Source organism: Halichoeres trimaculatus, unplaced genomic scaffold, assembly GCF_033239565.1.
Source record: "Halichoeres trimaculatus isolate MK-OKI-2021-1 unplaced genomic scaffold, fHalTri1.1 fHalTri1_scaffold_17, whole genome shotgun sequence".
In the NCBI taxonomy this organism is placed as follows: Eukaryota; Metazoa; Chordata; class Actinopteri; order Labriformes; family Labridae; genus Halichoeres; species Halichoeres trimaculatus.
In genome coordinates this window covers 29,390,468-29,462,556 of record NW_027437195.1, presented here as the reverse complement: position 1 = coordinate 29,462,556, position 72,089 = coordinate 29,390,468, and the positions used below count along the sequence as shown (strand labels likewise).

General features: G+C 40.0%; 1 protein-coding gene across 2 annotated transcripts; it reads right to left on the bottom strand.

Moving 5' to 3' along the window:
* Nucleotides 1–21,944: 21,944 nt before the first annotated feature.
* Nucleotides 21,945–58,449, bottom strand: esr2b (estrogen receptor 2b). 2 transcript variants are annotated; one of them, XM_074691430.1, is made up of 10 exons: nt 58,241–58,449; nt 40,891–41,412; nt 38,031–38,251; nt 37,836–37,952; nt 36,818–37,177; nt 33,017–33,155; nt 29,789–29,922; nt 26,265–26,448; nt 25,843–26,166; nt 21,945–23,112 (listed from the first exon to the last, which is right to left on the bottom strand). In XM_074691430.1, exons 2-10 carry the CDS (start codon nt 41,319–41,321, stop codon nt 23,001–23,003), a joined length of 2,022 nt encoding a protein of 673 aa, XP_074547531.1. In that variant the 5' UTR covers nt 41,322–41,412; nt 58,241–58,449; the 3' UTR covers nt 21,945–23,000. The 2 variants fall into 2 exon arrangements, with proteins under 2 accessions (XP_074547531.1, XP_074547532.1); XM_074691431.1 differs by having other exon boundaries at nt 38,031–38,230.
* Between the last annotated feature and the right edge of the window lie 13,640 nt (nt 58,450–72,089).

Sequence of the window (72,089 nt, the reverse complement as noted above, 5' to 3'; positions counted from 1 at the left end):
TTGTTTTTAAAACACACACTGAAGGCTAAAAAACAAGCTAAAGGCTGAAAAACAAGCTAAAGACTTGCTGCTCGTCCTGCTTTGGCTTCTTGTCATGTATTTACACAAGTGTGGAGGTGTGCTTTCTCTGCGTTAAGCTTTGGCATTTCATGTTAGCATGTGGAAGAGCAGGGAGCTCCTAAAACACAGCCACACCACCAAATATAACTTTTATATAGCTGATAATAAATGAAACTCATCAAACTGAAAACTGAAGATCGCTGTCTGCCTGACAGCTCAGGCCACGACTGTTGTCCTCGTTTTGTTTTTCGCTCTTCTAGTTTAACTCCAGGAAAAGAGAAACTCGCAGACATCCTGTCGTTGATTCATTGTTCGGCTGATCCATAAAAATCAGTTGTTAGTGCAGAAAAAAACAAAGCTTGTTTGTTTCCAGCTGTGTTAAAGTGAAAAGTGAAAGATGTTGTTTACAAGTTTATACAAAACGAAATAAGACGTAGTTGAAGCAGCTGCAGAAACAGAGGAAAGTGTGTGTGTTAATGTGTATTTACAAAACACACACCTCTCTCTCTGCACACACACACACACACACTCTTACATCGTCAGGGCTGGGTTTGACGGCTGGCGCTCAGCTTTGTGTGGATCTGTGCAGGAGAATGAACTGATGTAGGTCACTGACCTGAGAGCCTGGACTGGAATGTGCTCCGTTTCCCAGACTGCACCCAGCTCGCTGTGGGATGTAGGTCAGTCCGCAGCCCGGGCCGCCACGATGGCTGCTGTCGCCAAACGTGAGAATGACGGGAACACTTCCCAGACGCTCTGACGGGCGCTGCAGTGTGATGGTTAGAGAGATGATGGTCACGGTGACCGCTGAACATCTGTGCTCTGCTCAACATCTCTTTTGTTTCTGTACTTCTATCTAAAATTTGCTCAGTGCATCGTCTGATTTGCAGATGTGACTCAGTCGTTGGCTAAAACAGAAGGTCAGCGTATTTTTGGCATTCGAATGAACCCTGCTGGTCTATTTTCAGCAGCAGATTAGTCGACATTTGCTGCTCCAGTGAGTATTCCTGGCAGCTGGAGTGTGTATGAAGGATTAAGTCAAAATAAACGGAAATGTGTGTGAGTGTGTGAGAGCTCTGCAGACAGAAAGTGATTTTTGCCACAGTGTCAACAGGCAGAAGTGAAGCCTGTTTCTCCTTTCTGCAGATTAGTGCAGTAAAACCAGGTTTCCACTCTCATGCATGAATCAAAATGAACATTTGGCGACTTTCTCTCTGCAGGGTGAGGAAGCTGAAGGAGACGCTGGTGACGGTGCAGCAGCTGGACAAGAACATGAGCAACCTGAGGACATGGCTGTCCCGAATCGAGGCCGAGCTGGCCAAGCCGGTGGTCTACAACGTGTGCCACAGCGACGAGATCCAGAGGAAGCTGGCGGAGCAGCAGGTGAGCCAAGACGCAGTGATCCCTGTGCATCATTTCATGCAGAAAATGTTGGTTTATAGAGTAAAAATCACAAACCAGCAGCTCTTTCACTTCCCACATCTATACGACTAAAGAGCTCACAAAGTCAGTTTGTGACGGCACAGAGCAGGAGGATCCATTAGGACAGAAGTCACCGCAGCGAGCGTTACCTCAGGTGACCCATCCACGCCTGCTTTCCAACACTTAATATTCCCGCCCCTGCGTGCAGCCGTCCGCTCCATAATAACAGCGGAGCACAGTCACGTGAGCTGCAAAGTAAAATCTCAGGAGGAAGCCGTCACACTGAGCTGAGAGGCGTAAATGCAGAAAATTTCAGACCTCAGCTGGACAAAGGAGAGGAAATGGACCTGAGGCTGTTGGTCCATTTGGACTGTGTCACACTCAGGAGGAGAAATGTTTCAGGTGTAAGAGAAAGTGGAGGGATAGAAACCTTCTGAGGGAAGATGAGTTTAGTTTTAACGCACATTTAGCTCATATCCTCAATGAGATCTTTGGATTCATGCCTGCTGTCCAAGGTTTTTTCTAAATATTATATTGTGCAAACACGATATAAACTTTTTGCACAAGAAAATAGCTTGAACACACAAATGATGTACGGCTAGGCCGCAACCCTTCACTAACATATTGCTTTCTTTCTTTCTGTGGACAAATGAATCTTAAGTGTAAAATGTTATATTTAAATATTGAATGTTATTTATAAGTGTAATAAATGAATGTCCTGATTCTAAATATTGATCAAAGATTTATAAATCTTTTGCAAAGATTTCTTAATAATTAGTTAAGATTTCTAAATCTTGAGGTATGATTTCTAAATATTTAGCTAACATGCAAATTCACACTCCCGGCCGCCAGAAGTACCAAAATAAAATTTGGAGGAAGTGATCCAGCCAAGCGGATTTTGAGAAAGTCAAACACAGTCGGCTAAATCAGCCGTTAGAAAATAAACAAACCAAGTCCTGTGATGGCGCTGTTGAAGATCCTGTGACCGAAATCGAAGACGTAGAGCTTGACATTCTCAAAATCTCTTCCTCGAACTTTTATTTTTGGTGCTAAATATTTAGAAATCAAAGCAAAATTTTTAGAAATCTTAGCAAATATTTTGAAATCTTTGAAAAAGATTTAGAAATCTTGACTTAATATTAAGAAATCTTTCATAAGATTTACAAATCCTTGATAAATATGAAGTCTTAGCTAAATATTAAGAATAAAACTAAATGTTTAGAAACGTAGCTAAATATTTAGAATCAGGACATTCATTTATAACACTTATAAATAACATTCAACATTTATTTATAATATTTGACAAATATATTTGACAAATATTTCTCTAAATCTGCAGAAAAAGTGCTGTTTTGGAGCTAAATGTAGAGAAATGTTGTTTTTTGTAGTGTTTCCAACTTTACAGTCGGAGCCCCATTTTCTTCATTCCCGAAAATTCATCCAGTTTATGGTTTATGGTTATATTGTGCACACAGATTGTTAAAATAATCTTGTGCACAAAATTTTGTTATTTCTTTGGAAATAACTCAATGTCAGCATACACAAAGTTATTAAAGTAAGTGCAGGATACTTTTCTTGTTTGCACAAGTTATAATTCTAAATGAAATTGTTTTTTATCTTGTGCATGTAAGTTATTTCAGTGGAGACAAGTGATTATCTTGTGCACACCAAATAATTATTTTGTGCACAAGATAAAATTTTCACTTTTTGTTACTTTGTCAAAAGAAAACTTAGAAAAATCAAAAATTAGACTAAATCAAATGAAGTTGGTGTGTTTTAAATAAGATTTTTTAAAATATTTTTTAGATTATTTTAGCTTTAATTGCCACAAAATTGTAGAAATAAAACCTAAAAACAAAAAAGTTGTGGTAACAGTGCGGTTTTGGTCATGGCTGTTCTGGAAAGTAGATTTAGACAGAGATTATGGATGGACTGAAGGAAAAAAGGAGAAACTGAGTGAGTTGGAAAGAGTGAGTAAGGCGTGGGGAGTCGTGCCGCTCCCTGAATGCAGCACTCCCTCAGGAGGAAAAAGAGCTGCAGCTCCTCCATTAGTGGATGAAATGACTCCAGCGTGGATGGGCTCTTTAAGCTCTCAGCGCTCACCATGGCAACCCAGAGAGTGGCAACTTTGAACAAACAAGAGGCAACAAAAGTGCTGCCAGGCTTCAGAGGGAGCTCCACACACACTAACACACACACACACACACACACCAACCTGTGAAATCTGCTCGTGGTCTTCAAACTGAGTTGAGTTTGAGAGTTTGGTGCAAAAAGTTTTAATAAACCATTTTATTCGTCTGGGAACAGGATTTAAGCTTTGAAACAATGTTTTTATTTCACTGATATTTGTTTCTCAAGATTATTCTGCAACTTTTTCTTAATCCTCAACTTTCTCCAGATATTTGGCCTCAGAGCGTTAGTTGAAAAAAACAACAGAAAGCAATCCTCACTGCTCACCCTGTCCAGATTTTAATATGCATAACTACCTGCTAAACTGAACTTTTCCAAAGTGCTGAGTAAAACATTAGAGTTAATCATTTTTAAGAAAAATATTCAGGGCCAACTGAGCCTTGATGTGACCTCGGCAACCCAGCAAGGGTGTCAGACTCAGACGTTGCACTTGATATTGTACTTGTCCCTCATTTTGACGGTCAGGGTCGTAAAAATTACGTCATAATGAACAATGATCCCTCAATCTAAAAAATAGATGATGAGACCTGTTGGAAATAAATGATTTTTTTAAGCATGTCATCACAAAAGTGACTCAAATACAACATGTAACATTAATCACACAGGGCAAATATATTGTGTCTGGGCAGAAAGAGAAAATATTGGTGAAAAATTTGACAAATTTTGGGAAAAAAGAATAATGATACAGACCCTTCTGTCTAGAGCTCATAAAGTAGAAAAAACAAATTGCACTCACAACGAAACTGAAAAAACTCAGAACTGTTTTCACAGTAAGTTTGTGTCTTCTCTTCAGACGGCTGACTTCTCGCATGTTTTGATTTTATGGAGGCTGAAGACCCATAAAACAGTGTTTTAAAAGTCTGAAAGCATTTCACCCAGTGAAGTAATAAACAGTCGACACAACTCTTAGAAAGACGGGTTTCCTGATCCTGCCAGAATCTGCTTCACTGGGAGGAAATCCTGGACTTATGTGGTCTTGATGTACAGGGCGGTCTCAATTATTCACGCTGCCACCAACTGGACTGGGGGTCGACTGCAGATGCTGTATGCGATTGATGAACGGTTGAAGTGATGAACTGAGTTGCTCTCTGATTTTCAAATCCATCGAAATGACAGGAAACCTTCTGATTTTTTTTCATCATTGCTATAAAAAATTCTGTCAAAGAAGGAGAATAATCGGTTAACGCCACCTCTGGTTAGGCGGCCTGTGCCACCCCTGGATATAGGTAAATAAATCTGTCAGTCATCAGCATAAAAGTGAGAAGAGACACTGAGCTTTCTGAAAACTGCACCCAGCAGGAGAAGGTAGAGGGGAAAAGGATTGGGCCAAGAACTAAACCCTGAGGGACTCCGGTTTGAACCATCACATTAAAACATCTGACGTCTTACAGAACGAGGTCTTCACATCAAAGATCTGTGGCCTCGGTGTAAACGTGGTTTAAGTGTTGTTGTGTTTGACCCTCAGGACCTGCAGCGAGACATCGAGCAGCACACCGAGAGCGTGGCGTCCGTGCTGACCCTGTGCGACGTCCTGCTCCACGACGCCGACGCCTGCGGCAGCGACTCTGAGAACGACTCCATCCAGCAGACGACCAGGAGCCTGGACCGCCGCTGGAGGAACATCTGCGCCATGTCCATGGAGAGGAGGATGAGGTGAGTGCTGTCACACAGCTGCAGGTTCTCCATCTTTATCCTGCAGAGATACTGGAATAAAATCCTCTGCTCTGCTCTTTTCAGGATCGAGGAGACGTGGCGCCTCTGGTGCAAGTTCCTGGACGACTACTCTCGCTTTGAGGACTGGCTGAAGACGGCTGAACTCACCGCAGCGAGCCCGGACTCAGCCGACGTCCTCTACACCAGTGCCAAGGAGGAGCTGAAGAAGTTTGAGGTCAGCTCTCCTCTGACTCTTAGCTCCAGGTCCAGGTTCAGGTTTTGGTTCCTGTTGTGCTGGGACACAGAAGCAGCCTTTGATGTGTCAGCCTGGATTAGAAACGCAGATTAGCTCCCTGTAATCTGGGTTTTGACGTTGTCAGTCATCTCCACGGAGACAGAGATCCAGGAAAGATGCAGCTGAGTTAAAAGGTCTGGATGCTGCAGAGGATGCAGTGACCTAGATACTGAAGCTGGGAGCTGTGGGAGCAAACCAGTGGGCTGAAACCTGTTAACCAACTGGGAGAGTTGTTAATCCTCGAGATCAGCTGATTGTAGAGACCGTGTGTGTGTTTTTGTCTCATTGCAGCTCATATTTCTTTAACATCTCCTCCCCTCAGGCGTTCCAGCGACAGGTTCATGAGCGCCTGACGCAGCTGGAGCTGGTCAACAAACAGTACCGCCGCCTTGCCCGGGAGAACCGCACAGACGCCGCCAGCAAGCTCAAAGTCATGGTCCACGAGGGGAACCAGAGGTGGGACAGCCTGCAGAAGAGGGTGGCCGCCGTTCTCCGCAGACTCAAGGTAAAAACACCGGTCGGTGTCGAACCTCTCCAGCTGATCCGTGCACTAACTTCCCGCTCTGGCCTCTTAAGCCGGCAGGATTTAGGTCACCTCTCAGACGGTGACGCGGCACGAGGCGTCACGTTTGCACAGCAGCATGTGACGGCGGGCAGATGGAGGATGTGTCTTTATAAAGGTCGCATGTATTCAAAGCATGCAGCGGATTGGTGCTGGTTGACCTTTGACCTCACTGGAATATGCAGCCGAAAGAGGTCAACGGTGATTACGAGAGGAAATAAATGTATAGGAGCACAGAGGTCAAAGTTCAGAGTGCAGCGATATCTGAATATTAAAAATTAGGGCTGTCATTTTAACACGTTAATTAGATTAATTAATTACACCACAAATTAACACATTATAAGAATTAACGCAGATTAATCTGGATCCCAAACCCGCGGGGCGTTCAAAGACATACTTATTTTCAAATGTCTGGCATTTACAAACCGTTTGTCCCACTTTGAAAAAGTGGTGTTCTTGTCAGATTTTTAAATTTCCGAGGGTCCCTGAATGCATCACATGTGACGTCAGCAACATGCTTTAAACCTGGGGGGAGCGAGAGTGATTTTTGGGGGACTGCCTAACCCTGTTGTATATATTCCCACCTTATTTTTAAATGTTTTTTAATGTAATTTTAATGTCCTGGAATTCAAATTCTTTATTGTGGGACCTTAGGCAGATATGAGATTAAAATCTGATTAATTAGATTAATTAATTACAAATCCTGTAATTAATTAGATTAATTTTTTTAATCGCCTGACAGCACTATTTAAACTATATCATCCATTACAGACTTGGGGGGGGGGTTAATCCTTTTGATTTCTTGATTCAATTTGATTAATGAGCTCCTGATTTGATTACCAACAGATTTTTGATAATCCATGATTCTCAATTCTCAATAAACAGTTACTGATTTTTCATTTAACAGTTACCAAAATTATTTTACCGTTAAAAAAAAAGTTAGTTGCTAAATTAGTTTTTTTTTATCAAGAAACAACTCAAATCACTTTCTGTGTCGTGTAATTTTTCCCCTTTTTGTATTTTCTTAATTTCAAACAAATGTTCACAATTAGAGGTTTTTTTTTCCAGAGCACAAAAGTGCAGCTCTCTTAAATGTTAAACTCATTGTAACTTTAATAACTTATACACTGTAGAGCACAGAAAGAAATCATGGGAGCTAAACACAACCCTGACCAGACAGTGCAAGACTACAGATGTTGATATCAGACACCAACAAAGCTGTCTCGTGCTTTTCCCTGTCACTGAAATCTTTATTCTGTCTCAAAGTGGATTAAAACTTCACAAGGAGTGTGTTTGTGCGGGACAATGTGGGACACGTTACCACAATGCTGAAGCACAGGCTAAATTTTTTAATAACGTCCATCCAACCCTGAAACACTCTTATTTCTAATAAGATCAAGCTTGTAACTATATGAGTAATAAAAATTTGATGGCTGCACACAGTATGCAAATTTATGTTTTGTTTTGCTTTTTTTTCTCCCTTGAATTGATTTTTTCCATCTCAACATAACAAGGAAATGCATCTGTCACAGGAAAATAAAACTCATAATTTTTTTTTTTTGTAAAAATTAAAAACAATAAATAAATAAAACTAAAGTTTCTCAGAGCTTTGTGAAAAATTGTGATTTTTTTTTCATTTTTTTGACGTTCCATGTATGTTCTTAACTCTTAAAGATCAAGTAATCTGTGTGCAATAAAACAAAAAGGCACGACTTACTGTGCAAGCCGTTTCTTGTAGGTTTAGCATCATGAGGTGTGTTGCTTCATATCATACTCATTATGCTTAAAGAAATAACTGATCAAGTTCCCTAAACATCCACTGTGAATCCCCTTGCACTTCTTTCAACCTTAAAAAAATGTTCCCAGCTTCTTTTTCTTCAAGAAATTTCATGTTTTCCCACCAAAATCTGCATTTTGTTGTCTGAGGCTTTTACCTTTGTTTTTCTATCGGATGAATCATGCTTTCAGAAAGGAGACTGCCACACTTTTGAGCGCAAGAGCCAATCCAATGTGGGACATCGTCTCAATTTGCATGACGGGGGAAAAGTGATTAAAATGCTGTGCAGTGGACTTTGCTGTACAGTTCCAGTGAGGCATGATGGGAAGCCAAATGGGTTTCAGAAATAGTGACAGACCGCTCTGTGTTTGTCTGTTTTTGTTTGGTTTTCAAAAGTAGAGTCAGAGTGAGCACTCTTACACGTTATAGATGATCTTTGACGCTAATTTTCGCTACCTCTGTTTTGTGTCCAGAGGTGGATCTACCCCGTTGTTAAAGTATTCATTCTCATAGGCAGTGTTGGGCAAATTACTTTAAAAAAGTAATTAGTTATAGTTACTTGTTACTTAGTAACTGGATTACTCCGTCATAAATGTAATTAGTTTCAGAGAAAGTTTGAAAAACATTTAATTTTGCTAAAGAAGTCAGTGTTTGAGCAGGTTTTGCTCTGGGACAAAATGTTCATGTCTTTTTTTCGCTTTTTCCATCTCTGACGTTGAAGTGGCGTCTGTTTCCTCCCATCCTGAAAACGCCATTTTTAACCTTCAGACCGCTCAGCACTCGCTCAGATTAAATCTGCAGCTCCTTTTTTAAAGTCAAAACAAGTCAGCTACTTGTTCCTTACGTTCAAACCTCAAAAAGCATCCCCCCCTCTCCCTGGAGTTGGTTTGATCCAAAGACGCTACATGAGATCCTCTCTGACTGAGGTTACACAGACACACACAGGAAGCTGTGTGATATTTGTTTCTGAAAAGTTGACTTTAGCATCAGCTCTTTGTTGAAGATGTGTCAACCTCGCCTTTCACCACCTCTGTTACAGGGTTTTATCCACAGGGGGCGCCAAAAACACGACCTAAAAGTTTCTCTGAGTAGCTAAAAAGGTTAAAATCAAAGTTAGATTTAACGCCCTGTGCTCTCTGCTCCTGCAGCACTTTACCTCTCAGAGAGAAGACTTCGAGGGGACCCGGGAGGGGATCCTGGTCTGGCTGACTGAGATGGACCTGCAGCTCACCAACGTGGAGCACTTCTCCGAGAGCGACGTGGAAGACAAGATGAAACAGCTCAACGTAAGTCTGCGCATCAGTAGCTAGCGTTAGCCAAAGACGCTGGAGCGGATCGTGTGATGAAATCTCTCCTGTCGTCCTGTCGTCGTGTGCAGGGCTTCCAGCAGGAAATCACCCTCAACACCAACAAAATCGACGCCCTGATTGTGTTCGGGGAGAACCTGATCCAGAAGAGCGCTCCTCTGGACGCCGTGCTGATCGAGGACGAGCTGGAGGAGCTGCACTCGTACTGCCAGGAGGTGTTTGGACGCGTGGCTCGATTCCACCACCGCTTGGTCAACAGACGCCCGGTCAGTCCTGAGATCAGGGTCGAATGTTCCTCTAAAATCTGTAAAAATAACTTCAACATCACTGATTACTCCTCTGTTCCTGATGTCTTCAGATTCTGGAGGAGGAGCGAGAGCTCTCAGACCGCGACACGGACCACGACGACGCCCCTGAACTGACCAACGGCTCCTCCTGGAGCGAGTCGAGGAGGAGGAAAAAGGAGGAGGAGGAGGTCCCAGCAGGGGGTGGAGTCTCAGCTGGACGGCAGGTCATGTGTCACCTTTTAGCGCCCCCTCTGGAGCGGTCAGGGAGAGAAACCCCCGTCAGCGTGGACTCCATCCCTCTGGAGTGGGACCACACGGTTGACGTGGGAGGATCGTCGTCGCATGAGGACGACGAGGACGCCACTTTCTTCAGCGCTCTGTCGGGTAAATCTCAGAAACAGACACACACAGGGCTTTAAAGGAAAAAGATGCTCAGATTTTTGATTTGTTGAAAACCACCGGCTGTGAGGTCCGTGTGTGAACGTCAAACCCTGAAAATATCAGCGTGAGAATTTTATGAAACCGTCTGCAGGATGTTGGAGTCCGTGTGTGAAAAAGGCTTTAAATGTCTGCGTAGACGTGGTTTTATCTTTGGATATCTCTGGGTTCTCCTCTGAAACAGCGAACGCCGCTGACCCTCCCTCTCTCTTCCAGATGTGAAGGTCACAGCGAGCTCAGAGTCCTTTATTAGAGCCACGGTCAGAGCGCTGAAAGCAGCCTCCGGTAGGCACTCTGCCTGCCTCGCCACTTGCTCGCCGTGTGCTCGCCGACCTGCATCTCATTTCCCACGTCCCTCATCTCTCAGCTCATTCACTCTGTGTCATTTGCAGCATGAGACTCAGACGAGGCTTCAACTTTTCATTTACTGAGAGATGTTTGATGAAAAAAACACAGAGACTGCATGATTGTGTTTTTTTTTTTACGACGACCTTTTTTGTTTTATTGACGTGTCTTTAGAGGAGTCCACTGAGGTTAGAGAGGAAATAACATCTAGACTTTTTTTTTCTCATCTGACTCTGACCAACAATCTGCTTAAAGGACGTCTCCATTATTTTGAATCTGCAAAAACAGTTAAAACATTTTTTTATAAAACTTTGATAGTTAATGGTAGTGAGGGTTAGCTGTTTAAAATCCAACTGTTTTTCATTTCTTCACATTTTTTTTAGCAGTGTAGATAACTTTATGACTGACAGATGTCCAGCAGTTAGCTGCACTATCATGCTTAGCTCATAAGTTAAAGCTCAGACTCATGGATCTGTGGTATTGTCATTCAGTTTGAGTAAAAAGCAGAAAACTTTTTTATTTAAACGGATCCATCCGAGTTTAGCACCAAGATTTATTTTTAATTATTCTGTTTCCAGACATTAAACAGAAAAGTGACAGAGCATAAGCTAAAGGCTAAATCATGAGCAGAAAGCTCAAAAACAAGCTAAAGGCTAAATCACATGCTAAAGCCTAAGGCATAAATTAAAGGCTTCAAAAAAGACCTAAAGGCTTAAACACAAGCTAAAGGCTAAAACATGAGCTAAAGACTAAAACAATTGCCAAAGTCATGAGCTTGATGCTAAAACATGGGCAAAAAGCTCAACAACAAGCTAAAGACTGAAGCACAAGCAAAAGGCTAAAACATAAGTTAAAGGCTTACACATGAGTTAAAAGCTAAAATATAAGCTAAAAGCTAAAATATAAGCTAAAAGCTAAAACATAACCCAAAGGCTAAAACATAAGCTAATTGCTAAACACAAGCTAAAAGCTGAAAACAAGTGCTAAAGACTAAAACAGGAGCTAAAGTTTGAAACACAATCTAAAGGCTAAAACATGAGTTAAAGTCTTGAAACAAGCTAAAGGCTAAAACACAAGCTAAAGACTTAAACAATTGCCAAAGTCAACAAAATGAGCTTAAGGCTAAAACATGTGCAAAAAGCTCAAAAACAAGCTAAAGACTAAAACACAAGCCAAAGGCTAAAACATGAGCTTAAGGCTAAAACATGTGCAAAAAGCTCAAAAACAAGCTAAAGACTACAACACGAGCTTAAGGCTAAAACATGAGCTTAAGGCTAAAACATGAGCTTAAGGCTAGAACATGAGCTAAAGGCTAAAACATAATGTAAAGGCCAAAACACAAGCCAAAGACCAAAAAAAGAGCTTAAGATTTCCATCACTGTTCATACCGATCTCTTTCAGGGATTATTTAAACTTAATATCATTTCCTCACCTCTAAAAATCCTCCTACTTGGTGGTTTTGGTTCTTATTTTTCTGCTTTTTCTGAAAGTTTGAGTCCTAGCTGCAGTTTCTTTTTGTATTTGCGGAGAGAAAATCAACGTTACCTCAAAGGTTTATGATTTAGTAACAAACTGGGAAAACATTTCCAGCAGATTAGAAAAAAACGCCACCATTTATCTTTCTCTCTCATCTCCCTGGACTTCTGCAGTTGTTGCATGTGTGTTAGCATTTCAGTTAGCATGCGTGTAAACATGGCTGTTTGAATCCTTTTGAGTTGATTTTCCTCTTTTCTTGTGATTTATATTTCCTCCTTTAATATTTTTTGATCGTAAACTCTTTATTCTTCTTTCTCAGTGAAATCTGTGACCGACCCGCCTAGCTGGCACCAGCCCGGTTCTCCAGAGAGGAAGCGGGTTCCTCGGGAACTCCTGCGAGGCCTGAGCTCGTCGCCCACACACACCAGCAGCGCTCCGTTCCACCAGCAGGGCTACGTAAGGACACGCAGCAAAACACTGAAAAGCTCCAGAGTTTCCTTTCCCAGCGAGTTAAATCCAGCCAGCTAAAGAGATGAATGTGTGAGATTTAAACTGTGTGTGTGTGTGTGTGTGTGTGTGTTTGTGTGTGTGTGTTTTCAGGCTAAGCTCATGTCAGAGTGCAGCGGCAGCATCAACACCGTGAAGAGAGTGAAGCTGATCCTGAACGATGAGGAGGAGTTAGACGACCCGGGTCTGACCAGCAGCACGGCCGACAAACAGACCAGCACAGGTACTCTTCAGAGATCCTCAGCCCAGACAGAGGGAGGGAGGTCTCACTCTGGGTTAAAAATAAGGGACCATTCGTGAAGGTCTGAACTAAAGAGATAAATCAGCTTCTTTTAAGAAAACTGCCTGCCGCTTTTCGGTATAGAGAACCAAAACTGCCAAAATTAAAAATAAATATGAATGAAGATAAAAACAAAATTGAAAGTAAGTAAACAAATTAAATAAAATTAGAAATAAATAGAAAAAGTGTGTTAAAAATACAAAAATTGATCTCTAAATAGAATTACATATCAACAAATAAATAAATTAAAGCGTTTTGCTCTCATTAATTAATTTTTTCATACATTGTTTCATGCTGCAGACATCCCTTGTCCACTTTTGCACTCACTTGTCAATCCACTCATAGAAAAACAGCTCAACCCAAGACACTTTGGACCGCCCGCTAATTTGGATAACAATTATTTACTTAATTATATATTTTTGCTTGCAGTGTCACCTTAAATAATTTATTCATTTATTTTTTTACTTATTTATTAACTATTTCCACATTTATTTTTTGTATTTCTTTTAATTTATTTACTGACTTATATTTTTTTAATTTTGTTTTCAATTTTCAATTCAATTATTATTATTTTTTTTTTTTGCAGTTTTGGTCCTCCATAGAGAGAGGTCTAACTCTGGGTTAAAAATAAGGGATGACCTGTTGAAGGTCTAAATGAATAAGTTGAATCAGCTTTCATTGAGTAAGAAAATGCCTTTCTGTAATCCTGGTTAAATATTAACAGATATATGGAGGGCCAAAACTACCAAAATTAAAAACAAAAAACAACAACAAAAAATAAAAAAATAAAAACCAAAACATACAAAAAGATTTCAAAATTCTAAAAAAAAAAGAAAATAAACACAAGAATAAATCTCTTAATCAAATTTAATTTCAATAAATAAACAAAAGAACTGCTCTTTTTTAAAATTTTTATTTATGCTGCAAAAACACCTTATCAATTTCTGAGTTCACTTCAATCAACCAATAGGAAAACACTTTAACCCAAGACACACTTAGGACCAGCCCCTTATTTAAAAAACACATCCTTCTGCATTTCATGCTGGTTGTTGCTGCAACATGAAATAAATTAATACGGGAGCAGAGTTTTTTTTTTTTTTAACTTATTCATTGATATTTAATTCTATTTCCACATTTATTTTTGTTTTTAAAATCATTTTTATACTTTTTAATTTTGGCAGTTTTGGGCCTCCATATAGAGAGGGGTCACAGCAGCTGACTCAGCTTCTTTTCAGCAGTTTGATTCAGAAAGAAAACCACCCGCCGCCTTCCTGTAATCCTGATTAAAGATCGACAGATGAACATGTTGGAGCTCAATCCTGCTCTAAAATGAAACAAAATAAATGAGTAATACAAAGCTACCTGCGAGAATGTTCTGGATGAAAGGGGACTAAGTGCAGCGGCTGGAAACAGTAATCCCTCACAGCTCTGTCTCAGTGTGCGTTCATTCACTCTGCTCGCCGTCTCTCTGCAGGCGTCATCGAGCGCTGGGAGCTGCTCCAGGCTCAGAAGTTCACCAAGGAGACGGACATCAAGCAGGACCTGGAGCAGTGGCAGAAGCTGAACTCTGACCTCTCTGATGTCACTTCCTGGCTGGGCAGGGTGCTGCCCGAGCTGGAGAGGCTGCAGCGGATCGCGCCGTCCACGAGTATACGAGACATCAAGGTGAACATCCGGAAACTGAAGGTGAGTGAAACAATCTGAGCCGCTGACGATCGAAGGAGTCGATTTAAGAGGAATCACAAACGTTTCCCTCCTCGCTGTCGTTTCCAGGAGATGCAGAAAACCTTCAACAGCTACAAGTGTCTCATGATCTCCGTCAACCTCAGCAGCCGGCAGTTTCTGCGCGGCGACAGCGCCGAGCTGCGGGAGCTGCAGGAGGCGCTCAGCTCGGCCAATCAGAGCTGGACGCAGGCCTGCGGCGGGCTGGAGAGCTGGGAGAGGAGGCTGCACTCTGCGCTCATGCAGTGTCAGGTGATTTAAGAAGACTCCTCAGAGGAACTCCACAGACTTTCACATTTTACCCCTCACGACTCCCACGACCTTTGACCTCTGCCTTCTTCTTCTGTTTCTTCTTCTTCTTCTTCAGGAGTTTCATGAGACGCTGCACTCCCTGCTCATGTGGCTCGCTCAGGCTGAGAACAAACTGGGCGCTGTGAACGTCAGCGACCGCTCCGTGTCGCACCTCGTTCTGCTGGTGCACCAGAAATCTCTGAAGGTGAGCGCACGAACATCAAACATGACTTGACCTTTGACTTTTAACTTCTAGAAGAGTTTGTAATCTCTGGTTTTGTGGATTAAATCCCGTCTCTGTGTCTCAGAAGAAAACCAGAATAAATCTGCATGTGGCTCTTTGTGTTAGTTAAAAATATAAACACAGCATCCCTCTGAATCCCTGTTTTCTCACTCCCGTGCTCTCTGTCGCCCCCTGCTGCCAGGCTCTGCAGGAGGACCTGCATGGCCGACAGCAGCAGGTCTCCTCCCTGCAGGAGATCTCCTCCCAGCTCCTCCTGGAGGCCACAGAGGAGGACAGCATCGAGGCCAAAGAGAAGGTCCACGTCATCTGCAACAAGCTGTGTCTGCTGCTGCGGCAGGTGGCGTCAGACCTCAACACGCTGCAGGGAAGACTGGTAGGTCCAGTTCTGCTCCACGAGGGCTCCATGAGGGCTCGACTGGTCTACTCCACCAAAGAGGCAGGGGTGCAAATACTGGGGGGGAGCACGGGGGCTGTGCCCCTCATAAAGTTTCCCCCAGATAATCCCATTAAACACGTTTAAAAGTTTTCTCATAGTAAATTTACATTAACTGACAAAACAAATTAACAGTTTTAATTATTTAAAGACTTTTTAGTGATTTTAAATGCTCAATAAATTCAGAAAAAAAAAGGTAAAAAATTCTTAAAAAAAAAAAAGAAATAAATAAAAAAATCAAAGCTAACCCCTCGCATTTTTCCAGAGTTTTTCCAATAAATAAAAGCTTAAAAAAATAATGATAATAATTTAAAAAAAACTGGGGACACCTGGGGTCTTTCAGAAAGAAATCCTTGGTGTTTATAAGTTCTCTGAGTTCACCTTTTGGTGTTTTTGAATATTTCAAAACTTTTGAAAAAAAAAACAAAAAAAAAAAACAAGGCTAACCCCTTGCGTAATTATTCAGAATTTTTCACAAAAATAAAAAGTTGAAAAAAAAAAAAAAAAAAAAAAACTGGGGACACTCATCCCGAAAGGTTTTTAGTCATTGTGGTAAATATTTAAGTGTTTTTAAAATTCAGAAAATTTGAAATAAAAACCCCACCAAGGCTAACCGCTCACATTTTTCAGGATTCTGACCAAAAATTAAATGCTAAAAAAAAATCCCACACAATTGCGAAAAGTCCTCAGAGTTCACCTGTTGGTGTTTTTAAACATTTAGCAACTTTTTATTCAATATTATGATGTAAAATGTTTGAGAAAGAATCAGACAACAAAGCCAAAAATTAAACTTTATTTTCACGCCTTTTAAAGGAAACAAAAACAGAGTTTTTTACCGTTTCCATGCAAAAGTTTTTTTCTTAAATGTGAAACTTTTATGAGCAGAAAGTTTTCCAACCTTTCTTAAAGTTTAGAGAGTTGAGTGAAAACATGACACTTACTTTAAAAACATATAATTATATAATGCTGCATCTAAGTTTTTCCATTTTGCTCCAAGGTCACTAAAACTTAAGCCTGTTGGATTAAAGCTGTTGGTGTATGAGTTGGAGGGAATAATGCCTTGCTCAAGAGTAAAATAAGAAAAATCATTTGGGTCAGAAAAGCAAATATCTGACAAAATGAAAAGACACAAAAATTTGTTTGTTTGTTTGTTTTCCTGGTTTAATAAAATACAGTCTGCTCAATGAGAAATTAAGGAGTGAAAAAACGTGACTTTATGTCTGATTTTAGCTGAAATTCAGATTTAACGTCTGGGAATGTGATGTGACGTCAGATTTATCCAAAGACGTGTGTCTGTGTTTCTTTATAGTCTGTTGACCGTGAACCGGTTCAGTCTGTCTTATCTGATGTTTGTCTGTTTGTGTCTCAGGAAACCAGCTCGACCAGCTCAGAGATGGACAGCATCGGACTGGGAACTCTCAGCGCTCCTCTGCTGCTGAGCAAGGTACACCTGAACCTTTGAACTTTCACCTGTGGTGGTGTCATTTAATTTAAATAAAAGAATCACAATTATTCAGCTCTGAAGATTTTAAAGTCTGGATGAAAATCACTTTTTCACACAAGTCTCAGGATCATGATTAAACCCTAAACCGTGCCAACACATGTGGCTGATGTGTAATCCTAAGCAGACTGTGTGTTAGCATGTTAGCCGTGCTAGCTCAAGGCTCTGTGGTGACAAAGTTTTGACCCATTTGGAAATCTTTTTCTCCTGGTTTTGTTTGTTGCCGTAGGAGGAGGCGAATCTTCAGGCTGCTTCTCTGGGACAACCAGCGACAAGAAGGTAAACATCAACCAATCACAGCTCGGTTCATTTCCCTCAGGCCCCCTGCTGCTGGGTTAACATTTGAACCCATACCTCCCAGACCAGATGCAATGTTGAGGTCATTTTGAGCGGTACCATCAATTTTAAGTCCCGTTTCTACCAAGCGGTTCAGTTCGGCTCGTCTTGATTTGGCATTTCCTTTGACTTAAACCAGGACAGATCCCCAAATTACAGACCCGTACCGTACCACTTTTTGATACCCTTCTGTTGCGGAGCCAGACAAACCAATCAGACCCCAGAAGGTGGCGCTAGAAACACTGCAGTCTGTTGATCGGTGGAAAGAATCGTCACTTCCTGTGTTTTAGATCTCCAGTCGACTTCCTGTAGACAACTTTCTTTATGTTCAGGTAATGGCGTCACCAAACAGCGTTCCATGGTCACGTTTTTCTTCTTTCTTCTTCATTGGATTTATTTGCAGGGCTCTGATCTTCTGATCCGACCCATACCAAACTGTACCGTACCCTTACCGTACCATACCCTTACCGTACCATACCCTTACCGTACCGTACCCTTACCGTACTGTACCGTACCATACCGTACTGTTCTGTACTGTACCGTACCGTACCGTACCATACCGTACTGTTCTGTACTGTACCGTACCGTACCGTACCATACCGTACTGTACCGTACCGTACCACTTGGTGGACACAGGGCTTTAGCTGGCAAAAAAAGTTAATTGTGTAAATATAAAGAAAATTAAGAGACTTAAGCATGCACATCACTCCCTCCTAGCCTGTTTTAGTGAATCACAGAACTTTTCATGCATCACATGTCTTCAAAATGATAAAACCGTCTAAATAACCTCCACGACACATCCAGCCTCAAAGGTAGGAACATGGAAATGTTGCCTCTGGTCTAAAAAGGGTCAAAGTTGTGAAACAGCAGCGAGGCTTCATCCTCTCAGTGACTGAAGAGTCTGGAAACCTGTGACCGCTCAAAGTGGACTCTGTCAGTAAACGTCTTTCTGTCGTCTCTCTTCACCCAGGGAGGACAGGAGGGACTCGTCCCCAACCAGGCCCCTCTTCTACCGGGTCCTCCGTGCTGCCTTCCCCCTCCACATCCTCTTCTTGGTGCTGCTGGTTCTGGCCTGCCTGGTCCCTCTGTCTGAGGAGGACTACAGCTGCACGCTGTCCAACAACTTCGCCCGCTCCTTCTACCCCATGCTGCGCTACACCAACGGCCCCCCGCCCACATGAGACGTGGCACCAGCGTGGAGATCTGTATCTCTGAACCTTTGGACTGAAAACTTCTGTCCCCGCTCTGAGGACTCCTCAGCTCCTGGGAAAAAAAAGATGCACTGCCTTCCTCTTCCTCCGAAGGCCTCGTCTGACGTGTTTTTGACTGTGTATTTATTGTTTGTGGAATTCCAAACGTCGAAACATAAGAAGCCATATCACTGATTTGTTTTCTGTGCAGCCACCAAACGTCCCCTCCAACCATCAGAAAGAGTCGAGATTTATTTTATTATCCACAAATATTTGAAGTTTTCTACTCTGGCAGCAGCTGGTGGACGGTTTGTAACCAAAGCACCCGGTGAGACTCTCCGTTTTCTACCAATGCAGCAGTTTTTCTCTGAGGCAGCACCTGTGGATAGCACATTTTGTACAGAGCAGCTGTTTGTTGTTTGACTTAGAGCTATTTAAGAGATAAAGATAAATATATGATTGTTTTTTAAAGACTTGCCTTTCTGTAGCCGACAGATCTACTGTAACTTTATCAGAAATTGTACTTTTTGATGTTTGAAGGATTTTTGTAAATAACGGCAAACGATGGAAAGTTAAATTATTGATTTTGATGTTTTTTGAGAGTGGCACTGAAACCTATCATGGGAAATAGCTCCAGCTGCTTTTTCTTTTTTTTTTTGTAATGTGTCGTTTGAGGCTTTTGCTAGCTGAGGCGTATTTTGGTAATCGCTTTTTAAGAGCCAGTGTGATAAAACGTCAGGTATTTTTATTATGAATGTGTCCGCTTTATGGCCAGGCTTTTAAAAAGTAACAGGTGACTGAACCACAAAGATCCTCTATTCTATTAAAGCTGCAGGTGGGGATTTTTCACCACTAGGGGGCGTAAAGTTGAAACACAAGAAGTACATTCTCATTGTGTTTTCTTTTCTCCGTTATGCTCGATTTGATTTAATGAGTTTTAAAGGCATTAATTATGTTGAAATATTATTATTAACTTATTCTTCCATACATTTTTTGGCTCTCTACTCCTCCAACAAGTTTTCACTGATTTTCCCCGTTTCAATTTAGAAATGTTGAAAATGTTCAGGAGAAGTGTTTCTGTACGTTTCAAATGTCTAACCCTTGTACTTTTTAAAATATTCAGCATTTTCCGTCATTTTTTGGCCCATTAAAATGAATGGAAATGTTCCGTCACCATGGAAACCACACAGCTGATGATGTCATAAGGGTTTAGAACTCGGAACAAAACTGGTGTGTCTCACTACAGCTTATGGTGCGTTCCATTTACATCAGAGCTGGGGAGTGGGAGTGATGTCATCGCTTCTGTTCCGGAACAGGAAGAAACTTGCCATTACACAATTTTTCTATATATAAACGTTGAATAATCGTATGTATTTGGCTGATTTATTGCGACAAACACTAGTCAGGCCATCTTTGATTGTACACTAGAAGGTGGTGTGGATCCCCCGACCTTCTAGTAGAAAATTCCAACTTCAGGGGGAGTTCCAGTTGAAATTTCCCACCCGGAACTAGTAAATTCCGACTTTTGAATACAAATGGAAACACTGCCACAAAGCTGCAGCATCATTTTATGTAAAATATTTATATTTATATAATATTAACCCTTTAGGACGTCAGCATCGTGAGCTGCCCTGCAGATGTCAGAGAGTGATTTTTTACTACGGCCGTTTTGTCCAGCTGCTTTACAACTCTTCACTTCTTCACAACTTTTCTCTCCAGACTTTCTGGAAGAACAGGAATGTAAATGATCTTCTGAGCCCTGAATGTAGCCATGTACCTGCACAATCAAAGATCATTAAATCGTACGTCTCACTCACCGTTCCATCTATCCATCCTTCAAACTTCTCTTTCTACCCTCAACGTTTGAAGCTCAGTTTGTTTAAAGCGTTTCTCTGTACATAACCTCAGCCTCACACAGAACAGAAACAAAGAGGAAAAAAAGGGTGTGTAAAGTTTGATTTATTTTGTGAACTCTTATTTATGGGATGTATAGATTGTCTTTTTTTTTTGATTGACAATAAACGTGTTTGCCATGATCTGTGACTGAACGTTTCTGGGAAAACTTCAACAAGAGCCGACATATCTGTGTGTGTGTGTGTGTGTTCTGTACAAAGAGCCAGGAAACATTTCCAGGATCGGATTTGGATTTGTGTGTGTGTGTCTGTGTGTGTGTGTGTGTGTGCATGCATATACAAGCCACAGACATCTAAGAAAGAAAGGACAGTGAACGTGTATCCGTCCATCAGAAGTGGAAGGGTAATGTGGCTCTAAAGCTGGATGCACACGACGAGCGTCACAAATAAAGAGTCTTTTAGAGCTCTTTATATTAAAATAACCAGATTAAAACTAAAGCTAAATGGCAACAAAACCTGATTCTCATCTTACAAGAGAAACAGTTTTGTCATTTATAAAAAGTGGATATAAAAAGTCTTCACAGCCTGGTTGTAACGCCAGGTTTTTGTGCTGTAAAAATGAGAAAAAGATAAATCATTTCAGAACATTTCCCACCTTTAATGTGTCGCATTTTTCTTAGTTGGATTTAATAGTGGAGTGCCGAAACAGGGCTCTAACCTTGTCAGCGTTGACACAAAATGTCGCTCACTTTCTGCCGTGTTTGTGTTATCGTCTTAAAATGCTCACTTCAAAGGCATTTCCTCTTCAGTATAAGATAACATGACCCTTTTTAGGTAGTTTGATGTTTTCAAACTGATCTATGATCCTTGGTTTGTGAATGACAGGCCCTACACCACAGTTTGAGAAACATCCCCATCTCATGATGCTTGCACCGCCATGCTTCACTGTCTTCACAGCACACTGTGGTTTTAATTCATTTTTTTCTTTTTTTAATTTTAAATTTATAATTTTTATTTTATTTTTTTCGAATTTTTGTTAAATCAAGCAAATTTGGTGGGTTAATAATTTATTTTAAATTTTTGCAAATTTTTGGACATTAGTTTGCTCATTTTTTAGGTTAGATTTTTTCCAATTTTTGAAGTAACAAAATCTCTTGAATTCATACAAATTTTTTAAATTTAAAAATTTTATGAAATTTGTGCCATTTTTGCAAAAAAATTTTGGTGTCAGATTTTTATTAAATTAAGAAATTCTTGGAATTTATACTTAATTTGATTTTTTGCAAATTTTTAAAACTCCTCAATTATTTCTAAATTATTGCAATTTTTTAAATTATTTTGCACATTTTTGAAGTACAAATCTTTTTGAAATTTTTGAAATTACAAAATTTTTTGCATTCTTACAAATTTGTACATTTTAAAATTTTATGAAATTTTCGCCAGTTTTTGAAAAAAAATTAAGTTTCAAAGTTTTATTTAATAAAACATTTTTTTTGCAATTTATACCTTATTTGAATTTTTTTCAAATTTTTAAAACTCCACAATTATTTCTACATTTATGCAATACTTCAAAAATTATTTTGCACATTTTTTAAGTTAATTTTTTAAATTACAAAATTTCTTGAACTCTTACAAATTTTATTTATTTTAAAGTTCTATGAAATTTTTGCTAGTGCTTGCACAAAAATGTAGTTTCAAAACTTAGGTATTTTTTTTTGCAGATTCTTGCAAATTTATTAAAATAAAATATTAAAAAACAACCAAGACATCCCATGTTCAATTTCATAAATTTGAAAAACTTGTTTATTATTATTATTACTATTCATTCGATTTTGACTATATTTAGAGTTTTATACACGTTACAGAGTTAATTATGAATATAAAGTTGATTTTGTGGCTCTTGAATGACTTTAATCCAGACAAAATGGCTCCTATAAAAGTAAAGGTTGCAGACCCCTGCTTTAGATTAGGCTGACAGACATCTACCCAAAAAGACTGGTGTGGAGTGAAATCAGCTTCCAGTCACCAGATCAAAAGATTTTAGTTCGTTTTAACTGAGTTGTTCATGTTATAGATCACACTGAAGGTGGAAAAAGCTCTTAAAGGATTTATCTCGGCCTCAATTTTACATCACTGAACGTAGCATCATAACAGAGCTGTGAAGACTTTTATATCAATGTTAACTCCCCCTGTAAGAGCACAGGTCGTCTCTGTTAAAACCCTCCTCTCATCAGCTTCAGTGACTTACTTCATGTTTTTAACGCCACGTGTCTGGTTGTGTAAATCCAGCTTTAGTTGAACCAGATGAGCAGAAAGGAAAGCTTCTACTAACAGTCATTTCTTTAAAAGGCCACAAACTGCTGATTTTTGTTTCACCGACACAACAGTAGAAAAATCCTCTGGAGAGCAGAGGCACTGAAAAACACTAAACAGTAAAAGTGAAGATCGACACCACAGTGACAGGAAACGCTGCTCGTCCCGACTCTGTCCCCATGTGTCCGCCACACGCCCCGCTCTGTAAACCACCGCACACGGCTCTTAGACGTCGTGTTTTTACACCCAGGTGGAAAAAAGATACAAATACCGTTTATCAAAAGAGCTCAGAGCGACCGGCAGAGCATCAGCGACGTCCTGGAGGAACACCGACTGTAGTGCACATTCACAAGAAATATCAACACACGAAATGTACATCCAATCAGAAGGTTTCAGACTAAAAACATCTGGACGAGAAAGAAAGTTCACCTCACGACGGAAACTTGGTTTTTATCCTTTTCTTTTTCTCTTCTCAGTCTTTGGGTGGAGGAAAAAAAAACACTACGGTTCAGTTTCTCTTACAGTCCCGCCACCTCCATGACGCCGCGGTCAGACGCCATGTATGATCCCACTGACGGACCAGCATCCTCTGCATCCATGGACCAGTGCTGCTGCTGCTGATGGACGTACCTGTGAGGAAGAAGAGGGTCAACAGGAGTTAGACGCCACATTTAAAATCACTTTTACAGCTAATTAAAGGCTACAACATGTTTTACAGCTTCACTCCAGTGTCTGCCTGGTGTGAGTGTGTGAAAAACATTCCATTTTCCCGCCTTCAGTGAGTCACATGACCAGCTGCACGGAACTCTTAATCAGTGTGACATCATCACCAACTGCTGCTCTGTGAGAAGTTGGCAGAAGTTTTAGAAACAACTCCTCATAGATGCCACAATTTTCACCAAATCTCTGCAAAAATGAAATAATTTGTAGGAAATTTTGTCAGGAATCCATCTATGGCATTTTTGAAGCTGTATTTCTGTTACTTTTTTGTTTAGAAGCCCAAATGCTGCAGCTTATGTGGAGGTGGAGGCTCCTCTCCCATTCATTCTAATAGGGAGAGCTTTGGAGGTCACCGACTTTGAGGGCTAGTCATTCAAAAACTGTTTCTGAAATAGCAAAATCCCACATGACTTTTGTAAAGCAGAGTCCACTCTGTCATCTGAGCAAATTTCAAGCCGATACCATTTATGGCCTGGGACTAGTAAAATTCTGAAAAAGGCCCAAAATTGTGGCCAAATTGTATTTTGAAAGGCAAATAGCTGGCTTCCTGTTTGAGATAGCTCAGGGCTGTCAATGTATGATTTGTGCGTCTCAATACGACAAACATTTTGGTGTTGGTTTGATCTCTTTTTGACATTTCTGCTGCCCACTAGAGCCGTTTTAGTGTGGCTAGGTGGCGCTAGAGAGCAAATTATGGGATGTTGACCAGATCAACTTCTGGTTCTGTCAGAATAAGGGACAGACAAGACTCAGAGCAAGTGACGCTGTGAGAGATTACTTAAATAGGTTAATCTTTGATGGTTGTTTCTTTGACATTAATATACAGTAATGAATGACAGAAAAAAAATGATAGATTTTTTTGTGGGGATTTTTCATGGAGATAAGATAATTTGATTTTACTTTTTACTTTACTAGACGGAAAGGCTTCATAAGTACACTGCAAAAAACTGAACTTTAATCAAGTGTTTTTGTCTTTTTTTCAGTAAAAATTGTCTTATTATACTCGATATGATCTGATTTCTTGTTACACCAATTCAGACCTCATTTTTGTCTTTAAATAACTTGAAATCAGACATTTTTCTGGGCTGCTCAGGTGAATGTGGCTCATATTGAGCATAGTAGGCCAATTCTTACTCAAAATAAGACAAAAACACTTGATAAGATTTTTGTTTTTTTGCAGTGTAGTATATGTCCATTTATCTACTTAATCACTGTAACGGTTAAATAATTAAAGAGCAAAATATAAATCTAAGTGTAGACACTGAACAATGACCAATTTTATAGCTTTACTACATTTTCTTGCTTAAATCCACCCTGAAATCCTGCCCCCTGTTGGGATCAGGGTAGTCCTGTTATTCTGGATTCAAGTGATCCAGATCCTGCAGAAAAGTTTTAAACAACACAAAGTGAAGGATTGGATTACGTTGTGACAGTGTCACCAAAAAAGAAAATTTACTTAAATGAGAGAATAAAATTAAAGAAAGCGTAATCGACCAAATGAAAGGTTGGTTTGCAGTGTGATAAAAAAGAAATTCCTGTAAGACAAATTTAAAGATATGTTATAAATATAAAGATCTTTGTGGGGATTCTTTGTGGGGATAAACGTCACCCCGGGAGTGGTGGGATCGTCTTTCTTTTGGCATTTTTCCTGGTAAACCAGTGTTTTTTTGGTTGATCGATCACAAATTTTTTTTTTTCACAAATGGGATTTTGTTTTTTTTCTGTGTGAGTTACCTTTTGTTTTTTGGAGAATTTACGGAGTTTTCCGTTGTGGGCAAAAACTGTGCCAAAGACAATTTAAACTGACTCAAGAAGGACAATCGAGTTAATTTTTTGTCAGGTTGGGATTTTTATGTCATTTAGGATTAGAAAAGACTGAGTTTGGGGCGTTATTCAAACAGATATTAACGTTAGATTATCAAATTACGCCAGGAGCCCAGGATACCATTGTCTTTATTTTGATTAAATAATAAACATTTCGGTATTTAACTACCATCTCCCAGGAGTTCAATGATTTCATTCTTTAAATATTTTTATTTTTGACAACTAAAACACGCTTTGTTGACAGGTTTTCTTGGTTTCCTGAAAGTTGAGTGTTTTTAACACCGACGCAAGAAAGGTCGTGTTGTTACGTGATCTAACGTGATTTTAAAAAACCTCCTTTTCTCTTTGAACTACACATTTTTAGACTTTGTTAACCAAAAACCAAAAATCTGATTAGATTACCTCTGAACATGTTTGTTTTTTCTTTCCTTTGAGGTCTGAAAACACCTTGTTAATTTTTCACTGTCTGTCATTTTTCTCTCATTTTTTTTCTAAATGAAAATATTTTATTTGACGTTTTGGGGGAATGTAGTCAGTAGTTTGTAGAATGAAACAAAAAAGCTCATTTTACTTTAACCCAAACCTTTAAAAAGTTATATCAGAGAAACTGAACATTTTGCAGTGGCCTCTTCATTTTTCAGAGCTGGATATAAATTTGGTTTTCGTCCCAGGTCGTCTGAGCTGTTTCGAGGAAAATTGATGGATTCCTCCCAAACATTTACACACTCCTTATTATATTTTCTTTATTAAAACTAATTCTCTTGTTGATAAAAAAAAAAAAAAAAGTCTTAAAGTCTGAGTTTTTCCTCCACTTACTCGTTTCTGTCCATGTGATTCGCCATCTGCCCGTGGAACGGAGGCGGCGACTGCAGGGGCACGGCGTGCAGCTGCTCCTCCAGGATCTGGCCTTCAGTCTGCCCGTGTACCGGCCCCTGGTTGTGGTCCGCTGCGGTCTGCTGCGAGGCGGGGTGCTGGGGGAACTGGTGCAGGTCTGAGTACAGGTCCGAGCTGGGCGAAGACGACGACTGGCTGCTGCCGCTGCTGCTGGAGGTGTTGGCGTCCAGCATCTCCAGGAGGAGGTCGTACACCAGGACCACGTTCTTCCTCTTCATGGTGGACAGGTGGTCCATGCCTTTGTTGCTGGACGGAGAAAGCGGGTCACAGAGGGTTAGTCAAAGAAAACAAATCTGAAGTGGTTTTAAATGTTTGAGCCCGCCCTGTCTTAACGCCGTCCGTACCTGACGTGGCGGATGTGGGAGAGCAGCATGGTGAGGTGTCCGAGGCGCAGAGTCTGCTGCTGGGTGGACAGGCCCAGTTTGGAGATGGCCCAGACCAGAGCATCGATCACGGAGTCCAGCAGGCGGAGCAGCTTGCTCCTGCTCTCCAGCTCCTCCTCCGTCTGCGGGGAGCTGGTGCACAGATCTGAAACACAGCAGAGATGGGAGATCCAGATGTTACCCTAGGGGGCGGTAGAGAGGAAGCTATATGTCAAAGTGTCCGCCCTGCTTTTCCACAGGAGGACACGCTAAGCCCTGATGTTCCCTTCGTCTGCTTCATAAATCCTGAATTCCTGCTCGCTGGCGTCCAGATCATTTCTTCTCTCACAGTTTGTTCTTTCCTCGGCCCAGCTGCAGGAGAGCAGAGCACACAGAGGGAGCAGAGTCTGCCAGCACACCCTTAGTGCGTCTGTGTGTGTGTGTGTGTGTGTGTGTGAGGGTCACGGTTTGGTTAAACTGTGCGAGCACACACACAGAGGTCAATCACCTCGGTGTAACAGTGGCTGCTGGGGGTGGCGGCTGACCAGAGGACGCCGTGACCGCTGCGATCACATGAAAGGCTAGAAACAAAGGCAGCGCGTCTGCACAGGTCACTGCTTCCAGAATCTTCTTCAAACAGGACGAAAAGTTCAGCCCGTCCAGCTGAGGGGGAGGATTACAGTTAATGGAGGCAGATCCAGAGAGTGGCGTAGAGTAACCTGGCGTACAGTGAGGAGGTCAGTGATGTCGTAAAGCGGCTTTAATGAGCGAGTCAGGCTGAACTTAGCTTCAGTGAAACACGAGGAAACTTGAAAGTCACACTTACACACACCTGAACAGAGATGGGTACCGTTCACATGTGAAACGATACACTACAGATGCCCGGTTCCTGGCAGCCGGTATCCGTACTCAATGGTGCTAATTTTTTGGTACTTTTGTGTGTGTTTATGTGGTAATAAAAACTTGTTTTTCATAATTGTTTAATGACAAAATCTCAAAGTTTTTCAATCTAACACATTTCTTCTTCTTTCTACATAACCTTGCAATGCTGTGTTCATGTGCAGCATGGAAAATCCCCTACTCTCTCACTTCCTCACTGAAACATATTGTCAAAAAAAAGAGTTAAACCTGGATTATAACATCCAAGGTAATAATCTGGTGCTTCCTCTGCTCAACTTTAAGGTGTGCAGGTTCAACAAAAACCCGATCACAGTTTAAAGACCAGGTGGAAAAATTGCACAAATTTACATTTAGTTAAATTTGGTAATATAAAGGTTCAAAGTAAAGTTTTCAAATGCAAAAGAAGAAATAGGAGTTACACAAAAACATTTGAGTAAGTGAAGTGACAGTCTGTTGAAAGTTAAAGATCTCAGCCTTTAAAGAATAAATCTGCTCTAAAACGTGGATTCAGTGTGATTTCCTGTTTGGTATTCACTCTGTCATGACCATAGACTGTATATAGAGTGGACAGCGTTTTGAAGCCAAAATTCCTGCGTCACAGGTGCCACCATTGGTAGCCTGAGTCTGCGCAGTAGAGGCTATGAGAGAATCTGAGTGGAGCTGGGTAACAAAAATAATAATTATTCTTTTCTTTGGAGAGTCTAATCTCTTCCTGACTCTACCTCCCGACATATTTTACAATCCCTAAAAAAATACACAAGAACGTCAGCTGTCAATCATCGTTAAACGTGATGTAAAACCTAGTTTTTAACCTCGTATAACTAATGAAAACAAAACTTTTCAGAAAAAAGAGGACCTGAATACAAGGCAGCCAAATGATATCTTCAAATCACCACAACAATCAGATGTGAGAAACATTTCTACCAGGAGTATTCATTTTTTAAAGTTTGACCACAGCCCATCTGGAATGACTGGGGAGATGGATTTTTTGACCTATACTGCAGCCAGCCACCAGGGGGAGCAGTTTTTGTGGCAACCTCAGTTCCAGATGAAGAATATGGCGTCCTTTTTTTTTTTATAGTCTATGATCATGACATTCTGATGGCAAAGGCAAAAAAGATTGTTGAGCTGCATCAGCAAAGCCTCTCAAAACGCGCCGAGGTTGGGCGCAGTAATACGGACATTTTGGATTTCTTTAAAGATCCTGAGGGTTAGGGAACAAAAAGTTTAGTTTAGTTTAGTTTAGTCAAGTTGGTCTTTATTTCATTCATGTTGTAATAAAAATTTATGTACAAAAAACAAAAAAAAAATGAAAAGGAGCAGAAAGAAGAAAAGGTCTCACGACATCTACCCCTTTTCTGATAGGATATTAAATAAATACACTGTGGTAAAAAAAACTTTTGGCCAGCCTTTTCATGTTCCATTACTTCTTTCTTACAGGACGACAAGCAAGATGATCCCTAAACATAAATGCTAATTTCCATTTTGCCACCAAACGAAATAATTTTTTTAATTTTGCAAGATTTAGAATATCTTTTATCCCCGTATTTGTCCATTTACTTTTATTTCGTTTTGATACAATTTTTTGCAGATACCGAAGATTTGGCGACTTTGGAGTCTCTGTCCAGGTTATTCTATAAACGGACGTCTTTAAATTAAACGCTGCCTTCAGTCCACAGGTAGACCCAAAATTATTTCACAAGACGATCCTAGACCCAAACTAAGCCCGTTACTGGAGTCGACTGCAGCCCAATTACCATCAGACGCCATCTCTGAGAGAAGAGCTTCAAGAAGAAAACACGTCTTCAAAGTCCTCGTCTCCTTCAACGCCACAAACTCGTTTGATTCTCTGAGGAGAAAAAACTGAACCGTGACGTCCTGATGGCGTCAACGTCACTGACCCACAAGAGATGAGTCAACACATGTAAGGCTAAAGGCCCTAACCTTAACTGTGCCAGTCCTGCTCTATGTGGTTTCCATGGTGATGGATTGTCTCAATTCATTTCAATGGGCAGAAAATGTAGGAAAATGCTGAATATTTTTAAAAGTACAAGTGTTAGACTGTGAAAAGTGCAGGAACACTTTTATCTGAGCATGCTCAACATTTTAAAAGTCGAGCTGTGAAAATCTGTGAAAAATTTAAGTCACAGGATTTTGTTTAATTTCAACGTAGATACTCAAAAAATTGTGCCACAGTGTGAAAAATGGTAAGTTCTGGCAGACTTGTATAATAGTGGTCTTAAAGGATTAAATACTAGACTTTGATTGTTTTTTTCAGTCAAAATCACTCTCATAAAAGGAAGACTTCCAAGACTTCCAAAGACTTCCAGTGAAAATACGTATGACCCTGATAAAATCAGACACAGCTCAAAGGAGTTGAATGGAATTGTAAATTTGTGCAGTTTTTGAAGCCGTCTGAAAACTTTCATCAGGTGTGTGTGTGTGTGTGTGTGTGTGTGTGTGTGTGTGTGAGAGTCATTGACCTCTCTGTTCCAGATTTTGTTCAGTAAAAATAAAGCAAAGAGACAAACTTATCAGGATGACATAAGAGCCTGCAAACAAACACTCTGCTGCGTTTTTTGTCCGTGTTGGTCTGTGGGACTCACTGGAGTTGAGGAGGATCATGGCCTTCAGACAGACGTACTCCTCCCTCTGAAGCTTCAGCTCACGAAAGCGGGAGGTGGCAGCCAGCAGCATGTCGAAGATCTCCATGATGCCCTCCACGCACTGACCCTCCTCCCTGCAGACACAGAAACAGTCCTGATGTTAGCATCGAGTCTCTGGACGGGGTTTGGGAGATTTTATGGTTACGATCTAAATCAAATCAGACTGTTTGGAGCTGCAGAGGCTGTAAATGAGTCCCACTGTCAACAACTTCCTGGTTGTCAGGTCCGTTATCTCCCATCATGTAACACTGAGGCTTATTAGCTGGCTCAAAGAGAAGAGTTACTGAAACTGGGAGTTGATATTTTAGTATCTAATGATTTGTCTTTGATTTCTGGTGCAGCAAAGATAGCAGAAAGAAACATCCTTCATTAAATCCCTCACATCTTTTCCCAACAAAGATGTGAATCTGAAACAGTTTCAGCCTCTCCTGGAGTGAATTGATGGATTTGCATCCAGGATGTTTTCAACCAGGGACCACTGAGAAAAACAAGACGCTGTTATGAAAACACGTCAAGGTTGAGCTAAGCCTATAGTGATGGTTTCTGTGGCAGTGGAGGAGAAAGGTCAAACACTGAATTCAACCCGACTCTGAGAGAAAAAGACTGAAGCTGCTCCTGTTTCTGTTGCCTTCATCTGCTTTAAACTACAAAAGAAAATCCAAAACAAATGCATTCGATGTGAAACTAAAGCCTGGAAGATATTTCTATAGAGGAAGCACGATATAAATAACTGCTTTTTCTATTTCTACATCATGAAGCTACATATTTAAGTCATAAATGTATGGTTTGATACAGAATAAGTGTTAAAAGCTAACAGGAAGCTGAAGTTGAAGTCGAGGAGAGCTCTTTAGCTTCTTAGCTGAGGCACTTGCTGGCTAACTGTTAGCTGGTTAGCTTGAGTTACCATAATAGCAATATCATTGGAAAATAACTAATAATTCAAATAATAATAGAACATAGCTAACCGTTGACTAAAAATATAACTGTTTGCATGTTAATCAGTCTTTATTTGTATAGCACCAAATCAAAAACATTAACAGGTCTAGACTCATTAATCTTGATGTAACTATACACTCAACTCATATCAGGAGCCATATTTCTCATAAAATGCACATCATGTGAGTCAGAGAGAAACATTTCGCCCTCTGCTGGAGAAAAGTGGAAACTTTTTTCCAATCCAGTTTATAAACAAAGACTGAGATGGAGAATTTGAATTAAAATTTTTTTTGACAAAGAATCCCAATTTTGATATTGTCGAACAAAAGATCCAGATCAGAGCAATTAAAGGTCCCATATGATGCAAAAATCACTTTATTAAGTCTTTTAGTGAAATTTGTGGGTCTTTGTCTTTCCTCCCAGCCCACAAAATGTGATATTTAATGACCAAACCTGTTCTTAGTAGTGCTTGTGAACTGTTAAATCCTGACCTAAAACGAGGAGAATGCTGAAGTTGAACAGCCATCACTGCTCTGTTTTTGGCTGTAAACAGCCACATAGTTCCATGCTTAAGCTTCCCATCTCAGAAGAAGACAGACTAAGTGTCTAGAGTTCATTTATCAGGAAATGTTCCAGCTACACTCAGTAAAACTGAGCATGTGTGTGCTAGTCACTTCACGGCCGACTGCTTTTCCAACTTTGGACAGTCCAACAGAGGGCTAGCCAAAAGACTGGTCCTGAATCCAGGCGCATTACCAACCATCCTCCAACAAACCTGGGACCCTGGAAATGTGAGTATTTTAAATGCTGTGTGCTGTGGAGCAGATGGAAGAGCTTTTCCTCAGTGTCCCCCCTGTCTCTGTGTTAGCTTCAGGATGCTAACTTTAGCTGCAGTTAGCCTGTTGTTTTAGCCTGTAATGTTACGGTAAATGAGCTTCTCTGTTTTCTAAACATTGTGCACTCGGAGCTCGTGGCGCCGCTCTCAGTGACGTGGAAGAGCGGGGCGGTATCAGTGGTGGCTCATTTACATATGAAGGCCACGCCCACTAAATCAGAGCGTTCTGAACAGAGGGGCTATGAGAGCCTGGAAACAATGCTGCTGTGCTTGATTTATTGGCTTTTTGGACCAAAACATGTTACTACCATTTCATGAAGACATCAATGATCCAGATTAAACTGCAGAAAAGGAGCAGGAGATGGGACCTTTAAAATAGAAAACCAAAATCAGCTCGTGGCCCGTAATTCAGCTTCCCTTTATTTGATCTTTATTAACAAATGGGATATTAAAAACAAATGGATTTTCTTTTATTTGTTTTCATTTCAGAAAAAAAATCGAAAAGAGCTGTTTTCAATATTTTGATATTTGATTCAATTGAACGACTGATACACAGATTGGGGTATAACTGACTTGTTTGGGTATACTCTTTGAGTATTGTGAACATCAATTATAAATTTCATGGTTCCTAAATAATTGGATTATGATTGGTTTATAATATTTAACCTCAACCTGAGGAAAAAGACAAGTCGTGCATGTTTGTATCTGTTTAATATGCCGTGCACACTGCTGAGTTAACAACTCCAACCTCAAACTTTACTTCATGCTCTCTGATCACCAAAAGATTAATGTGCTGCTTTAATTTTTCACCACTTCCCGACAAATTATAGAAAACGTGTGAACTGCCTGCCCAGGACGCTGCTGGTGAAGCGTTAGCCTAATTGCAGCGTGTTTACCATGAATACAAAGGGTGAACCGAGGTGCCAGAAAGAGCCAGCCGCTGTCTGGCCAAAGTTGAAGGTCAGCGTGGAAGGGAACAGTGAGTGATAAAAGATTTTTGGCAAGAGAACGACCCGGCAGCCCAGGAGAATCAGAGATAAATCTGCAGCAAATGTGGCTGATATCTTTACTGCTCCAAGGTCTGATTGAACTCCCCGTTTATTGTGTGATGTCAGCTCGTCAGCAGAGTGTAACAATGTGGGAAGATAACGCCGAAACCACCAGCACTGTTACGGCAAACACGAAGCAGCTGCACACGAGACTTCCCTTCACAAAGAGCAGGTTCATCAAGAAGCAGAAAAACTCCAAAGACAGGTTCGAGCTTTTGTCCAAGTCTGGTAAACACAGAGCGAGGCTTTTATCTGAGGAGGACTACTATCAGTGACAGGAGTTTCTTATTTCTAAAAACCTGCCTCACCAAAAGTTTAGATGACAGGAGGTGGAGAAATCCAGCTCACCTGTTGAGTTTAAAGTCAGGAGAGAAGATTAGTTTCCCAGGATGATCCACAGACCGCCACATCAGGCCCAGCATCAGGATTTCCAGCCAGCAGCACTTCAGGAGGTGGATCTGATCAGTCAGACACAGCTCGACAAAGCCTGTGGACAGAGGACGCAGCGGAGTGAGGCTACGTAACATCACGCTAATGCTAAAGCTACATTTCCACCAAGTAGTCCCGTACGGATCTGTGCAGTTTGGTACAGGTCGGATCAGTAAAGTCTGATCTGTCTGTCTGTCCATCTCCACTCTGAGACCCCCTCTACTGTCAGGAAGTCACAAATAATTCAAAAATTTTGAAAAAGAAACAAAAAATCCCCAAATGGCATTTCATTGAGCTCACAAAGAGTTTACAGTTAAATAACAACAAGTAAAATTTGAAATTGGTCAGTTGATCTGGATATCTCTGAACATAAATCGATTGACTGAAGTAGGCCATCTAGTGTTTCGAAGCAGCAATAGCAATAATTTGAGCCATAGTCTGTTGTAGATGTTGTTAACCATTTGTCTGTTAGTATTTGGACATTTAGAGTTTTGAGCACAGGAAGTCCACAACTTCCACTGTTCTTGACTTTACGACTCCAAAAAATATATATATATGTTGTAAGAAAATAGAAAAGGTTTCAAAGTTACACCGCTCTGTTCTTAAGCTTCTACGACGCGTATGAATACACAGCTACGCAGTGCTACGTGGTCATCATCATCCTCGTCCACTTTGTCCCAAATCTCGTCATGGTGTAGATTGTCTGTTTATGCTCCGTAATTTTCTCGCTTTTCTCACCTTTTTCACATAATGTACACAAAAAGGAAAGCAGGATCTGTTTTCCCATGAATATGAAGTATAATACATGTAATTGGATAGTAATATAGCATATAAATAGACGGTTTGACCCTTTAATTGAGAAGTTCCTTTCTGCTTTGTGGGAGGTAAGACTGGACTGGAGTCAGGGATTATCTATTCTTTGTTTCTTCGGAGAGACAGAGACAAAAACTAATGACGCCTCTGAATTGGTCGATATTGATCCAGAAAATGCTTTACTCGTAACTTTTCCAGAGCAAGCTCAACATTTGGGGAAAGTAAACCTGTTTACTTTTTTGCTGAGAGTTTGACGAGTAGTTTGACACCCCACATGCTGTATCTATTTGTTGAATGTGATGATATGGCGAGGAAGTGGTTAGCTTAGCTTAGCATTAAAATTCGTTAAAGATGGAAAAAGATAGCTTGGCTCAAAACTTTGCTGAATTTTAGTTTGACACCTCACATGCAGTATCTATTTGATGGATGTGATAATAGGGCGAGGAAGTGGTTAGCTTAGCTTAGCATTTAAATTCGCTAGAGATGGAAAAAGATAGCTTGGCTCAAAACTTAACTGAATTTTCTTATTGAGTTGATTAAAACAAGACATGTTGTCACTTGGAAAGCTTTTAACATTTATCCCCTGCTTAGCTTTATGATAAGCTAACACTGATGATAGTTATTTAGAGATTTAGGGGGTATTTAGGGTAAAAATCCAACTTTTGGGTTACAACGCATCGTAAGAACTTGAGGACCACCTGTATTGTTGAAAATTATATTATGTTATATTTAAAACCACAGTTAAATCAATATATGCCAACTCCTAGCATATAAATGCAATTTACTATAAATGTTAGCATCAAGCTAGCACTATTTTTTTCCGTATTCCGTAAATCCTGAATCAGAGTTTTCTCAGGGAACTGTTTTCCATCTACTAAGCTAAGAACTTTTATTTTGAAAATTTTACTTCATATCCTGATGGCACTTCCTTCTGACAGTGAAGGAGTGGAGCCCCCTTGAGAGTCAGCCGAGAGTGGAGGTCTGCAGCTGGACTGAGTAGTAGCTGACACACAGGAAGTGACGATTCCTTCGTCCAATCAACGGACTGCAGTGTTTCTAGCTCCACCTTTTGGAGTTTCGGAGTTCCCCGTCCTGGGAAATGCCACGATATTCAATCCATATTGGGCCGAACCGAACTAAACTGAACCGCTTGGTGGAAACTTTAAATTCTGGTCTTTTGGTTGCTCCTCTGTCCGTCCAGTCACCATCAGACACCGAATAAACTCCAAGTTTCACGAGGAGCTTAATAACTTAGCGCGGTATGGACGGACACAGAAAAAAGCCTAATGCTCAAAGTGAGAAGTTAACAATGACATAAATTGAAGAGCAACTATGTATTTTACTCGGCAGCGCCTTGCTCACCTGCCTGTGCTGTCTTAGAGCTTTTCTAAAGCTGTGAATGCGCACTAATTTTCACTTCTGACAGAGCATGGAGAGAAAAGTCTGAGAAAATGGTCTTTATTCAGGGGGAGAAAAAAATGGGAGTCTTTGTGATCCCCTCACATTTACACCTCTCCTCAGGAGTTACCTGCTGGGCTGAACACTGACTGAGAGGAGGAGGAGGAGGAGGAGGAGAGAAGAGCAGAGAAGGAGAAATAGGAGTGAGGAAGGAGAAACTGGGTGAATGAAATTAAAGAGGTGCAGCTCTTAAAGTCATACTCTGCCTTCAATCATTGCCGCTATCATCTTCCACCTTTGCTTACTCTCACATCAAACACGAGAGGAGCTGTGTTTACTGTGGCCTCTGTTTTGTTTTCACCTTTATAAACCTGGATCCTGTTTCCTTGTTTTCACAGAGACTCTTTATCCTCACAGTGTCGACGATGACGAAGCCAAACTGCTTCCACTGACCGTGACTCTTTGCCTGCATGTTTGCCCTGACCGTGACTTTTCAGAGCTGTTTAGCTGGGCAAACTGGTTTAAACCTTTTTATTAGTGCTGTCAGGCGATTAAAAAAAAAATCTAATTACTTACAGAATTTGTAATTAATTAATCTAATTAATCGCATTTTAATCTTGTATCTGCTTAAGGTCCCAAAATAAAGAATTTGAATTCCAGGATATTAAAATTACATTAAAAGACATTTAAAAATAATTTGGGAATATATACAACACATTTTAGATACCCCTGCTTCTGTTACATTTTTACTCGATGTGGACTCGATTTTCACTGCAATATGAACTTCTATACTTCTATGAGGTCAGGAGAACCAGGGCTAAAGGCTAAAACCTCTGAGAAACTATGTAAAAAACACTTTATTTAAATCTTGGATCAAAGAAGAGTGAAGTATTTTCAGTTTAACATGCTCTGAACACACAAACTGTTGCTGATTGGTGCAGAGCAGCCCCAAGCTGAAACATGACGCCAGAAAGATGGAAGCAAATTTTCAAAGAATTCTTTAGATTTAAATACAAGACAAATATCTATCATTCAGAGCTTGTTTAATGCAGTAAAGAGTGTAAAATTACCTGTTTTTTACAGAATTGAGCAAACGGTTGATTTTCTGCAGATTTTCAAAAATGACGTGTGAATAAACGAGATGTGGACAGCAGACACAAAAATCACTCTCACTTCCCCCCCGGTTTAAAGCATGTTGCTGACCTCACGTGTGATACATTCAAGGACCGTCGGAAATTTGGGAATCTGACAAGAACACCACTTTTTTACAGCTTTTGAATAGGACACACGGTTTGTAAATGCCAGACATTTCAAAATAAGTGGGTCTTTGAACTGCCGTGGGTTTCGGATCCAGATTAATCTGCATTAATCTTTATAACGCGTTAATTTGCGGTGTAATTAATTAATCTAATTAACGCGTTAAAATGACAGCCCTACTTTTTATAACTGAGACTAAATTAAGACTGTGACCAAAAGAGGGTGAAATTCTCAAGTCAAAGATTATCTCACCAGGTATCTTCTTAGCCCAGCTGATCATGAGGACCAGCTCCTTGTCCGCCAGGTTGGTGAGTGACATCATCATGCTCGCCTCGGTGAACGGCTTCTTCAGCTCCTCCATGAGGTAGATCTCCGGCGGCTCCGCTTCCATGATGCGCATGATGAATTCCTCGGGGCTCATGGCCGCGTTGTGGACGTGGCTCATCTGAGGAAGGGGGGCCACCGGGGCCAGGGGACCCTCCAGGTGCAGATGCCGTTGGGTTCGAGAGCCGAGCCCCACTCTGACCAAACCCCTGCCTGTGGGATCCCGGGGCTGGAGTCCACCACGGCGGTGTCGGGTTCCTCGATAGCTGCAGCGTTCACGCCTTACACCTGGGGGTGCAAAAATAGACGGTTTGACCCTTTAATTACGTAGTTCCTTTCAGCTTAATGGGAAGTAAGATTTAACTTTTTTAACATAGTTTTCTCAAAAATCTAAAAGACTGGAGTCAGGGATTATGTATTGTTTGTTTATTTGGAGAGACGGAGACAAAAAATAATGAAACCTCTGAATTGTTCGATATTAATCCTGAAAATGCTTTACTCTTAACTTTTCCAGAAACAGCTCGACATTTGGGGGGAGAAACCCTGTCTACTTTCTTGCCGAGAGTCTGGCGAGTGGTTTGACACCCCACATGCAGTATCTATGTGATGAATGTGATGATATGGCTGGGGTGGTTAGCTTAGCTTAGCATTAAAATTCGTTAAAGAAGGAAAATGAATGTTGGCTCAAAACTTTGCAGAATTTTCTTTCTGAATTGATTCAAACAAGACATGTTGTCACTTGGAAAGCTTTGGAGATGCAGTAAGACTGATGTTTCACTTTGCAACAGAGCCATGCTAACATTTATCCCCTGCTTAGCATTATGATAAGCCAACACTTGTGAAAGAAGCTGAGTTTTTCTGGAGAAATGGTGCATTAAATGTCCTGAAAAGTTAGTAAACATTAGATTAAATGTGAGCCTGAGGTCTCAAGACATCGAGCACTTACCGCATTTCATCATTCCCACTTCGTAGCATTTACGTAGGCGGCAGGCTTGGCAGCTCTTACGCCGATTCTTGTCGATAGTGCATTGATTTGTTGCTGGGCAGATGTAGTCGTTGTGTCCTAAAAAAGAGTGTTGAGACATAAATCAGGATTGTTTCAACAGAAAAACAACGATGAGTGGAAGGACAGAGCCCATACCTTGGATACTCCTCTTGAAAAATGCTTTACAGCCCTCGCAGGACCACACGCCATAGTGGTACCCCGAGGCGTAGTCGTGACACACGGCGCAGAAGTGCATGTCGGCTTTACCCACCACAGAAGAGCACAACGAGGGGTTCACACCATTCACTCCTTCCTCCGATCTCTTCCCTGGCGGCTTGTTACAGCCGATGATGGAGCTGCAGGAAGAGCCGAAAACTCTGTGAAAGAGGGGCAACTTGACATTTGGAATTTTCGCCCGTCATTTAGGTGCTATTACTCTGAGAAACTGGAAAATAGCATCTGAAAACTTCATCATTGAGACATAATGGGCGTAAATCTCAGCATTGTTGGCCATCATGAAAACCAACTGATGCTGCAGATGATAACTGTGTCAGAAAGGGAAAAGCTTTCGATGTCAAGAGTAAACCTATTCATCGATGGATGTGAATGTCTAATGAGGACGAAGCAGGATCCAAACTGTCGTCTCATTGGTGCTACCATGAAGAGTCTGCCCTACATCTAAGGCTGCTAAAGACTTGGACGTGAGCTCAAGGTGCAGTGGGTACACTCTGAGATCACGTTTGGGTGTGGCTACGAGTGAAACAGACTTCAGACTTTAGACTCGTATCTCACTGCTTTCACTTTGACGTTGGGCTACATTTGTTTTCCGAGTGAGACTTCCCTCTTGAATAGAAATTAGGCCATACCACGGGTGTGTCTCTTCTTCAAACGACTCTGCTGTAGCACGGTAACTCGAAAACATCAAGGAAATTTAATGTGATCTAAAAAGTCAGATCATAACAATAGAAATATACCGCCAAAGGCACAGACAGCACAGCAATCAAGAACTGCTACTAAGAAGTGCTTAAAATCCACAGCAGATCCAAAAGTCATGAAACTGTCTCTGATTGTTACCAGAGTTTGCAGATTATCATCTTTGAATGTAAAATACTTGACTATGACTATGTGGGTAAGAACATTTGTCTCAGTAAACCACAAGTCTGTCAGATCACGGTGCTTCATAAGTTGACACTAAAAAGTAACTGGATATGGTTGAAAGTCAAAAGACCATTGACTCCACACAATACTTTTATTTTCTAGTTCTTCTTCTAAGAAGTCTTCAAAGCCCCGTTTCCGCCAAGCGAGACAGTTCGGTTCGTCTCGGAACGGTACAGATTTTACGGCGTTTCTACTGACTAATCCCGGGACAAATCCCCAAATAACTAAGACCAGTGGACCTACTGTTTGGGACCTTTCGATAGAGGTTGCCAGACTAAACCGATCCGATCCTGGAAGGTGGAATTACAACACTGCAGTCCGTTGATTGGACTAAGGAATGATAATTTCCTCTGAAACAAAGCTTGATTGATCTTTGTAACAAAGAGCCACATGCCCATCACAAAGAAGACGAATTGCTGGATGTCTTCCATGGTTGCTCATTGTTTGTTCATTGGCTGTGGAAATGCTAACAGGACCAGGCTTATCTGAGCCAACCTGTACCAAACCATATCGATGTAAACCAGATTTCTCTGGTGGAAACGGGGCTCAAGAATTCTACCAAGTCCAGTTCCCTTTATTGAACTAAAGGCAGGGTTGGCAGACCTGAACAACTAGCATGAATTTGAATGTAGCATCTCTTCAGGACTCTGCCTAGCCCCTCCTCCCCCTCCCCTTGGAGCTCCTCCAAAGCAACGCCCCTGCTCACATGCACAAGCGCCGCCGATGTCGAGTCATGTCTCATTTAGATGCAAGGAAAAACTAAAACGTTAAAACCTAAAGCTAAAAAACAAATTAACAAACGTGACTTTTGTTAGTACTCGCAACTGTTATGCTAGCATTATCCACTTTTACCTGTTGCACAGTATCAGGAGTAAAGTTATACTACAAAAAGTAAATGTACATTTTCTCTTTGACTTACTACATATCACGAATTGAAATGTACGCGCAGGAGGAGGACAAAACAGCAAGATAAGATTTGATCGGTTTAACAGATTGGATCCTAATCGATGTGATTGGCTGATGTTTTCCTGGGTTTTCTCCTCCTGTAGATAGCGAATATTATTCAATCTCATTTATGAACACATCATGTAGGGACATATAGATCATTTTAAACAGTATAACAAAGTGTATCTAAATCAAACTACCAATTATACCTTTTTTTAACTTTCTTTAAATGTTTTTTTTTTTTTTTTTACTGGACGGGCATAAAAATCTAGCTGCTGATCAACAGGCTCAACAGGACAGAAAAAAGCAAAGAGGAGGGGTACTGTGCGGAAACTAGGGTAACAAACTAGGGTAACAAACGAGGGTAAAACAACGAGCCATGAGGAGAGACATCGACCGACATCAAACAAGAACAGCCTGCAGCCCGCTAATAAATCCAACGAAGAAGAAAAACACAACATGGTAAACAAAGAGCAACAATGGAAGAGATCCAGCTAATCGTCTTCTTTGGGATCAGATCGGTTCAGTCTGGCACCCCTACGGAAGGGTCCCAAAAAGTGGGACAACTTGTCTCGGTTATTTGAGGATTTGCCCTGGGATTAGTCAGTGGAAACGCCACAAAATGCATGCCATACCGAGACGAACCGAACTGAACCGCTTGGTGGAAACGGGGCTTACCGCTACTTTTATTTTCTGCATCTTTTGTAGATGCAAACAGAAGGTTGTGTGTGCAATTTGCAAACGATTGTGCAAAATTGACTCCTTGACCAAATTTGGGGGTGTTGCCAAAATCAGGGTTGAATGACTTGAAAGGCAAAATTCAAAGATGGCTAAACTCACATTTAACTTTGAAGGCACAAGACGGAAACTCGTGTTTTTATCGTCCATCTTTTGGTTTGTCCATGGATCTTACCTGTTGTTGCTGATGCTGTGGGGTTTGGACTCCAGCCAGGGTGCGTGTAAGCCTGGTTCGTTGTAGCCCAGAGGCTGCGGGCAGCGAAGAGTCAGTGAGGGCAGGTTAGGGTGGCTGTGAGGGGGCCAGAAAGCTGAAGGACTAAGGGGTCCGCACAGAGACGAGGGGCTGTCTGTGGCTGAGGGTCGGGCGTAGCTCAGCACAGACGGGCTGTAAAAGCTCACAGGTCCATTGCCATGGTTGTACTCATGGTTATTGTCCGTGTATGGGGAGGGGATGTAGACGGTGTGGCTGTCCATGCCCCGAGGAGGGCTGTACACGGCAGGCAGGAGCCCCGGGGAGCCGGGCCTCTCGGTGGCTTTGCTGGAGTCCACCTCCTGGAGCTGGAGCAGCGGTAAAGGGTCTGTGTCCAGCCCGGGGGAGGAGGCCATACCAGGAGGAATCTACAAGTCTGTGGGCGGTGAGGGTGAATACGCTGATGCTGCTGGTTTCTCTAGAGCATATTCTGGAGGTGGACACGTCCTGTGGAGAAGAAACACTCTAATGTAATCTATTTCTTAAAACCCAAACCACAAACCAGATTTTATTACCTTTTAAAAAACGAGCAGACAAAACAAGTCACACTCTCTTCCTGGGTCTGCTTTGTTATGACATTACTCAGCTGATTGGTAGGACTTTAGTGGGAGTAACAGGGATCACTGTGGTGCTTTCATTTTCCAAGGACGCTCAAGAATGCACATGAAAAACAAACACAGATAACGGGACGTTTTCTTTTTCCCGGGGAATCAAAGTCAAAGGGCAAAACGAGATCCTGCCGCTGCACGTGCAGACAAAAGCACATCCATCAATGATTGAAAGGAGCTTTAGGAAACACACCTCCACGCAGGGGCCATTCAGGAAGTTCCTGCAAACGCTGAGGAGCTTAACCTGCAATTAACCCAGATAAACCGGAGAGTAACTTATGATGTTTGTTAATGTTTCCAGGCCCTCAGAGACCTGGGTTTGGCCACGGCTGACTGACAAGACCACGAGACTGCTGCCATTGATATTATATTCAGAGTGACTGTGTAACGTCAGTAACAGGGGTTTAAAAACGGACAGATTTCCATCTTGGTGACATTCTTTGAAATCATGTCAGAAAATGGGGCAGTCCGGACAAGAAGCTCCCCCCGTTTGACCAGTTTATAGTTCCCAAAACTCTATTGGAAACAGGAAATATGTCAAATTAGGAAAAATAAACAAAAAGTTGTAACGCTCAGCCCATAACCTCGCATTACATCGAAAAAAAAAAAAAGGACTCGTTGGGCAATGATAGTGTAAGATAACTCTCTGATTTATTTTCACAAACTCTGAAAATAATCCTATAACCCCTCCCGTTTTTTTAAACAATCAAATAGCACGACCACAAATCATTAAAAACCAAAAAATACAAAAACACTTCTCGGCAGCGGGCGTCTCCGTCATAAACAAATAAAAAGAAACACAAAATAACATTCAAAACCTAGACTTCAAGAAACCGAAAATATCCCTAAATAACCCTCTAACGAAAATCAAACTTTCCCCGAAAATTGTCCAACTTAAAAGAGTTTTTTTTTCCTTATTGTTAACCACAAAAAAAGTCCTCCTTTGCCTCCTGCCCCTAAGGTTTGGGCTCTTGAAAACAAAGTCACAAAGTAAAGGAAAAATAGTCCAGAAAAAAGGGATCGATCAAAGTTAAAACACTGGTATACCAGGAAAAAAACTTTGTAAAAACAACAACAACAACAACCTCACCCAGGTCCGGGAGGAATATCCACGGCCACGCGCTCCTTTGTTTTTTCCGTTCTTTGTTTCTGTCCACAGACAGAAGAAACAGCCTTGACGGTCGGCACCGCAGCTTAACGGTTGTCTTTTGCGTGAAATCAACAGCTTTTTTGGTACTGATCATTTACTGTTTTTCTTTCCTTTTTTGTCTTTAACCTCCGTTAGTCCACAGTTCTCTGCACTTTCCTTCGGCACCTCCCGGTCCTCCACACACACACACCTCTTCCCCCACGCCACATCCTCCTTTTTTTCAGCACGGTGACCCTGTCACAAAGTGATTTGGATGAGCTGAAGATAAACTTGAGGTTTGTACATTTCTAGTATCGTACTCACTTCCTTGACAGTCCAGTAATAACACACATGATTGGCTGTTAGTGAGTTGGTGTAAAATCAGCTTAATGAGCCTGAAGTATTCCTATACCACCATTCATACATCAAAGCTATAGATTTATTATAGCAACCGTCCGCCATCAAGGCTACATCTTCAATGCTGTGATGCCTTACTACCTGGATGTAAACAATCCCAGGTACCAGAAGGTGACAGATGGTGTCTGCACAGCAACATTTGGCAGTATCTTGATCTAGAGCAGTAGTTTTCAAAGTGGACGTAAAGTGCCCTAACCCTCAGCTTCTCAAGTTTTTGATTGTACCAAACCGTACCTTGTGAGACAGATGCAACTTTGGCATGATGATGCCATGATCCCTGTTGACCAGGTGGTTTGCATCTATTTTTTAGCTATCTAAAAAACCAAACTGAACTTTGAGGCTCTTCCCCTGTCTAATGACTGGCTACATGTAAGGAGTGTCCCGCCTTGGCTGACAGAGCCCTGAATGCCTCATTTCTTTTGCAACAACCTATTTGTGTGAGTCTTGCTTTCGTTTGTCAATATTTTCCTGTTCTAAACAAATGTAATAATTATTGAAAAGTGAATCAAAGTTTGAAGATACATTCTTTAAGTTTATGTTTCTTTACATCATACGTCCCCGGCCAAGAGAAAACACTGTTTGGGGGCGGCCTTGGCATAGTAAGGTTTGGGGACCCCTGATCTAAAGAACAGAGATTAAATTGTATGTAGGGAGAGTCTGGTTAAACTGGTCTAGAACCACTCAACTATAGACACCAGGAACCAGTACAGACACGAGGACACTGCAAGGAGGACTGGGGGCTGCTGGTGCTAGCTCTGCAAGTGTTAGCCACACTTGGCAAACAAATTTAGCATAACAAACTCTGTGATCCTTTACCAGCCATGTTAACCCACTTAGACCCCAGACACCTGCTAAAACAGGCTCTAAAAACCTCAGCAGAAAATTTACATCCCATCTTACAACCTGAAGTTTTCCAGGAAAAGTTCTCTGAAACCTTTATATGTCAGCCTCTGGAGCTATTAAAAACATGAAATTAAACCATTTGATAGTTTAGACATTGGGCTGTTAATTATTAGAACATCCTTGCTTTGCCTCACGTGTTGTTCAGTAAATAGAATTTTATTTTATTTTAGATTACGTAATATAAATATTTGTATTTATATTAAACTTTATATTTTCTAAGTTTTATTTTGTTTTTTATATTTTATTTTTTATATTTTATTTTTATATTTTATTTTATAGATTTTATTTGATTTTGTTTTTTTATATTTCATTTTTTTATACATTTTATCTTATTTTATGTTATTATTTATATTTTATTTTATTGTATAAATTTTATGTTATTTTACGTTATCTTTATATATATATATATATTTTTAAATTTTATTTCATGTTATTTTTTATATTTTATTCTATTTCATAAATGTTATCTTATCTCATTTTAAATATCTTATGTTAAAAATTTTAATTTGTTTTTATTTATTTTTTATATTTTATTTTATTTTCTATTTATTCATTTATAAATTATTATTTATTAAATAAGAGTTTGCAATAATTAGTTTCTATGATAATAAGAGTTTGCAGTTTATTTATTTATTTATTTTTATATATTTATTTTATTTATTCTTATTTTATTTTATTTTATGTACCTTATTTTATTTTATTTTTTGTACCTTATTTTATTTTATTTTTTATTTGTTTTTATTTATTTATTAATCCAGTTTATTTTTCATGTCTTGAAAATGATGACACCATCTGAATCAACCTAATGCTACATCCAGACTAAATGGGTTAAAGAGCAGCTAAAATGTAAAAATAACCCCTCTCTTCAAGACAGATAAAACCCAGTCAGAAATAAAGACCAACACTAAGTTTAGATGTGAAAATGACTCAAAACGCTGACAAAACACACATTACATAACAAAAAGACAGATGTCAAAAGCAGCCACTGAGTACAGATAACATCCTTTAAAAGACACTTAAGAGGGGTCGCTGCTCCACATCTACTGTTTTTCTAAAGTTACAACAATCGACCACAGAATGGACCAGAGACTGTGCGTCAAAAGTCCCGGGGTCAATCACATCAACTGTCTCATCACGCGTCACACTCATGTCAGGTCATGGTGGCCTTAAGCACAACAATGGGGGCAAATAGAAAAACTGTTAGGCCACTTTTAGGGGAAGTCATCATTAAACTCTTTAAACCTTTTTTAACACTTCTTAACATCAGATAAACCTTATTTACCAAAAACACAAAGTCCCATAAACAGCTAATTAAGACAGAGAGTATCAGCCAGCCGTCCTCTGTTACTCTGAACACTATTTAGCGTGTCAACACCAAAGCTTGTACTGTAAACTCAGGTTATATGAAGCTCTGCTCTCTGCTGCCGATTTGAGAGTTGTGTAGTTTTGAAGAGCAACTGAATGCACCATTAGCAATGTTTCCCCTACCATTACATTAGCGGGATAGGGCAACTCCAATGGCAGCAGCACCACCTGCAAGCTAATTCTAATCTATATAGAGCGCAAGATCCCAGCATGATTAATTGAAGGCTTCATGTCTCATAGATTAGTTCCGTTACAAAATATGATATTTAATAACAAAACCTGTACTCAGTAGAGCTTGTGAATGTAAAATCCTGACCTAAAACGAGCTGTTTGGATTTTGGGGATTTGCCGACATCAGCGATTCCCTTTTTTGACCAATCAGAAGCAAGTCTGACCTGATTGGTCCACCGGAGCACATACCCCCAAACCTCCTCCCAGCCCACTCCACTCCCCGCTGCTGCAGGAGGAGAATGTCAAAGTTGAAGAGCCATCACTGCTCTGTTTTTGGCTGTAAACAGCCACATAGTTCCATGCTCAAGCTTCCCATCTCAGAAGAAGACAGACTAAGTGTCTAGAGTTCATTTATCAGGAAATGTTCCAGCTACACTCAGTAAAACTGAGCATGTGTGTGCTAGTCACTTCACGGCCGACTGCTTTTCCAACTTTGGACAGTCCAACAGAGGGCTAGCCAATAGACTGGTCCTGAATCCAGGCGCATTACCAACCATCCTCCAACAAACCTGGGACCCTGGAAATGTGAGTATTTTAAATGCTGTGTGCTGTGGAGCAGATGGAAGAGCTTTTCCTCAGTGTCCCTCCTGTCTCTGTGTTAGCTTCAGGATGCTAACTTTAGCTGCTGTTTGCCTGTTGTTTTAGCCTGTAATGATACAGTAAACAAGCTTCTCTGTTTCCTAAACATTGTGCACTCGGAGCTCGTGGCGCCGCTCTCAGTGACGTTGGAGAGCGGGGCGGTATCAGCGGTGGCTCATTTACATATGCAGGCCACGCCCACTAAATCAGAGCGTTCTGAACAGAGGGGCTATGAGAGCCTGGAAACAATGCTGCTGTGCTTGATTTATTGGCTTTTTGGACCAAAACATGTTACTACCATTTCATGAAGACATCAATGATCCATATTAAACTGAGGAAAAGGAGCAGGATATGGGACCTATAAAGCTGTTGTGGGGTTTTTAGGGGGGTCCAAAAACCGTGAGGTCAAATTCAGCCCAAAATGAAACAACCCCAAAAACAGTTACATGGTTGAACATTTGAAATCTTGTCACACCAGAAAATAAAGTCAAATTTCCAACATTAGCTTTTTTAAGACATCAAAACAAAGTTTATCAAAGCGACCTTATAGAGACACACTCTGTCCATTAGTTCAAAAAGCATTAATAGTTTCCTTTTTCTTTCTTTAAAAAATGAATTTTTGACTTTGAACGTGCTCCATTACGTCGATTTAACATCAATCGGCCTCGTCTGTGGTAGACTTTGCTGATGCTCATCCCGCTTTGTATAATTACAGCGTGAGTAGAAGTTAGAAATGAACAATGAACTCCAGAGAGGCAGACAAATTGGTGAGACATCAGGGCATTTTCTGGCAGAAAGACCTGAACAGCCAAAGGCAAAGGAGGGGCAAGAGAGCCCCAGTGCATTCTGGTAAATGTAGGTCTTCCTGTGTTTACTCTGAGGGAACACCACAGACTTTCTGTACTACTTCTATTTTTGACTCTAAGAGCCTCAGTCTGCAGGAAATCATCCCTTCAACAACACAACACAACACAAACCTCATCACACTGTCTTCTCACAGTGTTTGTGCTGCTGTTAAAAAAGCTGTTACACTGAGCAGAAATGTTTTTGTATCAGTGGAAAATCAACAAAACTAGATCAAGGTTTTTTATCACAGACAGCACAGGCAGAGCTTTTTATACAGCCGGGCTGTAAATCAGGAAATTAGACCGGTTCAAAGAACACAATGATGCACGCTCACAAATATAAAAGTTATTTCCTTTTGAACATCTTCTCTCAGACTTGCTGAAGTCAATTCAAGACTAAAAACAGCTCGAGAAGTTAAAAAAGAGATGAAACAGATGAAATAACTCACTTTACTCTTCAGACTGTGTGGCCCAGTGGTTGAGCTGTTACCCATCGACTATGTAAATGTCTGTTTTCACAGCATGTCTGAGCTGAAGTTTGAGCTTTGGACGGACTGGTGTTCATGGCAGCTTTCCATGGTAAACCACCAGGCAGTCCACAAAGGGTCAAAGGTGCTTCAGCGCAACTTTTTAATCCACTGATTCATTCATGTCACAGCGGATAGCTCTGGAAACCAACAGGTTGACGAGGCTGAAGCTCTAAGATGTTTTTTTTTATTATTATTTCTAACTTAAATATATAAAAAGAAAGAAAGAAAAACCTCTGATGCTGAAAAAGAAGCCTGAAAGCTCAGAAACCTTGTACATTTATACTGGTGGCACTTTTCACTCTTGGGAATGAAGCAGATGCAAAAGTCCCACAAAACTGCAGTACCTCAAGTGTCCACTTGAGTCTGGCTCCAAAAGTAGCAGACGCCACATGCACACCCATTCAAATAAGTCGATCTTTTCAGAAGAAATAAAAATGATTACAGCCTGGTACAACCAGTAATTTTGGTTTGTATAACTCATTTTTTATCAGCACACACTGGAGCAGGGATAATTTTTAATAACTCAGTTATTGAAGGTATTCAGATCATGAGTTTGACATACTTTGGGTCAGTCAAGAAAGGAAATTGGACATAAGGAGACGTATTTTGTCTTTGCTTCACTAATTTTGCACTCAAGTTTTTGTTTTTGTTGTTAAATGTTTTGTATCAATTGCTTCCAGCACTCCCAGAACCAGTATAACTGTAAACTAGCAGCTTTTTCATGTTATTTTGAGCATCATTGTGTTGAAGAAGTTTTTAAATGCCTTACAACAGGTGTTCCCAACAGGTAGCTCACAGGACCAAGATACATAACTCGCCAAGCAAATGGAAAAGGTAAAGAAATAATAAAAGAAGCTCTGTTCCTAAAAAGGTTGGAGACCCCTGCCTTACAATCACTGTCTGGCAGTTATATCCTGTTACAATCAAGGCCTGGAAAAAAAGCTGAAGAAATTAAGTTTGATGATGTGGGAACATTTACATTTCCGATTTGATTTTTTTAAATTCATTTTTTTCAATTGAATGATTTTTTTGCTTGCATCCATTATCGACAATCCCTCCCAGCCACTGTACGAGACTGTGGGGGACTTCTGTAGCTCCTTCAGCAGCAGACTCAGACTGCCACCCTGCAAGCGAGAGCGCCCCTGCAGGTCATTCCTCCCATATACATTTATTTTTATTTTATTTTTATGAAAGTAGTAATATTTTTTTACTTTTCTATTTTTTTTTTTTATTTCTAATGTATTATTTTGTGCTGTTATTTTTGTGTATTTTTGTTATTATTTTCATTTTATTGTAACATTATCGTATCATTATTATTGTTATTATATTATTATTATTATTATTAATAATAATAATAATAATAATAATAATAATAATAATAATATTATTATTATTATTATTATTATTATCATTATTATTATTGCATTTTTGAACTTTGTCTGTGTGCTGCTGGGACAAGTAAATTTCACCCATGGGGAAACAATAAATAATATTCTATTCTATTCTATTCTATTCTACTTGAATATTTGAAAATTGCAACTGTTTCCTAAGTTATACCAAATGAAATACTGGTGCAGCCCCTGGTTACAAAAATCACACCAAAGACTGTTGACAAAAAAAATATTATGAAAAAATATTTTTAAAAAAACAACAGGACAGTCAAAATTAAAAAAAATAGGAGACACATCAAGGAGCTGTAGGTTTCATTTTTTTAAGATCGCTAATGGCAGAACAAGCTGTTTGGCATTGACAGAGAAGATTTGGCAACCACATATCAAGCTGTACTGCTCATCCCACAGTTGCATGTTTCTTCTTCTATATGGTGCCATTAAAAAGGGAAAGAAACAAACTTTGTCTTAGATCGTTTTCACCTGTGTTCAGTGTTAGCCCTGCTCCCAGTTGAAGAGTCAGAGAAATTGTGTTTCTGCTTAATAACTGTGAAAACTGGGGTTTTGTTTACAGCACATACAGACAAAACTAACCAAATGTTCCTCCAGAGGTCAGAGTCTGATTCTGCTTCTTCATACTCGAACATGTTTTACATCTCATCCAGATCTGTTGTCCTAAACTGGCTCTGTGTTGTGAGCTCTGAATGACAAACGATGGAAAAGAAACACCCTGCAGAGGCCAGTCAAAGAGGAAGTCCATCAGACCCTGCTCCTCCTGCTGGAAAATGCATTTTTCTCCCCATCACAATGGGATCTCTTATCCAGGAAAAAGCTTGTTTCAGAGAGAAATCTGAGCTCAGATCTGCCACCTTCAAAACACAGAGGATACACTTCCACAGGGCACACACTGCTCCAACAAAGCCTGCATCAGACACGAGAATATCTCATGAAACAGGACGCGAGCGTGAATGAAGGTACAACATGTTTCTTCATCGAGCGCGCTTTGCAGGCCAGTGTATCAAAACCTGTTTATTCCACGCGTATAAAGAAGCGTGGAGCCCCCGTCCCCTCGGAGCAAGGCTCCCAGCCAGCAGCACATACCAAAACACAAAGACCCCCAGCAAAACCATTAGCCCGGCTCTATCCCTCCATTCTCTGAGCCCCACAAAGACCACAAGGAGCTGCTGGAGGAGCGGAGCCCGGCTGCATTGAAGAGGGGGACGGATTACATGGGAGCAGGAGGAGCAGGAGGAGCAGGAGGGAGCAGCTTCTGGCTCGCAGGGAGTAGAAAAAAAGAGGCGCTTCAGCAGAACGAACAGGCTGATTAGGACGTGGGGATTTGGAGTTATTTTACCTGTCAGAGCTGCTGCAGCCGCTACCTGCCTGACGTGTCTGTCACTGCCACAGCGGGAGGAGAAGACGGCGTCTGATCATCTAATCTGAGCGTTTCTCTCAGGCCGTGTCCACATGTAGCTGGGTATCTGGAAAGCTATCTATTTTTATACGTTAAGGCCCATCATCCACACCAAACCACATGTTTCTGAAGGCTTCTGCCTAAGTGAAACTAACCCAGGTCATTATTTTGTAAAGATGAATGTCCCAACCAATCACATTCCTGGATTCAGCGTGAATCAGGAAGTCTGTGCAGAAGACGCTGCATTTGATAGCCGCAGGCGCTCGACTCTAGACCAAAAAGTCAGAGTTACTGAGAAGCTGAAGCTTATAGATGACACGTGGAGTAACTGAACTCATATGTTACTGAGTAGCGCCGGAGAAGACAAACCGATGCTTTAAATATAGATTTCAATATAGATTTTTCTGAAAAGCTTCGTTTTCATTAGTTATAAGAGGTTAAAAAGGAGGTTTTACGTCACATTTAATGATGATTGACAGCTGCCGTTATTGTGTATTTTTGGGGGGGATTGTAAAATATGTCGGGGGGGTAGAGTCAAGAAGCGATTAGACTCTCGAAATGAAAAAAATAATTATTATTTTTGTCACCCAGCTCCACTCAGATTCTCCCAGAATCCCTCACAGTCTCTACTGTGCAGACTCTGGTTGCAACTGCTGCCAATGGCTGAGCCTGTGACGGAGGAATTTTGGCTTCGAAAAAGTACAATGATAAATGGCGGAGCCACACTGTCCACTCTATATACAGTCTATGGTCCTGCAGCTTAGTGAGGAGGCACAGCATATACTACATCAATTTATTACTCAGTCTATGGTTACATCTCAGTGCATCAAAGGGCTTTCAAACCGTGCTTCTTTCTATCTATCATCTGCGCTTGTTTCCATCCTGGTAGTAAAGCGATAAAGCAGGAGTTATGAAAGTGTGAGACAGTGAGCCGCCCATCAGGGAACATGAATTCACCAGGGCTGCCCCAGTTTTAATTAAACGAATATTAACAATAATAAACAAATAATTCACTTTGAGGCCTAAATTATTAATCATACAATAATTTCCTCGTCTCTCGCTTACAAGAGGCTGGATAATAATAGTCATACATTTTATTTCAAGGCGCCTTTCACGACACCCAAGGACGCTGCACAAAACATAATTTAAAAACACTTAAACAAAATTTAAAAGAAAAAGTGTAAATATAAAAGTTTAAAAGACATTGATTTAAAAGATAAGATGGAAGACAGACAGATTGACTGAATCTAAAACTGATTAGATGGTTTTAGGGCGTGATTTGAAAATAGTCAATGAGTTAATGTCACGGATGTCCGCTGGGAGGGATTTCCAGAGACGGGGAGCAGAGAAAGGCTCTGGACCCCAGCACCCGGGCGCGTTTACTCGACTAATACTCATGAGAAACAAAATTTTGTTGCATTTTAAAGGGTGTATTGCATTATTATGATATATCATTTAACATTGGTGGTTAATTTGGTCTCAAAAATAATGTCAATAATATTGTTCATTGTCAATAATTCTGGGACAATATATCGTCCCAGGCCTATCCACTCTGAGCTTCAACCATAAAACATTTGAGTTAATTTTGATCATGCAGTCCTATAATACAGTCTCCTACATTTTGTTAAAATGGGTAAAAATCAGATGAATTAAGGTCAATGCCTATTGGTGCATGTATTAAAATGATTATATTATCTTCAAATGTGAAAATAAAATGTCAGCTCTTGAGCCAGTGCAGAAAAATGGCCACGTTGGCAGCAAATTATAAAAGTTCAATCAAAATGTAACAATTAAAACACATTTAAATAAAATAGTAATAATAATCATATAAAGAGCTGTTTTTAGCATCAACAACGTTCCTGTAGAGGTGAACATTAAGGAGAGATTTAAAATTTCCACACACTGGTCTCGGAGCATCCAGTCCAAGAAATGCCCAACTTTAACAGGGTATACGCTAAAATCCTGAGGTTGATTTCAATACCTTTTTAAGACTTTTCAAAAACTTTCAAAAAGTTTAAAGACTTCATTGTGACTTTCAGTTGTTGTTCACAACCCATCTTTATCAGTTGTAGTCTGCATTTTTACAGAATATGTATATTATGTAAACTGAGGGAATAGAGCTTGAAAGAATTAATGGAACCAAAGGCAAGTTTATTGACACTCCCACAACAAGTAACAGCAGCTATTCAAGGCCAACTTGATAAACAAAAAAAACGAGAAATTATTTAATAATTATCAAAATTTTGGACATGTACCTGAGATTGTGTAATTTGCTTTAATGTTGTATTCAATTTCTCTTTTTAAAACTAGTAGTGACGTTAATTTATAGCTTGTGTATATTCTTTTTACAATTTTTATTATTGTATCTTATTGTAACTAGAGCCTTTGTGAATTTATTTTATTATTATTATTTTTATTATTTTTTTATTTATTTTTTGGTATTTTTCTACTGACTCCCAATTAGGGGACAGTTGCAAATAGGAAAAAAATATTTACAGATATTTTTGGAGTTAAAGCATGAATACCTATAAAATTTAATACCTCATAGAACCACAATTAAGACTTTTTAAGACTTTTTAAGGGCCTTAATTTTCCCAAAATTGATTTATCAACTTTTTATGCTTTTTAAAACCCCGTGGACACCCTTTTTAAATATTCATCATCATCACTGGGAGAAAAACAGGAGTCTGGGGGGACACGACACCCCTTATTGATAAAAGAAACCCCCTAAAAGCCTTAACCGCAAAACTATGGAGGTGTCCTGAGAAGTATAGCTTGCCATAATTTGGTTGAGTTGACTCAGAGCACAATTGATGTAGCAGGAGAGCAGCAGAGTAAGGAAAAATACTGTCTCAACCACTTGGTCGCCATACTCCCTGCACTTGCTGCCCTCCCCTGGAACTCTATGGCGCCCCCCCAGGGGAGAAAAACCACTGCATCATAATATTATGTCGCAATCAATTGAACAGAGCAATGGCTCTGACTTAGAAACAAGATTTCAATGAAGCTTTCAGCCGATAGTGAGGGAAGCTGACAATCAGCACAATATTTGACTGATTGTTGATGACTGTCAGTAGATTTCAAGCCCCAAACTTCAACACCAGTCATAAAGCACAGAAAAAGGCAGCAGGTGTTTTTCCTTCTTCATGGATTGAAGCTTTCTGGCTGCACAGAAGTGACACAGAAGAAGAGAGCTGAGATGAAGTGCCGTCTGCACAAAGATCACCAATCTATAGAGGACAAAAGCTCCGTGCAGCGTTTCTTCACACACACACTCACAGACAGCAGCTAAATCCTGCAGGAGGAGACTTCTTTCTGAAATCAACCTTTAAAAAATGAGTATTTAGGAACATTTCTCTGCAACATGGTGAAATTATTAACAGGTGCTGGCGCTCAGAGAGAGACACAGCAGACAGAAAACACACGTTTCTCTCTGGCTGTTTTTTTTAACCTCTGAGGGAGAAGAGGAAAGGACTCTGAAAGTTGTGAAGATGAAGGTGACAAGAGGCTGTAAATGTGACTTGCAACAGGTGTTTCTTTTTATTTAGGACTCAAAATAACTAGAGCACCAATTTTTAATCTCAACTGCAAGTGTAACACCAGGAACAACCAGCACATCACCTCAGCCTGTTGACACTATGGCAAAACGAGTCTACTTCTCAGACTCGTTTCTTTGCCAACAAAGTAACTGAATTGGTAACTAAATTACTCCTTCATAAATGTAACTAGTTACCAGGGAAAGTAATTCTTGCGTTACTTTTCTGAAAAACTTTAATTTTGCCAAAGAAGTCAGTTTTTGAGCAGGCTTTGCATCTATTCTTGCCTTTTCCATCTCTGACATTGAACTGGACGCTGCATGAGATCCTCTCTGACTGAGGTTACACAGACGCTCACAGGTAGCTGTGTGATATTTGTTGATGAAAAGTTGATTTTAGCATCAGCTCTTTGTTAAAAACACGTCAGCATGATTGCTTTCATCGTTACTCATGTGTCAAGGCGCAGTAGAGACTGAGGGATTCTGGGAGAATCTGAGTGGAGCAGGGAGACAAAAATAATAATTATTTCCTTTTGAGAGTCTAATCTCTTCTTGACTCTACCTCCCAACATATTTACAATCCTATAAAAAAAATACACAAGAACGTCAGCTGTTAATCATCGTTAAACATTAGATAAAGCCTCGTTTTTAACCTCTTATAACTAATGAAAACATAACTTTTCAGAAATAGAGAACTTGAATACAAGACAGCCAAATTATATCTTCAAATCACCACAACAATCAGACGTGAGAAACATTTCTACCAGGTGTATTAATTTTTAAAGTTTGACCACAGCCCATCTGGAATGACTGGTGAGATGGATTTTTTGACCTATACTGCAGCCAGCCACCAGGGGGAGCAGTTTTTGTGGAGACCTCACTTCAAGCCGAGCATGATGATGTCCATATTTTTACAGTCTATAGTTTGAACACTGTGTGCTACACATTATCCCTTATGAGGTAAAAATGCTGGTATTGTTTTCTGTTCTTCAGGTTTATTTTGAAGTCGAATTGTTTTGAACTTACAATCACGAAAACGGTAGAAAGGAAGAGTTTACTGTACACTGCAAAAAATTAGATCTAATCAAGTGTTTTTGTCTTGTTATAAGTAAAAATTGTCTTGTTATACGTGATATGAGCCACATTCAGCTGGTCAGTCCAGAAAATGTGTTTTTTTTTCAAGTAACTTAAAGACAAAATGAGGTCTGAATTGCTTGTTACAAGTAAAAAAATCTTCGAATAGAATTTTTTTTTTCTTTTTTTATTTTACTTGTTTCGGCAATTCAGACCTCATTTCTGTCTTAAAATAACTTTAAAAAATACATTTTTCTGGCTCATATCCAGTATAACATAACAATTTTGCTTAAAAAAAGGCAAAAACACTTGATAAGACTTCAGTTTTTTGCAGTGTTGCAAAAGCATGACATAATGCTTTCCAAAATCTTTTTACACTTGCAGTTTTCATCCATTATTGCAAAATATAAACAAAACTAGGGGTTAATGAAATATATAATCATGCCCACAGAAAATTTTTGATTATTTTTTAAAATTTCTACCATGAAACACCGAAAGTGACAAAAACTTTTTTGCGGACTGTTTTTTTTTCTTCTTTTTTTATGTTTTTACTGTTTTTATTGTCTTTATTAATGTCTTTATTGTTTTTTTTCCTTCTGTGCACTTTGAGATTTGGCCACAAATGTAAAGTGCGTTATAAATAAAATCCTTTATTATTATTATCATTATTAAAAAAACAGAATAACTGCAGTACCAGAAGCAGCACATTCATTTAGGCGTGCACAAAGGTGGACTGATCTCCTACCAAACAGCTACTCTGGGGCTTGATTTGCTCATTTTTTTCTGCATTCTGATTGGTTCATCTGTGTATTCCCACAGCAGGGGGTCACCAGTATCCAGGACCACTATCTCGTCACTGGCTGATAAGTTTGGGAACCCCTGCTGTGAACTGATTCAAATTAAAGGACGTTTTCTGTGGATTTCTGCTGCTGAACATGTGACCACAAAGCTCCTGAGGAACCCCGCCCTCCTTCCACCGCCGCCTGGAGACACCCCGTGAGGAACCACACGCACCACGCTGCTCCCTGCTCACTACAGCTGTGTTTTAGTTACGCTCTGTACCCGGGTATCTCTGGTGATGGACAACCTGAGGATGGAGGGGGTGGAGGGTAGGGGGGGGATGTATAAGGAGCTGCTGAGCGGAGTGACCTTGACGAGTTTTCGGCGCCAGTCGGTGGAATTCTTTCTGACGTGGGTGAAACCAGAAAAAGGATGTTCTTAAATTCCAACTTTTTTATTTCTGGTAACTACAGGACTTCCCTCCATCCTCCCCTCCTCCACGTATACACACACACACACACACACACACACACACACACACAGAGCGCTGACTCCCCCACAGCTGAGTTATTCTCGAGTGGAAAAGGAATCTGGTATTTACAATAACGCTACGATTATAATTACACCATGAGCAGTCTCAAGGTCGTGAGGAGGAGGCTGAGCGACGTGCATCCTCACTGGTTTCCACAGTGGAGCCTGAAGAACAGCAACAGATAGAGCCGGGGTTTGTTGGTGTGTAAAAATAATCTGCAAAGGCGTCAGAAAATTAGATTGTAAACCAAACGTCTGTTCTAAATAACAGGTTTGTTCACAAATCTTTGCAGGAAAAGTGTTTTAAAAAAAAGTTTCTGAAGACACATCAGGTCACAAAGAACTGGCTGAAGACGTCTGATGGAAACAGTGTTTTAGATGCATTACAGCTGCAAAACGCGATATCATTAAGAGCACAAACAGTCTGCAGAGCATCTGCACAGAGCCACTGAATCAAGCATGAGAGTCCCCTTTATTAAGTCTGCACCAAGTGACCTTTTATAACTAACTAGATACTACATACGACAGGGACTGGATGTTTATTTGATGTTTATTTCACACAAGTCTGACTTTAAATGAAATTTCCTGCACAAATTTATAATTTACACACACACACTTTTATTTTTCTGGTTATTCCACCCTTTTGAAACTAAAATAAAGCCACGAAACATTGATATTTTGTTTGTTTTCATTCAAAATATTACATTTTGAGAATGAAAAATTTGTGTTCAGCTCAAAACTGCACAAATTTAAACACTTTGTGCCTTATGTAAGCATTTTCATTTTTCATAAGATAATTTTCCAATATAAATTATTGGTTTTCCAAGATGCTGTGAGTTTAAGTTTAAAATAATAAGGTTAGCAGGTTTTTTTGTTTTAGTTTTTTTTTAGTGTTGTTGGTTTTTTTTTTTTTTTTTTTTTTTGGGGGGGGGGGGGGGGGGGGGGTTCCATTTTTTTTGTTTTCAATTCATTTTATTTCATTTTGTATTTCGTTTAATTTTATTTATTATTTATTTACTTAATTATTATTACTATTTTGTTGTTGTTGATGTTTTTTCAGGGGGGGGGTCCGTTTTTTTTTTTTTAATTTATTTTACATTTTTATCATTTCATTTTATTTATTACTTATTTATTTATAATTTTAAATCTTTTTGGGGGGTTGTTTTAAATATGCTCAGAAAAATAGTTTTCATATTGACGTAGTTGAGTAAGTTTTTTTGTTTTTTTCATTTTTGATTTGATTTGTTTTATTATTTTTATTTATATATTTTTATTATTTATTTATTTATTTATTTATTTTATTTTGGGGGGGGGGGGGGGGGGTAGTTTTAAATATGCTCAGAAAAATAGTTTCCACCCACAATGACTTAGTTGAGTCCGTTTTTTGTAAAATTTATTTTATTTAATTTAATTAACTAATTAAATTTTTTTTTTTTTTTTTTTGGGGGGGGGGGTATAAATATGCTCAGGAAAATAATTTCTATATGGACTTAGCTAAATCGTGTTTTTAGTGATATTTTTGGTTTCAAGGTAAATTTGTGGAGGTTAAGGAGTCTTAGTTTGATATTAAATAATATTAACAGTAATTAATTGGGTTTGCTTGCTAACTACGCTGATTAAAATACAGTAAACTTTATTTATACGTGCAGTTTAAAGCCCTTAAGTTGAGATAGTCGCGTTATTTTTTTAACTATCTGGGTTTTAAAAAAAAACTATCGCATTCAAATGTGACAGAAACAAGTAAAAGGTGTCGTAAATTATCTTCCGGACTACAAAATTAGCCAAATTATGAAATGCAGAGCACGGTGTAAAGTTTAGACGAAGCTTCGGGAACCACCTGTTGATTCATTTGAACGGCTGAAACACTCACACCTGTCAAAGTTAGCTCATAAAACACACTCACACACACACACACTCACTTACACACACACCGTCATGTCACCAACCTGTCACTCAGCCCGGAGCCAAAGACCAGCAGCTGCTGTCGGAGTTCAGTCTCTTCTGTCGCTACAAACACTCGGTTCGGACTCAAACAGTGGCGGTAAAAGTGAAACTACCACTTCTCACTTCTCTGCCCGAAAAGCGCCTGAACCTCCGAGTTATTCCTCCACAGACTCCTTCACTCCAGCTCCGTCTTTAATATTTCCCCTCATCTTCTCCCTCTACTACCAAAGTGACAGATTTAAGGTTTGGCAGGTTTGGTGACGTCACGTATGGCCACGCCCACTTTAGAACAGACGAAAGGCGGGAGGAGGAGGAGGGTCACAGAAATCATTTATTAATGTTTCAGTCAGAACAGGATTCTGAGCACATTTTTCATTTAATTATATGATTTTAACATGAAAATGTGATTGTAAAAACGTCTTATTGTGAAATCCTGTGTTTGTGTGCCTTCCCTGCACCCTCACCACTCAGAGTTAATGATTAAACACAATAAAACACAACAGGAGAGGCCAAATCGACCTGCGAGCACAACCCGTGTCCAGCGAGAGGAATTATGTTCGTATAAAAGTGTCGTAAAATTACAGAAAAGAAACCAAACTGACGTGACAGTTAAATTAAACTCTCTCTGTGTGTTTATCCTCCTGCTGCGGCTCAGGCTGGATATGATTCACTTCATTCACCTTTCTGCTCCTATGAATCAGTTTGGCTCAACGTCTGAGTCACTGTAATAAATTCTGATGAAGAACGTTCACCATGAAGAGACGCTGGTGTTAGGATAAAAACAATAAAACAGCCTATCTGCATCTCTTTTCATTGTTGTTTCCTTAATGGCCAGGGCCGGATTAGCTCTCCAGGCGACCAGGGGCAAAATTCAGTTCGGGCCCCTTTCAACCTCGTCACCCCCCCACTGTAAATACTTCTGTAAATGTAGCTCTCTTTGAAATAAAAACAGGAAAAGACATTTTCACCAACCCGTATGTTCACATTACATATTTTGTATCACATTTGTATTTTTTGTGTGTCATATCAAGTTGTTTCCAGTATTTTTATCTTAATGCTTTCTTCTTGTCATCTGTATAGCATAGCTTAATTATAACATTTTGCATAGTTTAGCTCAGTACATTACCTCATCACTTGTATATAATGCTAAATTGTATTAAACTGACATATTACCTAAAAAATAATAATAAGAAATAAAATAATAATAATAATAGTAATAAAAATAATAATAAATAATAAAAAATGATAAACATTTATTCTGACACAACAGAACAGTAACAAAACAAAATTTCTCCAAAACATTATGTGTGGAAATCTGCTCTGAGGACAATGAAGTGCAAAAAATTATCACTTCAAGGTAAAATTAAAACAAAATCTTTTTTGAGGAAGAGTTGAAGACAACAGTAAAAAAAAAAATAACAAAAAAATTAAGTTTTCTCATTATTGCGCTTTTTAAAAAAAATAATAATTAAGTATTAAGAATTTTTACACTAAAACAAATGTTATAAAATATATTTATTATGATATACAGTATACCCATTTCAATTTCAGGAAGTTTTTTTTAAAATTTTCTGTCCTTTCTTCAATTTATTTGTTTAGTTTTTTACTTTTATGTTATCAGTATGTACATCTTTTTTACATGTATGGTTGTGTAAATATTTCTTGGAGCTCAATTGTTCTGTTCATAATCTTTCCGGTAACACCTATCTTATTGTTTATTTATGTATCCTTATTTTCATTTTGTTTGCACTACGTTTGCTTGTTTCCCTGGCGCCGCTGAGCCACGTGAGGGTTCAACATCAACATCATCTTTTATAAAACCGCAGAAGTCAGTACATGCAGGAGAATAAACTTAAACTAGAATATCGATCTTTTTACACTGGTATCATTTGATATCAATACCAAACCTGCCCACCTCACTTTAAAGTCCTTATATTTCTTTATTTAACAGTAATACGTCATCTTTTATTTTGCTTTATGAATCAGTCATGTTGTAATGTTAGCATTATAGCTGTAGTTATCGTAGATGAAGCTAAAAAAGAGAAGCATTTATCTACTTTCACGACTTTTCTGCGTCTGATAAGATAACTGACCTCTTTCAACTTTCGTTGTGTTGTAGCTTTTGCATTTGTGTTTTTGCTCTTGCATTCGTGTCGTAGCTACTGCAAATCATCTGACACCTACTGGCCACCGTACTCATATCTTTTGAACCCCTGAGTTAAAAAAAAAAGCTCACCACTTGTACAGTGTGTGCTGATAGAGGAATTAACAAAATTAACAGTGCATTTTATTGCATTGTGTCATATCATATCATGCTGTACCATAAGTATCGTATAGAGGGATTATCAGTCTACGTTGTCGTAAAGACATGCACGCATCTTGACGGCAGACGCAGGGTTTAGCTCCAGTCATTCAGACAAGTTAGCGTTTTTTAAACACTAAATTCAACCTGTTATCAGCATAAAATGTATAGTTGTTCAGTGGTCAGTTTTTAGAAACGATACTCAACAACATAAGCAACCTCCTTCGAGTTTTGACCGTCACAGAGCAACCGGTGTTTTGGAGTTAATAGTGACCATGCTAACTGGTGACTCTCAGCCAACAGCATCACTGACTAACGGCTGAGAGTCACCAGAGAACACCAGCAACGTCTGCATTCTGGTTCTCAACATTCTGGTTCTTTCTCGGGTCTCTGACTCAGCAGTCTGTGTGCTTTTTTCGATCTGGAAAGGTTTCTGATTTATTGACACATCCTGGTCTGTCACAGTCTGGTAAGTGTCCACGGATAATGCAGTCATGAGCATCTAGTGACAGTTGTGTGTTTAAATTGCTCTCTGGGTCTGTCTACCTAAAATCTGTCCACTTGCTGATCTCTTTTGTCCACTCACTGCTGTTTCACAAACCTGGGAGCTATTTATTAAGTTTAAAAATGTGTCTACACCAAGTTGCGCGCGCATCCGCTGTTCTTGATAAACAAATACTCCCATTGTGTCATGGCTTGTCATATCATATCGTACGGTGGCTGGAAGGAGTCAGACAGAGGTCAGTTACCCCAACCGACAGAGAAAAGTTGAGAAAGTAAGTGAAAGGTTGTTTTCTTTTTCAGCTTCAGCTGTGATAAATAAAGCTTCTTAGTGGTCTCACCTTGTGATATCCTTCATAGCATGGTAATACGTCCTCTTTTATTCAACTTTATGAAATAGTCATAATGTTAGCATTAAAGTTACATTTATCATAGATGAAGCTAAAAATGAAAACACTCATTTACTTACTTTCACATATTCTATCGTATCATGTGGTATTCAATAGTATTCACATTGTATTGTTTTTTATGTTGTATTCTTTTTTATAAAATAATTTATTCTGTTCAAAAATATAAAAATAAATTGTATTGTGTCATTTAGTGTCATATAATGTCATATATTGTCACAGAAAGATCTGACATCAAACTGTGAGATGTCAATAACCGTGTTGCTGCTGTGTACGCGTGGAAAAGTTGACGTCATATTAGAAAAATTACTTAAAGTATGAGTTTGATGAGCTAATTCAAGCTAATTATAGGTGAAGAGTGGAGCATTGTTTTGAAAATCAAATGCTTAATTTACCCACTCAGTGGAATCAAAGCTCCATAATTATTTCATTTGATGCTATTTGTCTTTTTGTTCATTTTAAAGCAGAAGAAAGGTGATCGAATTAAAGGATTCTGTGTCTGAGAACAGGATTCAAAGCTCACACGCGTCTCTTTCTGATTTGAGTCCCACCTTTGGTTTTATATCCTCTAACCTCCTCTCAGCAATGTAAGGTCATATTGATTTATTTCATCCGTCTCTCACATTGACCTGGTCTCTGTATTTAGATTTCTGGGACATTTTCAAATCTCTGCGTAATCTGCAGAGGGGACGGTCCATGGGTAACTCACAGCTGAAATGAGCTCAGCGCAGAGCAAAGGCTGAGCGACACTTTCTGAGTTTCTCAGTCTCTAAAGAGGCTGAAAGGTGAAGTCAGAGGACAAGGTTTAGACAAGAGATAAAAGCTTTGTTTTAACAAAGAAAGAATGTGACTTTAGGAGATACACCGCTACAGATATCCTGAAACATGACTGACTATCACTGAGCCCAACAGCTCTGAGGTGACCTTCCATGGTTATCTTTAAAAGTGTCACGGAGCCAAAACATGTGTTTTTATTCTTGGTTAGAGATACAAGGTAAGACTGATTGGTATAGAGTGTAATTCTGATGCTGAACACTAGGTGGAGTATTGGATTTGATTGACAGATACAGTAAAACATCATTTAACAGAATCAGAATCAGAAAAGCCCGTATTCGCCAAGTTTCTTCAAGAAAACAGGGAATTTGGCTCCGGTTTGAACTACACTCTCTGTAAATTACTGTAAATAAACACTAAATATTACAAAATAAAAATCAAATTCTCAAGCAGTAAAACAAAAATTAAAATAAAATAAAAATAATAATAATTATTAATAATAAAATTATTATTATTAATAATAGTAATAATAAATAATAATAATAATATTAAATTTCAAATTAACTTTAATGAAAACCAATGTGACCCCAGGCTGTAAAATATGGATGTGATCACTGTTATGATTTTTGAGTGTCATGTTGGTAGACCTGAATGTATTAAAAAAATTTAAAGGTAATAAAATAATAATTAAATGAAAAAACAACAACAATAATAATAATAATACAATATCATAATAATCTTAATTGTAATAATAATAATAATAATAATAATAATAATAATAATTATTATTATTATTATTATTATTATTATTATTATTATTATTATTATTATTATTATTATTATTATTGGGTTTTTTTAACTTTAATAATAATAATAAAAGCAAAATAAAATTAGGATATTTTCTTAACATTTAAAGAGAAAATATAGTTAAACATATTTGAAATGTTAGTTTTCAAGAGGGGATATTCTTCTTTCTTTTCTATTCTTTATTTTTTCCCTCTGGTGCCCCTGTAGTAGCTTCACAAAGTTCTCAGTTTGAAGAGATTTTTGAAAACCCTTGTGTTGACTAAATTTAGCTCTTTAAGACACTGTTCACACAACAGCGTTTACACTATGTTTCATCTAAAAACGTAGAATAACAAAATGTATAGAAAAGAATCTGCGTCCCAACAGAAACACTGAGGAACTGAAAACACTGTAGTTTGCATGCCAGGCCTGTAGTTGGCGATATAACTGTAGAGACACACCCCACGTGAACACTCTACGTTCCCTCCACAGATCAGAAGTAGTTTAGCCAGCTGCTGATAAACAACAAATTGGAGGAAGAAAGACTAACCAGAAAACAGTGGACGCTTAACATGTGTGACTCAAGAGCTTTTTCTGGACAGACGAAGTAATATTCCTGGTTGCTGTTGTCCAGTTTAGGTTGTAACAGTAAAAATGTAACGGGCAAAGTTGAGTGTGGCGTCTGCGCTTCCACTGAAAACTCTGCCTTGCTGTTTACACGGCAACGGTGGCCTCCACCCTGGAGGACGTTTTCAGAAGTTTCCATTTTAGGTCAACTAAAATACAGTTTCTGGGAAAACACAAGGATGGAACACAATACTTCCTTTGTGTTTCATCCTAAAACTGTTGATGCGTAAACAGCCCCAAACCCTTAATTCACACATGAAGCGTGAGCGCCACTTTAAAGTTTTTCACCTCCAAGATTTACTTTTCCTCGTCCAAAACATCAGATTTCAAATCGTCATCAGAACATCAGATCGTTTCCATGTCTGAGCTTGATGTTTGAGGTCTGACCCTCCAACATAACACGTCAAGAGCCAGTTAGAAAGTCCTCATGTGATGACATCATCATTTGAGCAAGTCTGGTGAGGATCTCGTGAAGATCTTGTAATGTTTAGAATAATAAGATTCGAGAATTTCTACAACACATGAAGATGTAGAGGTTTGAAAATCAGCACGTGCTCATTCTGCACACATGACTTTGTGTCCATGTTCAGTAAAGCAGACTACACGCTCTTTTAAATAATGAAAAAATAATGAAAAGAAAAAAAAGAAAATCACGTTAATTTTGGACTTGAATTTAAAGCTGACAAAAGTCAACCTTTGCCACCAACCATGGAAAAGAAAAAACTTCTAAAAACAAGCAATTGCAATTCATCCCTTTTCTTCAACCATCCCCAAAAAAATGGCCACAAATATGAAAATATTTTTTAAACCTGGACAAAGCTGGAGAGAAAACATAAACAGCCTAATCCAATTTACTATCACTGCTATGAATTTGTTTTAGGGATCATGTGGATACTTGAAAGGTGGTTTGTTGAACATGGTCAGCAGAAGAAACATGGAGCAGAGACGACGGCAAACAGAACAACCCGAGCTTCTGCTCCCTGTTTGTTTGCCTCAGATGATTCATTCAGTCCGTTTTAGCCCCTCTATTAAAGCAGAATTCTTCTCCTGATTCATGGATTCTTTCTCTGCCTTCTTCAATTATCCTCTGGTAATTTTATTTGCTGCATTCGCAGCTGACATACAAACACACACTCACTGCAGCCAGCGTGATGTTTTATGATCCGAGGCAGAAGCAGGAGACTATTTCCTTTCCAAAAAATCCTGAGTGAAGGGAGAGGAACTGTGTGTTCCCTCTTATGTCCTCTCCTCTCCTTTAGCCTTTGCTCCAGTAGCACAGAGACCAGTGAGACAGAAAGAGATTAATGTGCCCTCCCCCTCAGGCTGGGTTCGTGTGTGTGTGTGTGTGTGTGTGTGAGTGTGTGGGAGGGCTGTGAGTTTCAGAGTTTGAATTTCACATGTTCGGACAGGGTATCGACACAAATGTGGAGTTGCTCTGATTCTTTCGAGTCCACATTCCTCGTAAATGAAAGCTGATTCATCCTTTGCCCACATTTCTTTCCTCAATCGTGTCCGAATGAGTTTCATCGGCGCTCTGCGCTTCGCTTGCTCCGGCAGTAATGACAGATGGGTAGAAAAGGACGGATTCCCAACTCTCTGTTGCGCCTGCTGCCTATTACTGCAATAACAGGCAGAACACATGTACTCTGAGGGGAAGCACAAGTTAAGCTGAGAGGGCACTGATAGATTGTTAACGTGGATAAAGATAAATCCTGTGAAAGAAAAGAGCTGAGGAGGCAGTGGGTAAACAGGAAGTGCACTTTCGGTGAACCTCAGCTTAACCACCAATTTAAGATATTAATTCAGAATGCATTCTGATTAAAGTCTCCTAATTCCCTAAAAAGGTAACTCCAAAAAGGCCTGCTTTTAAAAAGAGAGGATATGTGCTCTCCCTGCCTGGGCTTTTAATATTTGCAGATAGAAAAGATGTGCGACCCTAACTTACAATGTATGAAAGACAGGCAAATGCTACCCCTTCCTTGATTTTTATGTTTGCTTATAGATAAAGATGGAAGTGTGCTCTCCCTTCCTTTGTTTGTTTGAATGCAGATGTAAAAGAAAGGGGTGGCGTGCTGTCCTTCCCTTACCTCACAAATAAGAGAAACAATGGATGAGCTCTCCCCGTCTTGGATTTGAGGTATGCTTAGGGAAGAAAGAGGAGGTGTGCTCTCCCTGCCTGGGCTTTTAATACCTGCAGAGGGAAAAGATGTGCTCGAACTCAAACTTAGTTAAATTAACGAAAGGAGGCAAATGCTATCCCTTCCTTGATTTTTCTGTTTGCTCATAGATAAAGATGGGAGTGTGCTCTCCCCGCCTTCACATTTTAAGAATGCACATGTAAAAGAAATGGTAGGTGTGCAGTCTTTGCCTTACCATACATATGGGAGACAACAAATGTGCTCTCCCTGTCTTGTATTTTAAGTATGCTTATGGAAGAAAGAGGAAGTGTGCTCTCCCTCCCTGGGCATTTTATATTTGCAGAAGGGAAAGATGTGCTCAGACCCAAACTTTGTTGAATGAATGAAAGAGAGGCAAAGCATGCTGTCCCTTCCTTGATGTTTCTGCTTGCTCATAGATAAAGATGGGAGTGTGCTCTCCCTGTTTTCACATTATAAGAATGCACATGTAAAAGAAGAGGAGAGGGGGGGGGTGCAGTCCTTGCCTTGCCTACAAACACAAGAGACAACAGATGTACTCTCCTGGTCCTGGATCTTAGGTATGCCTATGGGAGAAAGAGGGGAGATGTGCTCTCCCTGCCTGGACTTTTAATATTTGCAGAAGTAAAAAAGATGTGTTTGGAACCAAATTTTGTTAAATGAATAAAAACAAGGCAAATGTTACCCCTTCCTTGATTTTTTTATTGTTTGCTTGCAGATAAAGATGGAAGTGTGCTCTCCCTGCCTTCACTTTTTACAAATGCACGTGTAAAAGAAGGGGAAGGTGTGCAGTCCTAGCCTTGCCTACAAATAAGAGAGACAACAGATGTGCTCTCCCGGTCTTGGATTTTAGGCATGCTTCCGAAAGAAAGAAGAGGTGTGCTCTACCTGTCCAAGGTTTCTGTCATTACTTTGTCTTTGGCATATAAGATAAAAGAATGAAGGTGTGCTCTCCCTGCCCCAAGTTTTCTATGTATGTGTATGAAAGAGTACAGAGGTATGCTCTTTCTACCTTGAATTTGGCTTCTTATATTTGTGGAAGAATAAGGTGTGCTCTCCTTCCCCAAGGTTTTTTTTTATTATTATATGAATGGACATAGAAAATAGAATAGGTGTGCTCCCCCTGCCTTGGCTTTTATTTGCACATGTAAAATGTATTCTGTCCATGCCACAAGTTTTTTTTTCTGCATGTGTATGAAAGAGCTCAGAGTTGTGCTTTTCCAGCCTTGAATTTGACATTCCTCATATACACATGATGGATAGAGGAGATGTGCTCTCCCTGCCTTGGCTTTTTATGTAGGGCAGGGAGCTACAAGCATAGGGTCTAAATGCAAAGTGAAAATGCAGTTTTATGCTGAAAGAAGACGTTTCCAAGTGCACAGTAAAAGAAATACATCCGACAGCCAAGACACAGAGACATGAAACAAAACTCCATCCTGTTGCTGTTGTGCAGCTTCAAACATTTTCATAGACTTAAAAACCACCAGCCACCTTTGGTTTCTCCTTCTTATTCATTACTTTTCTCTAATTAAAGTGGTTCTAATCCCTTAAACCAAACCAAATAAGCCTTAAAACCTTCAAATTTCCAACTTGTCTCTCTGCTTATTTAAAGGCTATTCCTAAAAAAGAAAAAAAAGCTAAATATGGTTTTATGTCAGTCATTACTCACAGCAGAATTAAGTTACTCAGTAAAACAATCACCACTGACATCACCTCCTTCCCGACTGTTTCCTAACAAAGTGCCTTTGAGCTTTCCCCGGCTTCTAATTGTGATCTGGACGCACGGAGTGGAGCAGCGTGGGAGTGAGGAGGAGCTGCAGGAGAGGTTACCTTGAACTCTTGTACCTCCAGTCCCGTGGAAATCCTTCTCTTGTCTTGACAATTTAGGGCCTTTTCTAAATTCTCTGGCAGGACACCGGCTGCTTTCGGCCCTTGACCAGAGACACAAAACCCCTGCAGCAGTTTTTCAGAATGACTCCCTGTTTAACAAGGATATGGGATCCATGGCGGATAGCAGATACTCTGAAAAAAAAAAACAGAGTGTGTCTAAACTTCTACACCACTGCCAATACAGACTATAAAACTATTACTGAGACACTGTAGGGTCTGTGCTGAAAAGATTAACAAGCCCGAGCTTTGCCTGGTGAGAAATGAAAGAGGAAAAACCCTGAAGTTCCACTGGTGTCCACTAGAGGCTGTCTTTAAAGTTTAAAGCAACCCCTTTGGAGCCCATACAAAGGTCAAGTTTTATTTGTACTCTCTTTTGTTTTTGTATTTCACCCATGTGAAAGAGATCCTGATCTTATTGGGTTCAGTAAAACCAAAACATGCCGCATGATGCCCAGGAGAAATATCGCAAAAACAATAAACTGATCTTGGAACAGAAGACGCAAAACAGCTCTGCTAATAAAATACACACCCATACGGCAAAAGACATGATAAAAAAAGCAAAAATGAGACCAATGCACTGATTTTCTTGACAGATAACAGATAATGAAGCTCTCCTTATTGTCAGAAGGCCTATTAGTCAGACGGCAAGATGGTCAAAAATCGCAAGGGCCTGTAAGTCAGAAGTTAGTCAAAAAATCAGAAAATCAGGGGGCCTGTTAGCAAGAAAACCAGAGCCCCGTGAGTCAGAAAACTAAAAGGCTCATTAGCCAGAAAAGCAGAAGGCCCGTTATTTAAAAAAAGAGGGCCTGTTAGTCAGATAACCAGAAATCATGATAGTCAGGAAACCTGTTAGTCAGAAAACCAGGTGGCCCAAAAGTCAGAAAACCAGAGACCACTCAGTGAGAAAACCAGAAAGCTCATTAGTCAAAAACTAGAAGGTCCATTAGCCAGAAACTAGATGGCCAGAAAATTAGAAAACTAGAAAGCCTGTCATTTAGAAAATCAGATGGCCTGTTCATCAGAAATCAGGTGGCCTGTTAGACAAAAAAACCGAGTCCAGTGAGTCAGAAAACTCGAGAGCTCATTAGTCATAAAGAAGGAGGAGTGTTGTCGAAAAACAACAAAAACAAAACAAAACACAAAAAGGCTGTTTATCAGAAAATCAGAGGACGTGTCAGCCAGAAAACCTGTTAGTAAGAAAAGCACAAAACCTGTTAGTCAGAAAAACAGAAAATTAGTTGGCCAGAAAACTAGAGATCCTGTTAGTCAGATAACCAGAAGGCCTGCTAGTCAGGAAATCAGAGGACTTGTTAGCCAGAAAACCAGAAAACCTGTTAGTCAGAATACCAGGTGGCCCAAACGACAGACAATCAGAGACCCTTGAGTGAGAAACCAGAAAGCTCATTAGTCAGGGACCAGAAGGTCCATTAGTCAGAAAACAAAGTGGCCAGAAAATCAGAAAACTAGAAAACCTGTTAGTCAGAAAATCAGATGGCCTGTTCATCAGAAAATAGGTGGCCTGTTAGTCAGAAAACGAGAGTCCCTTTAGCCAGAAAACCCTAAAGCTCATAAGTCATAAAAGAAGGAGGCCCATTATTAAAAAAAAAAAAAAAAACAGAGCGTGTGCTATTCAGATAACCAGAAGGCCTGTTGGTCAGAAAATCAAAGAGCTTGTTCGCCAGAAAACCAGAAAACCTGTGAGTCAAAAAAAAACGGGTGCCCTAAAAGTCAGAAAACCAGAGACCACTCAGTAAGGAAACTAGAAAGCTCATTAGTCAAGAACTAGAAGGTCCATTAGCCAGAAAACAAGGTGGCCAGAAAATTAGAAAACTAGAAAGCCTGTCATTTAGAAAATCAGATGGCCTGTTCATCAGAAATCAGGTGGCCTGTTAGACAAAAAACCTGTTAGTCAGAGAATCGTAAGGCCCATTAGCCAGAAATCACAACGCTATAAGTCAGAAAATTAGGTTGCCCAATAGTTGGAAATCAGAGGCATGTCAGTCAGCCTTCTGAGAGAGCTTTGCACAATTTGGGATTTGATTGACAGGTGGGGCATTGTTGGAACAGGTATGCCCTCAACTCTTCTGGACAGTCTTTAGATTAGGAGTTTTCTGATCTTTGCATTCTTAGCAGAAAAACTTAGAGCTTGTTAACTTGACCAATGCTGTCATGGTTTTGTGTCTGAGTTGCACCACATCATATCCTTTTCCTTCAATTTTGAAAAGAGCCTCAGATTTCTAATTTTCCTCTAGAATGAAAGACCTAAAAAATATTAGTCACACCAAAACAGGCTGAGCTCAGAAAAACAGATCTACTTGGTCCATTTTTTTCTGAAAGTAGAGACTCTTACACAGCACACACAAACAGACGAACAGAAACCCAGTCTACTCTCCCCTTACGTTGTTTGCTGGTATCTGTGTATTATCCGCTTGTTGCTATGGGATTTTTTTTACCACTCACCCCTTGCTTGCCCACGCTGGTCCTGTAAAGCCAACGACAAGCACAAATAAACTCATACACACAGAGGAAGGGAAGAGGAGACGTTAAAGGAGAAAAGAGTGTTTGACTTGCCACCACAGGCCCGTATCCTGACAGAGCTGTGTGCTCCTGAATGGTTTCTGGCAGAATCTGAAATTCAGTCATCATTTTTAATCCATGTTTAATTAGACAAGTTATCTGAGTACACACTCAGCTCTCTACTTTTTATTAAACAATGTTAGGGTTTTTTTCAGCAGTGCACCAGGGACTGATGTGAAAACTTGACTGTCAAGACTTTCTGATCTCTTCAAGGCCAGGGGTCTTGTTCTTTGATGTTTTAAATGTTCAGTGAATAAGTGGTTTAGCAGTGGACTGAGGGTCTCACCAGGGGCCCAGTGTCCCTCAAAGTCGGATCGTAAGATCCTAAGAGTAACAGGGCTAAGATCTAAAAGTGGCTAATGGTATGCCATTAATCCCTCAGTGATTTATGGCAATCGCTCAGCAACTCATGCTAATCTCTTAGTGACTTTTGGAAATCACTCAGTGACTTGTGCCACTTCCTTAGTGGCTAATGGCAAACCCTTAGAAATATGAACCAAACACTTAGCAACTTGTGCCAAACACTCAGGGGCTAGAAGCAATTGCTGATCCACTTGTACCAATTACTGAGTGACTCATTGCTGTCTCTCAGTGACCTAATGGCAATCCCTCAGCAACTTGTTCCAAACACTCAGCGACTCGTGCCAATCACTCAGTGATTGTGCCAGTCTCTAGGTGACTTGTGCCAATTCCTCAGGGACTCATGCCAGTCTCCTAATGACTTGTGCAAATCCCTCAGCGGCTCATGGCAGTCTCCAAGTGACTCACAGCAATTCCTCAGTGTCACAAGGCAATCCCTAAGCAACTCATTCCAATCCCTGAACTACTTGTGCCAATTCCTCAGTGGCTAATGGCAATTACCAAGCAATTTACCAGTCACTGAGCAACTCATTCGAGTCACTGAGCAACTTGTGCCAATCTCCAAGTAACAAGTGCCCATCACTCAGCATCTCGTGCCAATCTTTGAGTGACTTGTTCCAATTCCCCAGTGACTCATAGCAGTCTCTCAGTGACTTGCTCCAATCACTCAGTATCTCGTGCCAATCTTTGAGTGACTTGTTCCAATTCCCCAGTGACTCATAGCAGTCTCTCAGTGACTTGCTCCAATCACTCAGCAACTTGTCCCAATCTTTGAGTGACAAGTGCCCATCCCTCAGCGACTCATGCAAATCATTCAGTGACTTGTGCCAGTCTCTCAGTGTCTTGTGCCAGTCTCTTAGTGGTATGTGCCTCCTCCCCAGTGACTCATGGCAGTCTCTTAGTGACTCATGCCAGTCCCTCAGCAACTTGTTCCTTTCACTCAGCAACTCATGCCAATCATTTAGTGACTTGTACCAGTCTCTCAGTGACATATGCCAGTTCCCCAGTGACTCATGGCAGTCTCTTAGTGACTCGTGGCATTCTCTCAGCAACTTGTTCAATCTCTTAGCGACTTGTGCCAATCATTCAGTGACTTGTGCAAATTCCCCAGTGACTCATGGCAGTCTCTTAGTGACTCATGGCAATCCCTCAGCAACTTGTTAAATCCCTTCGCAACTTGTGCCAATCATTCAGTGACTTGTGCAAATTCCCTAGTGACTCATGGCAGTCTCTTAGTGACTCATGGCAATCTCTCAGCAACTTGCCCCAACCCCTCAGCGACTTGTGCCAATCATTAAGTGATTGTACCAGTCTCTTTGTGACTTGTGCCTGTTTCCAAGTGACTTATGGCAGTCTCTTAGTGACTCATGGCAATCTCTCAGCAACTTGTTCAATCCCTTAGCGACTTGTGCCAATCATTCAGTGACTTGTGCAAATTCCCCAGTGACTCATGGCAGTCTCTTAGTGACTC

Excerpts from the sequence above, each read along its gene's own strand:
- esr2b (XM_074691430.1), bottom strand. The coding sequence starts at position 41,321 with ATGGCCTCCTCCCCCGGGCTGGACACAGACCCTTTACCGCTGCTCCAG. Across the intron at positions 26,449-29,788 it reads CATGATCCTCCTCAACTCCA|ATCTGTGCACCAGCTCCCCG; the intron begins GTGAGTCCCACA and ends GCTGTGTTTCAG. Across the intron at positions 23,113-25,842 it reads AATCACATGGACAGAAACGA|GTACGTCCATCAGCAGCAGC; the intron begins GTAAGTGGAGGA and ends TCTTCCTCACAG.